General features: G+C 48.3%; 3 protein-coding genes across 3 annotated transcripts; 1 reads left to right on the top strand and 2 right to left on the bottom strand.

Moving 5' to 3' along the window:
* The first annotated feature begins 47,079 nt into the window (after positions 1–47,079).
* Positions 47,080–47,861, top strand: LOC127330597 (heavy metal-associated isoprenylated plant protein 39). Its single transcript, XM_051356753.2, has 3 exons — positions 47,080–47,243; positions 47,340–47,418; positions 47,553–47,861. Exons 1-3 carry the CDS (start codon positions 47,232–47,234, stop codon positions 47,720–47,722), a joined length of 261 nt encoding a protein of 86 aa, XP_051212713.1. The 5' UTR covers positions 47,080–47,231; the 3' UTR covers positions 47,723–47,861.
* A 139-nt stretch (positions 47,862–48,000) lies between these two features.
* On the bottom strand, positions 48,001–48,883 carry LOC127329322 (putative non-inhibitory serpin-10). The gene has a single exon (XM_051355851.2). The coding sequence runs from the start codon at positions 48,875–48,877 to the stop codon at positions 48,170–48,172; it is 708 nt and encodes a 235-aa protein (XP_051211811.2). The 5' UTR covers positions 48,878–48,883; the 3' UTR covers positions 48,001–48,169.
* Positions 48,884–49,045: 162 nt separating this feature from the next.
* LOC139835791 (putative non-inhibitory serpin-10) lies at positions 49,046–49,474 on the bottom strand. Its single transcript, XM_071825659.1, has one exon. It carries the CDS (start codon positions 49,472–49,474, stop codon positions 49,046–49,048), a length of 429 nt encoding a protein of 142 aa, XP_071681760.1.
* Positions 49,475–72,089: the final 22,615 nt, after the last annotated feature.

Below are 72,089 nucleotides of genomic sequence, written 5' to 3'. Positions count from 1 at the left end.
CAAAGCTACTGAAAGTCAATGGAATCGAAATATCCATCGAACATATCAAAACAGGCAATGCGAAATAAAAGGCAGAATCTGTCAAAAACAGAACAGTTCGTATTGACGAATTTTATTGAGGCACCAGACTTGCTCAAATGAAAATGCTCAAATTGAATGAAAGTTGCGTACATATCTGAGGATCACTCACGTAAATTGGCATAATTTTCTGAGTTACCTACAGAGAATTTTGCCCAGATTCGTGACAGCAAAGAAATCTGTTTCTGCGCAGTAATCCAAATCTAGTATGAACCTTACTATCAACGACTTTACTTGGCACAACAAAACTCAAAACTAAGATAAGGAGAGGTTGCTACAGTAGTAAACAACTTCCAAGACACAAAATAAAAACAAAGTACTGTAGTAAAAACATGGGTTGTCTCCCATAAGCGCTTTTCTTTAACGCCTTTTAGCTAGGCGCAGAAAGTGTGTATCAAGTATTGTCAAGAGACGAAATGTCAACATCATAATTTGTTCTAATGATAGAATCAAAAGGTAACTTCATTCTATTTCTAGGGAAGTGTTCCATACCTTTCTTGAGAGGAAATTGATATTTAATATTACCTTCCTTCATATCAATGATAGCACCAACAGTTCGAAGAAAAGGTCTTCCCAATATAATGGGACAAGATGCATTGCATTCAATATCCAAGACAACAAAATCAACGGGGATAAGGTTATTGTTAACGGTAATGCGAACATTATCAACTTTCCCCATAGGTTTCTTTGTAGAATGATCAGCAAGATTAACATCCAAATAACAATTTTTCAATGGTGGCAAGTCAAGCATATTATAAATTTTCTTAGGCATAACAGAAATACTTGCACCAAGATCACATAAAGCATTACAATCAAAGTCATTGACCTTCATCTTAATGATGGGCTCCCAACCATCCTCTAGCTTCCTAGGAATAGAAGCTCCGCGTTCTAGTTTCTCTTCTCTAGCTTTTATGAGAGCATTTGTAATATTTTTCGTGAAAGCCAAATTTATAGCACTAGCATTAGGACTCTTAGCAAGTTTTTGTAAGAACTTTATAACTTCAGAGATGTGGCAATCATCAAAATTCAAACCATTATAATCTAAAGCAATGGGATCATCATCCCCAATGTTGGAAAAAATTTCAGCAGTTTTATCACAGGCAGTTTCAGCAGTTTTAGCAGTTTCGGGCAGTTATTCGCGCTTTTCATTTGAAGTGGAAACATTGCTAACACCAATTCTTTTATTATTATTAGTAGGAGGTGCAGCAACTTGTGTAGCATTAGCATTACTAGTGGTGGTAATAGTCCAAACTTTAGCTATATTATCTTCTTTTTCATTTTCTTCTCTTTCCCACCTAGCACGCAATTCGGCCATCAATCTTATATTCTCATTAATTCTAACTTGGATGGCATTTGCTGTAGTAACAATTTTATTTTCTATATCCTCAGGTTTAGCAGCCATTTTATTAATTAAAGAAGATTGTGACACAGACATGTATGAGATTCGGTTTTCAGCATTGGCAAGTTTAGTTTGCAACCCAGAGATCTCCGTATTCAGATTTTCAAGTTGATTTCCTATATTCTTCAACAAGGTAGATTGCTCATTCATAGTTTTAGTAAACAATTTATTTTGCTCATATTGTGATTGCATAAAGCTCTTGGTGGATCTTTCAATTTCTAACATCTTTTCCTCATTAGGTGAAGCATATCTACCATAAGAGTTACCATTAGCAGGATATGGCCTAGAATTATTATAATTGTTATTTTTAATGAAATTCACATCAACATATTCTTTTTGAGCAACCAATGACGCTAACGGAACATTATTAGGATCAACATTAGGCCTACCATTCACAAGCATAGACATAATAGCATCAATCTTATCACTCAAGGAAGAGGTTTCTTCGACAGAATTTACCTTCTTACCTTGTGGAGCTCTTTCTGTGTGCCATTCAGAGTAATTGATCATCATATTATCAAGAAACTTTGTTGCTTCACCAAGAGTGATGGACATAAAGGTACCTCCAGCAGCTGAATCCAATAGGTTCCGCGAAGAAAAATTCAGTCCTGCATAAAAGGTTTGGATGATCATCCAAGTAGTCAGTCCATGGGTTGGGCAATTTTTAACCAAAGATTTCATTCTTTCCCATGCTTGTGCAACATGCTCAGTATCCAATTGTTTAAAATTCATTATGCTACTCCTCAAAGATATAATTTTAGCAGGGGGATAATATCTACCAATAAAAGCATCCTTGCATTTAGTCCATGAATCAATACTATTCTTAGGCAGAGATAGCAACCGATCTTTAGCTCTTCCTCTTAACGAGAAAGGGAACAATTTTAATTTTATAATGTCACCATCTACATCTTTATACTTTTGCATTTCACAAAGTTCAACAAAATTATTGAGATGGGCAGCAGCATCATCAGAACTAACACCAGAAAATTGCTCTCGCATAACAAGATTCAGTAAAGCAGGTTTAATTTCAAAGAATTCTGCTGTAGTAGCAGGTGGAGCAATAGGTGTGCATAAGAAATCATTATTATTTGTGGTTGTGAAGTCACACAACTTAGTATTTTCAGGAGTACCCATTTTAGCAGTAGTAAATAAAGCAAACTAGATAAAGTAAATGCAAGTAACTAATTTTTTTGTGTTTTTGATATAGCAAACAAGATAGCAAAATAAAGTAAAACTAGCAACTATTTTTTTTGTATTTTGATTTAGTGCAGCAAACAAAGTAGTAAATAAAAATAAGCAAGACAAAAAAAAAGTAAAGAGATTGGGATGTGGAGACTCCCCTTGCAGCGTGTCTTGATCTCCCCGGCAACGGCGCCAGAAATTTGCTTGATGCGCGTGGTTGACGTATTGTCTTTTCGTTCGACACGCGTCCGTTGGGAACCCCAAGAGGAAGGTGTGATGCGCACAGCGGCAAGTTTCCCTCAGTAGAAACCAAGGTTTATCGAACCAGTAGGAGTCAAGAAGCACGTTGAAGGTTGATGGCGGCGAGATGTAGTGCGGCGCAACACCAGGGATTCCGGCGCCAACGTGGAACCTGCACAACACAAACCAAGTACTTTGCCCCAACGAAATAGCGAGGTTGTCAATCTCACTGGCTTGCTGTAACAAAGGATTAGATGTATAGTGTGGATGATGATTGTTTGCAGAAAACAGTAGAACGAGTATTGCAGTAGATTGTATTTCAGTATAGAGAATTGGACCGGGGTCCACAGTTCACTAGAGGTGTCTCTCCCATAAGATAAACAGCATGTTGGGTGAACAAATTACAGTTGGGCAATTGACAAATAAAGAGGGCATGACCATGCACATACATATTATGATGAGTATAGTGAGATTTAATTGGGCATTACGACAAAGTACATAGACCGCTATCCAGCATGCATCTATGCCTAAAAAGTCCACCTTCAGGTTATCATCCGAACCCCTCCAGTATTAAGTTGCTAACAACAGACAATTGCATTAAGTATTGCGCGTAATGTAATCAGTAACTACATCCTCGAACATAGCACCAATGTTTTATCCCTAGTGGCAACAGCACATCCATAATCTTAGAGATTTCTGTCACTTCCCCAGATTCACGGAGACATGAACCCACTATCGAGCATAAATACCCCCTCTTGGAGTTAATAGCAAAAACTTGGCCAGAGCCTCTACTAATAATGGAGAGCATGCAAGATCATAAACAACACATAGATATAAATTGATAATCAACATAACATGGTATTCTCTATTCATCGGATCCCAACAAACACAACATATAGCATTACAGATAGATGATCTTGATCATGTTCGGCAGCTCACAAGATCCGACAATTAAGCACAATGAGGAGAAGACAACCATCTAGCTACTGCTATGGACCCATAGTCCAGGGGTAGACTACTCACACATCACTCCGGAGGCGACCATGGCGGCGTAGAGTCCTCCGGGAGATGATTCCCCTCTCCGGCAGGGTGCCAGAGGCGATCTCCTGAATCCCCCGAGATGGCATTGGCGGCGGCGGCGTCTCTGGAAGGTTTTCCGTATCGTGGCTCTCGGTACTGGGGGTTTCGCAACGAAGGCTATTTGTAGGTGGAAGGGTAGGTCAGGGGGCGTCGCGAGGGGCCCAGGAGATAGGCTGGCGCGGCCAAGGGTGGAGCCGCGCCGCCTGCCCTCCTGGCCACCTCGTGGCCCCACTTCGTTGACTCTTCGGTCTTCTGGAAGCTTCGTGGCAAAATAGGACCCTAGGCGTTGATTTCGTCCAATTCCGAGAATATTTCCTTACTAGGATTTCTGAAACCAAAAATAGAAGAAAACAGCAACTGGCACTTCGGCATCTTGTTAATAGGTTAGTTCAAGAAAATGCATAAATATGACATAAAGTGTGCATAAAACATGTACATATCATCAATAATGTGGCATGGAACATAAGAAATTATCGATACGTCGGAGACGTATCAAGCCATATTCAAAATCAAATCTCAGTCGGGCGGCAAAATCTCCCGCCAATCCTGAAATATTTTAGACGGGTTTTTGAATGGGATAAGAAGATAGATCACGATGATAGTAACCGGTATTCAAGGTGATGATGATTTGATTTTGCACTCGGCCTTGAACAGAGGTACTAGTACGGTCTCACAATTTTTTATCATTATAGTTGGACCTTAGCCAAATTCAAAATCTCATAGCGGCAAAACTTCCCGCCCACAAAATACAAAAATTTCACACGCTTCCAAATTCCCATTCTACCCCTGTGGAGATGACAGCAAAGTCGGTTGGTGGTGGTGGGGGGGTATGACCGTCATTTTTTGGATCACCACCTCCCTAGCCCGGAAACCCTCCCAAAAAAAATTCATTTCCCTCAGACCACCCACCGGAACTTCCCAAGTCCCTCTCTCCCACCTCCACGACCACCGCACCGGAACATCCCCGCCGGACTTCCCTGGCCTACCCGAGCCCTCGCGATCCTCGTCATCCGGCTGCCTGCCGGAGCCGCTTCATCGACGCCGTCATCAACCGGACCGGATCATCCCCGCCGAACCTCGAAACCATATGCTCATCCAGCAGTCTACCGCAGTCGCTTCAGCTGCGATATCGTCCACCCCACCAGAGCCGCTTCGCCGGATCCGTCGTGCACCGCATCGGATCTTGCTCACCGACACCGCTGTGCATGAACCGGATCTGCTTCACCGGCGCCGTGCATGATCTAAACTCTTCTACTGTCGCTTTTCTATTGCTTGCCTGCAAGTTCTTGTTTAATCTTGCGGGAACCTGTTTGTGCTAACGACGCGCCGTTACGTTTTTGCAGATGAGATGAGTAACCATGAAGTGTAATGGCCGTCTCTCCAACCCCAAGTAGCACATGTAGCGTACTTCATCACCGGATCTATCAACCCTGTGAAGATCTCGTCGTGACTCCCACAGAGTGCTTCTCCTAATGTAAGTCCCTTGTTTTAGCGCCATGTTCTGGGTTCAGATGCTTGTTTGTCTGAAGCTCTTTTAGTTCATTCCTAGCTATGACCGTAACACCTTGCTATTTTCTAGTTCATTGCTAACTTTAAGCGATTGAACATTTTGGTTTGCATTCCCTGCTCTGTAGATGTAGCCATCATAACTTCTATCTTGCTCAGTCGTTGTTACAAAAATTATAGGTATTATAGTAACATCCTGCTATTATTTAGTTCATGGCCAATTTTAAGTAATTGCACATGTTGGTTCGCATTCCCTGCTCTATAGCTTTTGGCATCGTAACTTCTATATTTGGTTTACATTCCCTGCTCTGTAGATCTAGCCATCATAACTTTATCTTGCTCAGTCGTTGTTACAAAACTTATGGCCTGCTACTATGTTGTTTGCGCCAATTTTTTACTCCATGAACATGTTGGCTTGCATTCCCTGTACTACAGGTGATTCCATTGTTTTGTATCTAGTTCATTGTAAGCTAACAAAGTAAGGACTTAGTTTGGCATGCTATCACTCTGCTATCTAGCCTGTAGTACAAATAAACTTGTCATACTACTAGATAATAATTTTGCGTGCCATCTTGTTCTTCAAAAGCTGCATTATTGACTTGTTTCTCGGACTTGGCATGACGCTCACATATGGAATGCTGAACATATTGGTTTGCATTCCCTCTTATACAAGTTCACAGGTGATCCCAGTATATTCTGTATCTGGTCCATCCTAAGCTCCAGCATTAACTATCCTCTATGTGTTACTCATTACAAGTTTATATCCCGAAACATCTTGATTTGCATCCCCTTCACTATAAGTTTAGGAGTATTATTTAGTTCACGGCCAAAATGAAGTAATTGCACTTGGCACATGTTGGTTCACATTCCCTCCTCTTTCGCTTTTGCCATCGTAACTTCTATTTTTGGTTTACATTCCCTGCTCTATAGATGTAGCCATCATAACTTCATCTTGCTCAGTCGTTGTTACAAAATTTATAGCCTGCTACTATGTTGTTCATGCCAATTTTGTACTCCCTGAACATGTTGGTTTGCATGGGACTCGACAGTAGTAAGTCTGCTGTTTCATTCTATGCTCTGTTATATTGGCTGTTGGTATGCGGCATGCACTCTTTGTTTGCTTATTGTGCGCATTACAATGATCTTGTTATAACGACGAAATGATGAGTTCCAAATATCTTTGGCAAACAATATTGTAGTGTCTTTGCCTTTCCATTGTTGCTGTCTTAACTTGTAATGTCTTTGTTTCAGATATAGGTGCTGCATGGACAACTTAAAAGATTGCCGGATCGCTTCATTGTATTGCTAGGTTTAATTACCATTCAATTTCTCTGGGTTCTGTAATATTTTTTCAAAGCCGTGCAGCTGATGTAATATTTAGTTAGTTTTTATAGTTCTTTCGCGCATTTTTTCTTTGTTGCTTGTGGTAAGTGAGGCTATCCGACAGAAATCATTGCTGCGTAAATATTCTCAGTATCTAAAACACAAATTCCCATCGCTTAAACGGCCCAATTAACCGAAATCACATATGTGCCGGCCCGCAAAATCCTAAAGCGCCTATTATGCCGGCATATAAACAGCAACTAAACGGGCTGGCCCACTTACTTATTGGGCCAGCCCACTTGATTTATGGTGGACCCCACACCCTAATTGGGCCGGCCCACTTGATTTAAGGTGGACCCCACCCACTACTGGGCCGGCCCACTATCTTGTTGGGCCGGCCCACTTGCTACATGGTGGACCCCACATACTAAATGGGCCGGCCCTTTAAGAGGAAAGTGGGACCCACCTGTGTTTTTGGCCCGGCCCACTATCTTGTTGGGCCGGCCCACTTGCTATAAGGTGGACCCTACATACTAAATGGGCCGGCCCTTTAACAGGAAAGTGGGACCCACCTTTGCTTTTGGCTCGGCCCACTATCTTGTTGGGCCAGCCCACTTGCTACATGGTGGACCCCACATACTAAATGGGCCGGCTCTTTAAGAGGAAAGTGGGACCCACCTGTGGTTTTGGCCCGGCCCACTAGCGTGTTGGGCCGGCCCACTTGCTATATGGCGAACCCCACATACTAAATGGGTCGGCCCTTTAACTGGAAAGTGGGACCCACCTGTGTTTTTGGCCCGGCCCACTATCTTGTTGGGCCGGCCCACTTGCTATATGGTGGACCCCACATACTAAATGGGCTGGCCCATTAACAGGAAAGTGGGACCCACCTGTGCTTTTGGCCTGGCCCACTGGCTTGGTGGGCTGGCCCATTTGATCTAACGTGGACCCCACGTACTAAATGGGCCGGCCCGATAGCAGGAAAGTGGGACCCACATGCTAATTGGGCCGACCCAATAACTTCTTGGGCCGGCCCACTTGCTTTAAGGTGGACCCCACATGGTAAATGGGCCGGCCCGATAACATGAAAGTGGGTCCCACATATTTTGTGGGCCGGCCCTTTTGCCTGTTGACCGGTCAAACGAGTGCATTCGGCCCGGCCCACATGCTTAGTGGGCCGGCCCATTAATCTTTTGACCAGTCAACCTTAGAGGTTAGGCCCGGCCCACGTAACTAATGGACCAGCCCAGCTATATAGTTGACCGGTCAAACTAAGTCAGCTGGCCCGGCCCGCAAACTTAATGGGCCGGCCAGCTTAAGACGTGGCAGGCCTCGTGTGGGCCTACCATCTGCCACGGGGTTTCAGCGGTTAACGCCGTTAATCGCGATTAACGGCGTACGCCACGTGTCGGTTGCATGACGTCAGCAGTCAACGGGCTCCCGGAAACACTTCTGCAACGGTCCGATTTTCCGTGGCGGAAGGGCACCCAAGCGCGACGGACCGAAAAAAACGTGGTAGGACTTTGCCTGACGCAGTTTCGACAACAGAACCCATATCGTCGGGTTAGGCCCATAGGCGACAAAAAACACCCCTTAGCGGACGATTTTGGGACGTTGCCTATCAGAACTTTTCTTGTAGTGAAGGTACACAATGAAATCATCACCAAAGGATTTTTCAATCCTTCGTCTCTTGCTCCGTTTAGGAGCTTCATTGTCATCCTTCTCAGTAACATTCTCACGTGATTGTTCAAAATACTCATTAGATGTACTGGACTCAGGAATTATCTCAGTAGAAATTTTAGCAATGCTATGCATATCTTTCATAGGAAACATATTCTCAAAAAATGTTGCATCACGAGATTCCATAATAGTATCAACATGCATATCAGGTACCTCGGATTGAACTACTAAAAATCTATATCCTACACTCCGAGGAGCATAACCTAGAAAGATACAATCCACTGTCTTTGGTCCAAGTTTGCGCTTCTTAGTAATTGGAATATTGACTTTCGCCAAACATCCCCATGTGCGCAAATACGAAAGTGATGGTTTTCTCCCAGCCCACTCCTCGTAAGGGGTTTTATCTTTATTCTTGTTAGGAACTCTATTCAGGACATGACATGAAGTCAACAAAGCCTCCCCCCACCATGCCTTTGATAAACCAGCAGTGGCTAACATGGAATTCACCAAGTCAGTCAGCGTGCGGTTTTTCCTCTCGGCAACCCCGTTTGATTGGGGTGAATAGGGAGGCGTCCTCTCATGAATAATGCCATGTTCCTCACAGAATTCATCAAAGATTTTAGGAAAATATTCGCCACCACGATCCGACCTAAGACGCTTGATCTTTCTCTCTAGTTGATTTTCAACTTCGGCCTTATAAATTTTAAAGTAGTCTAAAGCTTCATCTTTAGTTCGCAACAAATAAACATAGCAAAATCTAGTCGCATCATCAATCAATGTCATGAAATATCTCTTTCCACCTTTTGTCAACACACCATTCATCTCGCATAGATCAGAATGTATGAGTTCTAGAGGTGCCAAGTTTCTCTCCTCGGCCGCCTTGTGAGGCTTCCGAGGTTGCTTTGATTGCACACAACTATGGCACTTAGAACCTTTGGCAATGGTGAAATTCGGAATTAAACTTAAACTGGATAGCCGAGACATTAAACCAAAATTAATGTGACATAAACGAGAATGCCAAACACTGGTATCATCACTAACATTGCCACATATATGGTTCACAGACTTATTACTGAAATCGGAAAGCGAAAAGCGGAACAAGCCTCCGCACTCATAGCCTTTATCAATAAATTGTCCAAACTTGGAAACAACTACTTTATTCGACTCTAAAACAACCTTAAACCCATCTCTGCATAGAAGGGAGCCGCTAACGAGATTCTTGTTCATAGTAGGGACATGCTGCACGTTCCTCAGTTGCACGATCTTCCCCGAAGTGAACTTCAGATCTACCGTGCCAACACCACGAACAGAAGCATGTGACCCATTCCCCATCAAGACGGAAGAATCCCGGGCGACCTGGTAAGAAGTGAACATGGATATGTCAGCACACACATGAACATTAGCACCTGTATCAATCCACCAACATGGAGATTGAAATACCGAAAGAACAGTAAAGAGATTACCGTACCCATCAGCATTGCTAGCGGTCACCGTGTTGACTTGTCTCGCCTTTTTCTTGCGGTCTGCCCTCTCTGGACAGTCCTTAGAAAAGTGGCCAGTCTCTCCACATGTAAAGCAGCTCAGATCTGCTTTGTTTATCATCTTCTTCTTCTTGAAGGTTGTAGTCTTCATAGGCTTATAGAAGGAGGGCTTGTTATTCCCTTTGTTGTTGCTGTAGGGTTTCTTCTGCACCATGTTGGCACTAGACTGACCCTCTCCTTTCTCAGTATTATCCTTAGCCCGAGCTTTCTCCTCAACATCAAGAGATGCTATCAGATTTTCAACTGATATCTCCTGTCTCTTGTGTTTGAGAGTTGTGGCAAAGTTCCTCCATGAAGGGGGCAACTTAGCGATGATGCATCCAGCCACAAACTTGTCAAGTAAGGCACACTTAAGGAGTTCAAGCTCTTTCGCAATGCACTATATCTCATGAGCTTGTTCGACTACAGAACGGTTGTTAACCATCCTGATGTCATGGAAGCTCTCCATGATGTACAGTTCACTGCCTGCATCGGTTGCACCGAACTTAGCATTCAGTGCATCCCAGAGCTCTTTACCATCTGTTATGTGCATGTACACATCACACAGACGATCAGCAAGAATACTTAGAATGCATCCGACGAAGAGATTATTGTTTTCCTTGAACTTGTTCTGATCTTGGTCAGATATAGTTCCTTCAGGTAAACCATCAGTAACTTCGAACACTTTCAGATGAGTAAGCCAGAGCATGGCCTTATACTGCTACCTCTTAAAGTGCACACCGGTAAACTTATCCGGCCTCAGTGCATCAGCAAAACCAGCCATTGTTAACTCAGGAAATTGCCTACAATTAGGTTTTTGGATTGTTGGATAATTAGGCACAATGTCCATGATTAATTCCAGAATATAAAACATGATGGCAGCAACTAGTAACATGTGAAACTCAAACATACTAGATGCATTAATCAACATGAGTAGTAGCAGCGCAAACGGAGTAGGTGATGTTGCAGCAGTAACGTTGTTGATGACAACGTTGTTGACGACGGGGACGATGCACGTCGGCGAGCGGGATGGAGTAGGCTACGATGTCGGCGCAAGCAGAGAGAGGTGGAAACCCTAACTCATGTATTCAGTATATTACTACGGTAGCCGGGCAAGAGATTATATAGGCTCGGGAAACCCTAGGCAACGTGGGCCACGCCCACGTCGCACGAACGTTTCGAGTCGGTTACAGATAGCCCACGATCCGGGAGCGACCCGAACTGACTAACTGCGACGCGTCCGTCTAGGACTCTGTTCGTTTTCCTGAGCTGCAAAAAGTAAGGAAAGTCTCGGCTCGAGGCTTAATCTACTCACCACGAGCGCGGCACGCGCGTCGTGACGTGACGAGACGAGACGAGCGAGCGAGGAGGAGGAGGAGCGCACGCGTGTAGCACTCCTATTCTCACTCACTTACTAGTGGTGGAACAACCCACCTTATAAGGTGGTCTAACTTCCTCCCAACTTTCCATGTGGGACTAAACTTCCCACCTCTTGCCACTCCCTAGTGAGCTGCCACCAACTTGGGCTCAAACTCACAAGGCTTCCACTATGTGGGCTTTGAGATTTATAGGAAAATCTGAAATCTAGTATGGGCCACTAAGTGTAGGCCCAATATTTCAACACATGATACCCATTCCGAAAAAATATATAATTAAAAGACCTCTCCAAAGTTTTGATGTCTTGAATCACCGGCCCACATGTAGAATGATCCCTCTCAGTGGACTTGATTTGCCTCACCAGAGAGAGGTAGTCAGAGGTGATGATAATACCATCCAAACCCTTATTCTTGACAAAAGAGCGCCGTCCTAACTGCAATTGCTTATGCGAGTTCATGTATTGTAACCTCTGGAGAATTGTTAGCACAAACATCGACCAAATCTCTGTGATGGTCACACACCACAATACCAGCACCTGCTCTGTTAGAAGAATCAATAGAGCTTCATCAACATTAACCTCGGCGGAGACCAAGATAGTGCCCTCGAGGTCTCACGTTTGTGGTAGGCGACAGGCTTCATCCCAGCAACACTACAAGGATGTAATGTACCCCTATCGAAACTTGTTACGAACATCCTAAATGTGCCAAAAGGTAAGAGCATATCCAGTTGGCCCTCCCCCAAATCCACCCCCAAAGGATTTGGGGGCGCCGGACCCAAAAAGATCGTTCAGTCGGCCCCCCGAAAACCCGATTTCACCCCAGGACACACCTGACCCACGGGGGGGGGGGGGTGGAGCTGAAAATTCGTGGGCCAGCATTGTCGGTGACAACAAAGAAAAAAACCCACCCTTGAAGCCACACCTGACCCACGGGAGGAGGGGGATGGAGCTGAAAAGCTCATGGGCCAGCATTGTCAGTGACAGCTGAGGAAAAACCCCCCATTTCACCCTTGAAACCACACCTGATCCACATGAGGGGGATGGAGCTAAAAAGTTTGTGGGCCAGCATTGTCGGTGACAACAGAGGAAAAAACCCCCCATTTCGCCCCTCCCTCGCGCACACCCACTAGATCACCGCCGACACTACCCCTCTTCGCCTATGCCATTTCCAGCCGCAGGACATGCCGGTCCTCCAAGCAAACACACCTCGTCACCCCTGCCTACCTCGCCATCTACCAACTCCCGACCACCGCCAAGAGGCGTCCGCCAACTATCCCCCCTCTCGCAGCAGTCTTGCATACGAGGTGTTTGGAAATTTTCATGTTCATGGATTTGAAGGACGAGGATATATTCATCACTTTGCTTGAGGAAGAGGCCGATGCTACTGCTTCCGCCACCAATGACAATCATATGAAGATCCCGTCGTTTCTCCTAGGCATATACACCCGAGACTTGAAGTTGTGGCGTGTATGTTCGAGGCTAGGGCGGCGCAAGAGCAAGCCGAAGAAGAGGTTGGAGGGCTATTGAATGTTGTATGCCGATTACTTCGCCGATGATCGACTACATGATGATGTGGTATTTCGGCGCCGTTTCAGGATGGAAGTTGTTTATGAAATTGTGTTGGATGTCGAGTCCACTATCACCGAGTGTCTGTACCCGAATTATCGAATTATGGCACATAATGCAATACATGGACGAAGCTAGAAAAAGATATTAATGGGGTCATGTCTATATTCTCACTCTTTTATTGGGGTCATGTTCTATAAATAATTATTAGCTAGTGCTAATTAGTGAAGATTTTTGTTTTTTTCATGGGTGTCAACTGACACCAACCCTACGAACGAGCTTCATCCCTCATGCAATAAGATGATTTCCTAGGATGTGTGTAAACATCAATTGTATGTATTGGTAATGAAAAGGCTGTCCATTTGTATAGCAAGGAATATACAAAGGTCACAAAAGAGGTTGAAGCGTGGTCCTTAAGGGCGCGTTTGGTAGCCTGCATCACTTTCCTGCACCACTTGCGCAGTGGGAAGGAGTCCCCTGCGCATTGCAGACGGGCCATGGGCCATAAAAGCCACGTTGTTTGGTGGCCTGCATAGAGTTTTTTCGACCTCGTGGAGATTTGGGCTCTGCCCGTTTGGTAGGTTGGTTTCCAGCCCTTGTAGCATCCCAGAACGGCGCTCCTGTTGTTTGGTTGCACCCAATAACTGCTTTTGCTTACCTCTTACCTTCGGTGGTGAGGTTACCAGTGATCAACATCACAAGCAGGAACAAAGTTCACAATTCTGACAAACTTAGCACTGATAATAGTTCAAACACGGTCATAGTTCAGGACACATAACGATCATAGTTCACGACACACCATAGATGATCATAGTTCAACAGACGACTGGAACAGCAAGTACACACAGACCATGAGCTTCAGACATGACTTTGGAACACGACACACCTGGTCGCGTCGCCATGGTAACGGCACAAGGTCATCACCTCAGTGCAGGTGTAGTCGAAGATGACCACATTGTACTGGAAGGTGGACACCTTCTTGAAGACGAGGAACTGGCCTATCTGCAGCTGATGAGATGGCGAAGGCCGCCCACCCCTGGTCGATGTATGTGTCATCACCTTCTTTGACCGTAGTCATCCTCCAGTAGCAGCCAGTGTTGGTGGTGACGATGATGTTCGAAGGGATTTCTCCGAACTACCTTTCAAAATCATGAGGGATCCGTAGCCGGTTGAAGGTTGGCTTGAAGACGATGCACATGAATTGGTCTGGCCCTACTTCTGGCCGGAAGTGGCCAATGTTAGCCGCCCTTCGCTTCTTGGACGGTCCCTCGTCGGGGGTCTTAGGTGACCCAAGCTTGAGCTTCTCAGTCTCCCACAAGAACACATGCCATTAGAGGTGTGACTGCTCACAAATATATAGATGAAAACAAACATTAGAAACATGTGATGCCTCATACATTGGATCACATGGCAGCTCAAGGGACTACCCTCAAACTAAGTCTAGTGTGCAAGAAATCACACACCCAAGACTAAGTTTGAGGTCAGCACCTTGCCTTCCAGTGTGCCATTATTGAATCATTGGCCGATGCACTAGATAAATAAAATGAGGCATCATATATTGATCACACGGCAGGCAAAGGGACTGCCCACAAACTAAGTCTAGTGTGCAAGTCATATGGCACACATGAGTAAGTTTGAGGGCAACACCTTGCCTTCCAGTGTGCCATTGTTGAATCATTGGCGTATGCACTAGACAAACAAAATAAGGCCTCATATATTGGATCACACGGCAGGCAAAGGGACTATCCGGAAACTAAGTCTGGTGTGCATGTAATATGGCACACACGACTAAGTTTGAGGGCAGCACCCTACCTTCCGTTGTGCCATAGTTAAATCATTGGCCATTGAACAACTAAAGAAGTACAAACATGGAAAGCAAGGTAGCATAGGCCTCATACAATGAGCACATATGGAGGAGATGTTTGACCTGAACCAATGGCATGGTGATGTTCAGGCATGCCATATGTCGTTGCCTAATCGCCGGTACCCCGGAAGAGGGATCCTCACGAGGGGGAGAAGAAGTAGGGGCCATAGGGCGGAGTGCACACGGGACGGTGGTACGCAATTTACCTAGCTTCGGAACACCTACACGATGACAGGGCCTACTGCTGCTTGTCTGGAATTATCTGGGCGCTTTCGCGATGTTACAATGAGTTGTGGTTCTGCCTCTAGGGCTCCCAGGATCCGCCTTATAAAGGCGCACGGATCTAGGGTTTACATGGAGAGTCCTAGCCGGATACAGGTTGCCTAACTACGGTACAATGTCTTGCCATGCACGTCAAGGATCCGCCTTCCTCTGTACATCGTCCCGGATCCGGGTTCCTTAATGGGCCTTCATGGATCCGGGTTCCTCCTAAGGTCGGTCGGATCCGGCTCCCTTCTCCTGGGCTGGACTTCATCCTTCAGGATCAACAGCAACTGGGCCGCCCGATGGGCCACACGCCACATCACCATCTGTGGGCCACCCGGGCTTGCTGGATCTGGCCACTGTCGATGGTACACCCATGAAGTATACCCACAACAGTAGCCCCCAGAGTTCTTCGAGTTTTACCTTCTGTTTCCGCCTTGCTAGCGCCTTATGGTCTCCGGCAATATTGGTAACGCGGAGAAACTTGGAGAACTCCAACTTCACATTTTCTTGTCTTCCAACGTTTAGTCGGAAAATCCCCCCATCCTGCGGGACTTCATCCATCGATAGTACACGACACGTCTCCGGGTTACTCCCCTGCTTGCGAATGAGAATTGCTTATCTTCGCGCGTTTACCCGGAATCTTAAAAGACTCAAACGGTTCCGCCAATTCTGGCGCCATTTTCACGCGAGTTGAGCGGTGACTTATCCTTAGCCATTTTTACCGTTTAGGGTTTGGACACGTGTCACACATCCAACGGCGCGACGCTTGCGTTCCGACCACAGGATGCGCAGCACGAATCTCCTCCCCGCGGCCTATAAATATCCACCATCAACCCTAAACCTCTCATTCACCCCCTCTTTCACCTCTCTGCGAAGCGCCGCCCTCGAGCTCCTCCTCCGCCGTGCCGGAGTCTGCCGGAAAACCCGCCGGAGTTTCGCCGGCAGTTCATCGAGTTCTTAACTTCGGCGAGCCACCGCGTGAAATCCTCATCGCCGGCGACTCCGACCACCGCGGAATCCATCACGGTGAGTTCTCGAGCTTCAACCTTTCACCGTAGTTGGTAGGGATGATCCTTAGGATGACGATGTGGATCCGACTAAGCCGTGTTTTCCGCCACTTCTTTTTCTTCAGATGTCTTCTGCGACTCCTCCTCTGAGCTCCGATCCAATCATGGCAACGCCCCTCTCCTCCGCCCCTCCTCCCTTCGTCCCAGTCCAACTGGATCCCACTAAGGATTCCGGTAAGGACGCCGAGGGCACTTCCGCTAACCCGGAGAAAACCTCCGGGGCGGAACAGGCAGAGCAGAAGGCAGAAGAAAACGCTGCCAAGAAATCCAAGGCTCATCAGCGAGACTCCGAAGCCAATGGGAAATGGTGGCCCTGCACCACCACTGAAATGGAGCTGAAGAACTTGGAGGCAGAAGGTTTCCTGCAACCCGGAAGCTGGCGAACAATTCCGAACTCCTTGGCTCCAGCCCCTCAAGATGGCGAGATGGTGCTGACTAAGGCGCTGGTGGAGCGAGGCTTTTCGTTTCCGCCTTCGGATTTCTTCTCGGAAATCCTGAAGGTATATGGGCTCCAGCCCCACAACATATCGCCGAACAGCGTGTTAGCGATCAGCAACCACGTCACTCTCTGCGAGGGCCATCTCCGGGTACCTCCCGAACTCTCTCTTTTCCAATACTATTTCTCCGTCAAGAAGGAGAAGATCCGCCAGACCTCCGAGTTGGCGACATGCGGGTCCATCACCTTCATGCTCCGCCCTGGCCGCGTCTACCCCCATACCGACCACCACGAATCCGCGCGATACTGGTCAGGGGGCTTCTTCTATTTGAGGGACGTCTCCGACCCGGCGAGCGAAAGGAGGCTGCCGCCCTTCAAGAACTGCCCCGCCAGCGAAACTCCGGCATGGACGCAATGCCCCCACCTCTCCGAGTCGCCTCAGCTGACCCGCGCTGTTAGGCGGATCTGCAAGCTCACGGAGGAGGGACTGTCGGGGAAGGACCTTACCTTGTCTTGGTTCACCAAGTGGATCCAGCCACTCCAACATAGGGACCGCTTGATGTTCCACTACACGGGACGCAACGATCCAATGCGCGCCACGAAGGACAATCTCTCCGCCGACGCCATCGACAAGAGGATCCGGCTCCTCATCAAAAATCCGCGTGAACTTCATGTTCACGTGTGTAACAAAGACATCAACATCAACGGCACCGGGACCGCGGTATGTTATCTTGACTTGACCATTGTTTCCTTTGTACTCAAAATTTTGTCTAAGTGTTGTCTCTGTGACTTAGCTCGAAGCCCTCGAGGAAGGTGAACTCGGAACCCTTCTCTGGGTCCCATCTATGGGCCACACGGATCCGGAAGCCGCCGTCGGAGGCAGAAGCTCCCGAGGCTCCGCGCCCCTCCAAGAGGAAGAGGGCTGCTCCCTCCAGCCCTGCAGCCATACGCGCCCGCGAAGTGCTTAGCACTGCAGCTACTCGGAAGGCAGAGGCGGAGAAGAAGCGCCTCAAGCTTATCGATACAAGCAACAGAGCCCAACCCGACATCCACCAGTTCTTCAAGCCTTCCGGGTAAATGCTCGATTTCTGAATTTGAATTCTTCTGTTATCACGAGTAACAACTTATTCCGTTATTATGCTTTTTGCAGAAGTTCCGGAAGCCAGCCCCCCAAGGCCCCAAGAGCCCTCAAGAACAAGGTCAAGCCATCTCCGGCTTCCATCCCTGTCACGCCGGAAGTCGAGGTTCCGCCCAAGGCCTCCTCCGCCACCAAGCCGGATCCCAAGGACGTCATCAACATCGATGACCTTCCAGAAGACCCTGCTGGCCATGGCGATTCCGGCAAGGGCGCCTCCTCGTCTGCGCCTCCGCCTGAGCAACCAAGTGCCACCTTCGTTGAACCTACGCCAGAGCAATATGAGCAGAAGGTGCAGCTTATTCATGCCACCAGCACGCTCCAAACTGACCCTCAACCTACTCCATCTCTGCAAAAGCTTCCCCTCGCACAACGTCACGCGGAAGTTTCCGCCATGATGGACAAGGTGTGGGGGCCTGCGAACACGGAGATGCAGGAGCTCACCGACCTTGAGAACGATCTCAAGGTCTTTTTTGCTAAGCACAAGGATGTGCGCCAGGTAACACTAGCCCCCAAGCATTGGGTTAGACATTTTTTTTTCCGTGTAACATGTGTTAGCCGATGCTTTCTTCAATATGTACCTTAGGCGGAAATTTAAAATTTTGTACCTCCAAAACTTTGAATTCCTCGCGAGCCCCCAGAATTTTAAATATCCGACTAACTCCTGTCTGCTTGTCAGACCACGCGGAAGCTGCATGAAGATCTGCGCGTTCACGTGCTTGAGCAAATAATGGAGATAGAGGGGCTGCGCCAGAACGCGGAAAATAGCCAGAAGGCTATCCAGCAGTTGGAGACCCGCCTTCAGGGTACGAACTCCAAGTTTGATTTGTATTTTTGTTATAACCTTTCATGATGCGTAACATATGCGACTTTCCGTCCTCTGAAGAGACTGCCAAGCACTCCGCCTTCGATGACCTGTCCGCCAAAGTCAAAGTGCTTGAGACGGAGAACGAATCCCTAAAGGCCTTTATCAAAGATTCCTCCGACAAGGAGAATTTGGCGAGGAAGGAGCTCTCCGATAAGCACGCCCGTGACTTGGCAGAACTTGCTGACAAACTGAAGAAGAGCCAACAGAATGTGAAAACCTTAGTGGCCAAAAGCAAGGTCCAAGAAGCGGAGGCGGAGGCTATCGACAAGATGATCTTCCGTATGCGTCTTTTTATGTTGCAATTCCGACTCCACCACACGTTGCTTTGTCCGCGAAGGAACTGATCCCCAATTTTTCACAGCAAGCCTTGGCTTTGAGTGGAACAAAGTGTCAGCCCTCAAGAGGACGGAGGCATACGATGAGGCGCGGAGTTCCATCGACGAGCTATTCGCAGCGTGTCGCGGAATCGCCAAGACCCTGTCCTTGAAGAGGGCCAAGACTTCAGTGATTGACACGATGACAAAGCTGATGAAGCAAGTGCCGGAATTCATCAAGGACTGGCAAGAGTCTTCTGCTCGCGGAGTCGCCTCCCTCATCTTAGCCACCTGCAAGGCGCACTTCCCCACTTTGAACTTCGCGGATATTGCGCGCGACACCCCTAAGGGTGCCAACATGCGCGCCATCCTCGCGGAGACCAAAGGGTTTGATCAGCTGTTTGTCAGGCGAGTTAACCACTCGCTCTGGTACCACAAGTACGATCTGCCCAAGGGTTTCTCCGACGTGGAAGATGAGGAGGAAGGCGAGCCGGAGTACTACGCGGAAGGTTCCGGGTCGAGCGTTGAGCTTTCTGAAGAAGGCACCGACGAAGACTCCTACATCGGCTCCGGCGACGGCGATGGCGACGGCTCCGCCCATGTGGAATCTGAGGAGGAGGACTCCGAGTAGAGTTCCTGTGAAACAATGAAACAGTGTTGCATCATTTTGGCCCCGGAGTGGGTTTGTAATATAACTTAAATTCTTAAGTAGCTAGGAACGAAACAGTTATGCATGGGCGGAAATACTTTTCCTGCTATCCTTTAATATTATTTGCCTGTTTCGTTTTTTGTCGGAAAGCAAGTGCTGATTTCATTGTTTTCCGGCTTGCTCGTTTGACCTTCCGCGAGCCGGAAGACCTTAGCCGGAAAACACTCGTTAGCGGCGACGAAGCCCAATGGCAATCCGTCAACAACAGCGGAAACAAGCCCCCAGCTTAGGTGCCAGAAATCGCTGCTAGGAATCCACGAGTTCATAACAGAAAACACTTCCATCAGAAAATTTAAGCTTACGTCTTAAAGGACGATTTTTGAAAATCACAACTTTTATACACGCCTAGGAGGAAATATCCAGCTCTGCGGTTTTAGTCGGAAAAACATACATGATCTAAAAATGAACAAGTAAAGGGGGTAAAAGACTCAGAGAGTGAACCAAAAGCTTTATTTCATTGATCATGTATAACTATTACAGAGTATGTAACTCGGAAAACTATGCTAAGTGTAGAAAGGACGTAGCTGTGCAATGTTCCAAGGGCGATCTGTCTCGTCGTAGATGTCATCCGGATCCTCACGCTTGCGTTTCCGGTACCAGTTAGCAGGTCTGTCCTTTAGCTCCCGGAAATCGACAAGGTAGTACGATCCGTTGTGAAGCACTTTGCTAACGACAAAAGGTCCTTCCCATGGAGATTGCAACTTATGGTCTTTCACCTGTCGAAGGCGGAGGACCAAGTCTTCGGCCATGAAAGAGAGGTCTCGAACTCGACGACTGTGATAACGTCGGAGTTTCTGCTGGTAGATGGCGGAACGTTGGTCGGCTAGGTTTCGCGCTTCTTCGATCAGGTCCACAGATAGCTATCTGGCCTCATCAGTTGTTTCTTCATCATAGGCGGAAACTCGCGGTGAATCGTGGATGATGTCGGAGGGGAGCACGGCTTCGGATCCGTATACCAGGAAGAAGGGGGTAAATCCTGTTGATTTGTTAGGGGTAGTTTGCAAACTCCACAAGACAGATTCCAACTCGTCAGCCCAAGCTCCAGCTACGCGTCGCAGCGGTTCTTCAAGGCATGGCTTAATTCCTGATAATATGAGGATGTTAGCCCTTTCAACCTGACCATTTGATTGTGGATGAGCCACAGAAGCAAGGTCCAGTCGAATCCCTACTGTTTCTCAATAATCCTTCAATTCTCCCCGTGCAAAGTTTGTGCCATTATCTGTGATTATGCTGTGTGGGATGCCGAATCTCATCACGAGGCTGCAGACAAATTTTAGTCCCGTAGCACCGTCGGCTTTTCTCACTGGCTTTGCCTCGATCCACTTACTGAACTTGTCAACAGCGACCAGGAGGTACTCAAAACTGCCAGGAGATGATATTTTTAACTTACCAACCATATGGAGCCCCCAGACCGCAAATGGCCAGGTGATAGGTATGGTCTTCAGCTCTTGGGCTGGAGCGTTTGGTTGAGTAGCATAGTACTGACAACCTCGGCAGATCTTGACTATCTTGTCAGCATCTTCTTTAGCTGTGAGCCAATAGAACCCAAGCCAAAAAGCTTTTGCAACGAGTGATCTGGGGGCGGCATGATGCCCGCAGTCCCCTGCATGGATCTCTCTGAGGATGTCAATGCCATCTTGATTAGAGACGCATTTGAGAAACACCCTTGTTGCACTTCGTTTGTAGAGCTGTCCGTCAACAATTGTGTAGGATCTTGCTCGTCTGATGATCTGTCGTGCGAGGACCTCGTCCTCTGGCAACTTCCGATCGATGAGGTAGTCCAGGAAAGGCTATGTCCAAGCTGGAATGATAGCCATCACTTCTCTAGCTAGAGATACTGCCACCTCTGGGTTTTCCGGGTTAGCGCCCTTCACCGAGGGTATCCGAAGATGCTCCAGGAAAATACCAGGCGGAATTGGCTTCCTGCCGGATCCGAGCTTGGATAGCATGTCTTCCGCTGTGTTATCGTCTCGCCTGACGTACTTGACTTCGTATCCGAGGAAGGATTTTGCGATCTCGCCAACTTCGTCTCTATAAGCCGCCATGACGGAGTTCCTGGCGTTCCAGGTTCTGGCTACTTGCTGTGCCACCAGGTCGGAATCTCCGCAACAGATGATGTGCTTGATCCCTATCTCCTTAGCGATGCGCAGTCCGTGTAGTAGAGCCTCATATTCCGCCATATTGTTTGTAGCTTCGAAGTGTATCTGCAGAACGTACTGCAGCTCTTCTCCGGTAGGGGACTTCAGGGTGACTCCGGCTCCTGAGCCTTGATGCTGTTTGGATCCATCGAAGTGCATAACCCATGTCTCTGGTTCCGGCTCCAAATTCATATCCGGAGCTTCTGTCCAATCTGCGACGAAATCTACCAAGACCTGGGATTTGACCGCGGTCATGGCTTTGTAGTTGATGTCGAAGGCGGATAATTCAATGCCCCATTTTGCTGTGCGTCCTGTTGCGTCAGCGTTGTTGAGAATCGTTGACAGCGGAGCTTTGCTCACGACTGTTACTGGATGCTCCTGGAAGTAGTGTCTTAGCTTCCTGCTACCTAGGAATACTCCGTAAGCTAGCTTCTGAAAGTGAGGGTAGCGTTGTTTGGACTCCGTAAGCACTTCGCTAATGTAGTAGACTGGTATTTGGACTCCATACTCGTGACCTTCTTCCTGTCGCTCCACCACGATGACGAGGCTGATGACTCTATTGGTAGCCGCCAGGTAAAGGAGCATAGGCTCTGACTCTCCTGGAGCTGCTAGGATAGGTGGGGAGGTGAGTATTTCCTTCAACCCTTGAAGTGCTGCATCTACTGCCTCATCCCAGACAAATTTGTCTGTTTTCCTCAATAGCTTGTACAGGGGTAGCGCCTTCTCGCCAAGATGGCTGACGAACCTGCTGATTGCTGCGACGCAACCAGTTAGTCGTTGCACATCTTTGAGACAAGTTGGCCTTTTGATGCATAGGATTGCCTTGATTTTCTCCGGGTTAACTTCAATGCCCCTGTTAGAGACAATGAAGCCAAGGAGTTTTCCAGCTGGTACGCCAAAGATGCACTTCAGCGGATTCAACATCATCTTATACCTTCGGAGATTCTCAAAGGTTTCTGTAAGGTCGCTGATCAAGTCGGATCCTTTCCGGGTCATGACCGCGATGTCGTCGACGTAGGCGTGCACCTTCCGTCCAATTTGGTCCTTCAGGCACCGCTGCATCGTACGTTGATAGGTGGCACCTGTGTTTTTTAAGCCAAAAGGCATAGTAACATAGCAGTAAGTGCCAAATGGGGTGATGAACGAGGTAGCCTTTTGGTCGGGCTCCTTCATCCGGATCTGATGATACCCGGAGTACGCATCAAGAAAACACAGAAGTTCCGCCCCGGCCGTCGAATTAATGACTTGGTCAATGCGCGGCAGGGGAAACGGATCTTTCGGGCAATGTTTGTTCAAGCCAGAGTAATCGATGCACATTCTTAGTATTTCAGAATTCTTTTTGGGTACAAGGACGGGATTTGCGACCCAATCAGTGTGGATAACTTCTATTACAAAAACTGCCTCTAGTAACTTTGCTAATTCCATTCCTATGGCGCGGCGCTTCTTATCTCCAAAGTGTCGCATAGCTTGCTTCACCGGTTTAGCCCCCGGGTTTATGTTGAGGTAGTGCTCGGCGAGTTCCCTTGGTACTCCGGACATGTCAAAAGGCTGCCACGCAAAGATATCCATGTTAGCGCGGAGGAACTCGACGAGCGCGTCTTCCTATTTGGGATCCATGTTGACTCCGACTGAGACCTGCTTGGAATCGTCTCCTTCCTTGAAGCTGACTTTCTTGGTCTCTATCGCGGCCTTGAAGGAATTTTTATGTTCGGAGATCTACTTCTTGGTGGTTTGCATTTCAGTCGGATCCACCGCGGCTCTGTAGCCTTTCAGCTCCTCTCCAGATATCACAGACTCTGCGAAGGCGGCTTCGCCCAATTCACACTCATGAGCCTTTTTGTAGTCTCCGGATATGGTAATCATACCATTGGGACCCGGAACCTTGAGCTTGTTGTAGATGTAGCACGCTCTTGCGTGGAACTTATGGTAGGTGGGCCTGCCGAAGATGACGTGGTAGGAGCTCTTGAAGGGCACAACTTCAAACGCGATCTTCTCTTCGCGGAAATTGTGAACATCGCCGAAGGCCACGGGAAGTGTGATGCTGCCGAGGGAATTCGCCTTTTTACCCGGAACCACGCCGTGAAACTCAGTGTTGCTGTGTTTGAGCTGTTCCTTGGTAAGGTTCATCCGCTCCAGAGTCTCCAGGTACATGATGTTCAGGCTGGCTCCGCCATCCATGAGGCACTTGGAGAAGTCATACCCGTCTATTCGGGGACTTACAACCAAGGCATAGCACTCTTTTGGCACAATGGTAGGATGATCCTCCCTATCAAATGTGCACGGGACTTCCAACCATCTGACATACTGCGGCACAGCCGGAACTGTGGCGTTCAGGATCCGGATAGCTGACTTGGTAGCGCGGACTGTTGGGGTTCCGAGGAAGGTGTGGAACGCGCCCACACTCTTTTTCTCGAAGGGGTTGGATTTACCTGCGGACCCTGCCTTGGGATCCGGCGAGTTATCATCCTCGTCTATCCCCTCGGAACTGTCCTCCTCTTTGTCCTTGCTCTTGCCCTTGCCTCCTTTGCCGCGTGGGCGGTGCTTCCGGGCTCGCTTGTATCCTGCTTCCGGGTCGTTTTTCAGATCATTGACCCACTTGCAGTTGCGGTTTGTGTGAGTGGATTTCCCCGTAGCCGGATCCAGGTGGGCCAGGCAGGGCATGTCTCTGTACTCCTCATAGGTTTGTGGGGCGCGGGATCTGGCAGCTGTAACTTCAGTGCCATGCTGCTGGCCCCTGCCGGCTCCGCCTCCACGGCCGCGTCCTCTTCCGCCTCCTTGACCTCCGCGTTGGAACGCTATGGCGACCATCTCGGATCCGCCACTCTTCTGGTCATCAGAGGGGTTCTTCCGCTTGTGGCCGCTGCTGTTACCGTTATCACGGTTCTTCTTCTGTTGGTGCAGGGGGATTGCTGTAGCTGCGAGATCTCCGCCTGCATCATCGTCGACGGCAGTATGATCACTGGCAATGGAGATCATGTCATCCAAAGTCAGTTTATTTGCGTTAGCCAAACAGGTGAGCTTATGCCTCAGCAATCCTCCTCTTTGCAGTCCACCAATAAAGGCGTACATAGCAGTGGTGTGGTCAACATTTTCGCACTCGTTTCTGCATGCCAACCATCGTGTGAGGAAGTGTCTTGAGGTTTCTCCCTTCTTCTGAATACACGCTTGTAAGTCGCTTGCTGTGGCAGGTCTTTTGTAGGTGCCCCTGAAGTGTTTCTCGAAGGCGGTCTTCAGGTCAAACCAGCAAAAGATGGATATCTTCTCGAGGTCGCTGAGCCAGATCCGGGCTGGACCTACAAGGTACAGCTGAAGCATGCGGCATGCCATATTAGGGGTTCCTCCGGCGAAGGTTACCGCGTTGTAGTAATCCTCGATCCAGGTGTCCGGCCTTTCCGTGCCATCATAGTGCTTCAGGTTTCCGGGTAGCTTGAGGTTCATCCTTGGCTTTGGTTCCTCCCGAATCATCCTGCCGAAGCACTTTGGGCCGATGTAGTCTGTTCTGTATTCGTTGAGGCGTTCCCGCACATCACGCGAGCCGTGACGGGGGGATTTTGAGCGTGAGCGAGATCTCCGGCCACCGCCTCCGCCTCCACCTCCTCCTCCACTGCTAGGTGGTGGTGAGGGAGACCTGCGAGGGGGCCGATCCGACCTTTTGCTTCCGCCATCCGACTCTCCTCGCTCTTCGCGGTGCTGGCTCCGGCTCCGATGGCTGCCTTTGCCGTGGCGCTGGCTACCATGGCCGTTCCGGCTCCTGCGGGGCTCCGGGTCACGTTCTTCGTTTCGACTCCTCCTGGGCTCGGGCTCGCGATCGTTGATCTGGCTCCAGCGGGGTTCCGGCGTTCGCTCCCTGTTCCTGTTTCTTGAGGGCAGCACGTTGTCGTGGATGTTGATTCCGCCAGGCCCATGGGGCCTGGTGTTTCCGGCTGGACTACGGCGGCGAGGGGGACGCAGGTATCCGTTAGGCGGGGGAGAGGGATTGCGGTACTTGTCCTTACCAGAGTACATTGCATCATTTCCCTTTCTTGGATCTGACGGAGGCGTCTTTGATGGTACAGGGATTGGATTTGGGTGTTCTCTGGTTTTCCTTCTGCGTTCCGAGGATCCGGTTCGCGATTCATCATCACGGTGGTGATTGTCGTAGGCGTCCTTCTGCGCGGTGGAGATGCAGTGCTCCGGGTTCGATTCCAACTTGCGCGAAGTGTCTGCCTTGCTCTGCTGCTTCATTGCTGAAGCCACAAGCGTACGGACGTAGTTGATGTCGATCTCCTCGTCCTTCTTCTTCAAGATCTCCGCAGCCTTCTTCATATTGTCCTTCGGAGTGGCGTACGGCTGCTGCTCGGTCGGAGTTGCGGAGGTGATCTTATGGGGAGCTATATTCTCTCGCTGGATTTTTTCGACCTCCTGTTGAGCCTCAGCGATCTTGTCCTCCCAATGCTTCCGGAGTTCCTTGACCTTTACCAGTCCTTCATCCACCTCCTGCTCGCGCTGGATGAAGCCTTCGACGAAAATCGCGGCTTCCTTCCTCTCGTCGAGCATTGCGGCTGCTGTTTCGGCAAATTTCTTGGCTGTGGCCAGCATCTCCAGTCTTTTTGCTTCTAGAGCTTCCGCGTCTTCGGGAGTAATGGGTTTGTTGAGGATATCCGAGTGATAGATTGCATCCATGCCTGCTTGTTCAACCATCTCCTCAGGGGACAGGAATTCCCTATGCGGCCGTTCCCGTGACATTGGAGATCCTTGACGGGATGGCTGGGGGTCGGAGTGGGTGTTTTCATCTTCTGATTCGCGTTGATCCAGCGCCGCCAAGGTTGCGAGAATCTGCTTAGGCCGGGTGGATTCAACTTCAGGTTGATCACCGTATCCGTATTCCCCTAGATTGCGGTTGAACTCTTCAGTATCCATGGAGGGGGTATCCCCGGAAATTGGGCTTAGGTTGCCCAGAATCGACTCTTCAACCGGAGTTCCGCTTTCTCCGACAGGCTCGTGCTGATCCGGAGCAGCGTTGTTTTCCGGTACCTCGACCTGCTCGGGACCAGCTCCGGCTTCTTGAGGGGTGATTCCGGCGGTATGGGCCAAGAAGTGTACGAAGTGACACCTCTGCTTCTCTAACACCTGGGAGACCCAGGCGGATCTGCATTGGTCTTCCACCGTAATTTCCTCCTCAAGGGTGGATTGGGTGGGCTTTGAAATTTCCAGATCCAAGGCGGAATCTTCCTTAGGAAGCTCCTGCATCTCAGATCGGATCTTCGCGACTGCGTCCTGCTCAGCGGCGGTCGCGTCAGCGTTACTTACCAGTGGGTTTCTGTCGGAATCGATGGTTTCCCCGATGAAGATGTGTATGCCGCCAACTGGGACAATGGAGAGCTCGACGGGGTTTGTCTTAGCCGGAATCCAGCACTCATCTGGAGGGACGATCGGCAGATTTCCGGCGTAAAGGACGCGCCCCACAGCGATGGTGTCGTCGTAGCTTCCCATGGCGGAACCCTCCCAGTTCCGGCCTCCAGACGCCGCAGGCCCCACGGTGGGCGCTGCTGTCTACTGTTGGCTTCTTTTCCTGTAGACAGTGTTGGGCCTCCAAGAGCAGAGGTTTGTAGAACAGCAGCAAGTTTTCCCTTAAGTGAATCACCCAAGGTTTATCGAACTCAGGGAGGAAGAGGTCAAAGATATCCCTCTCAAGCAACCCTGCGATCACAATGCAAGAAGTCTCTTGTGTCCCACCCAATACACTTGTCAGATGTATAGGTGCACTAGTTCGGCGAAGAGATAGTAAAATGCAAGTAATATGGATGTATATGAGTGGTAATAGCAATCTGAATAAAATATGGCAGTGAGCAAACATGCAACAGAACAGTAAATACGGTGACCTCCCCGGCAATGGCACCAGAAAATACTTGCTGGCGTGCAGTTGACGTGGGAGATAGGAATCTTTGTGGTGTGACTTTTCTATTCGGAAACAAGGCCTAGGGATCATACTTTCACTAGCGGACACTCTCAACATTGATCACATAATAAAATCACTCTACACTCTCTTGTTGGATGATGAACACCACTAATTGTGTAGGGCTACAAGAGCACCTCAATGCCGGAGTTAACAAGCTCCACAACATTCGATACTCATATTTAAATAACCTTAGAGTGCATGATAGACCAATGCAATTATACCAAGTACTAACATAGCATGCACACTGTCACCATCATATTATGAAAGGAGGAATAGATCACATCAATACCATCATAGTAATAGTTAACTTCATAATCTACAAGAGATCACAATCATAAACTACGCCAAGTACTACATGATGCACACACTGTCACCATTACATCATGGAGGAGGAATAGAGTACTTTAATAACATCACTAGAGTAGCATATAGATTAATAGTGATACAAAGCTCATCATATGAATCTCAATCATGTAAGGCAGCTCATGAGATCATTGTATTGAAGTACATAGGAGAGAGATTAACCACATAGCTACCGGTACAGCCCTTAGCCTCGATGGAGAACTACTCCCTCCTCATGGGAGACAGCAGCGGTGATGAAGATGGCGGTGGTGTCGATGGAGATGCCTTCCGGGGGCACTTCCCCATCCCGGCGGCGTGCCGGAACAGAGACTTTTGTCCCCCAGATCTTGGCTTCGCGATGGCGGCGGCTCTGGAAGGTTTCTCGTACCGTGGCTTATTCGTATCAAAGATTTAGGTCAGGGGGCTTCTTATAGGCGAAGAGGCGGAGTCGGAAGGGCTGCGGTGGCTCCACACAATAGGGGGGCGCACCCCCCCTTGGGCCACGCCGCCTACTGTCTGGTGGCCCTGTGGCTCTCCTCTGGTCCCTCTCGGGTGTTCTGGAAGCTTCGTGGAATTTTAAGATTCTGGGCATTGATTTCGTCCAATTCCGAAAATATTTCCTTACTAGGATTTCTGAAACCGAAAACAGCAGAAAACAGGAACTGGCACTTCGGCATCTCGTCAATAGGTTAGTTCCGGAAAACGCATAAAAACGATATAAAGTGTGAACAAAACATGTAGGTAATATCATAAAACAAGCATGGAACATAAGAAATTATCGATATGTTGGAGACGTATCAGCATCCCCAAGCTTAGTTCCTCCTCGTCCTCGAGTAGGTAAACGATAACAAAGATAATTTCTGATGTGACATGCTACCAACATAATCTTGATCCAATAATGATGTAAAGCATATGAACTGAGATCAAATCACTCAAAGCAAATGTCTATATTGATATAAGAGATGATAATGCAAGAGTTAAACAAGCTAGAAGTTTTCATGAACTATTGCTTTAAAGACGTGAAACCGTACAAAGTTCATTAAAGATGTGTTAAGTATTCAGCCTAGAAGTTCTATCCTTCATTCCAAGCATCAAGTAAATTTTCACAACATAAGAAGGATTCAGTCAAGTAAAAATAAACATGAACGTCATGAATCAACTGTTTCGAAGTCTACTCAACCGGTGAGCGCAAGCATTTGGTATTAGCACCAGGATGTTATGGCATGAAGAACGTTAATGGGGGTTTGGAAGGCCAAATGGAAGAAAGTCTTACAAAGCTATAAGTGATTATTAGACAAGAGGAAGTCTTATAATCGAAGCTATGCAAGGAGTAGTGATTGCCATGCAACGGATGCACATAGAGCTATATGTGTATGAAAGCTCTCCAATGGAACTAGTGGGGGTGCATCCAACTTGGTTGCTCACGAAGACCTAGAGCACTTTTGAGGAGGCTCATCATTGGAATATACAACCCAAGTTCTATAGTGTAAATTCCCCACATAGTTATACTAGTAAAACATGAAAACTCTATCATATGGAATGTAGGTGCTAAACATGAGCACAAATGATGACTATGAATACTGCAGGTGCTAAAACATGAGCACAAGTGTGGATAAAAGATAGTAATGCTACCCCCTTTTTTCTTTCTTTCTTTCTTTTTTTTCTTTTTCTTTTTCTTTTCTATTTTTTTTTCTTTCTTTTCTTTTTCTCTTTTTGATGGCCTCCATGGCTCTTTTCACTTTTAGGGGCAGCATCCTAATATGACAACACACTTTTTGGTACAAATAACTCATAATGAATAAAACATGATGTATAAAACTGTATGCCTCTGCCAGTGTAGCAGGATGTGCAATGATCTAGCGTAACATGGGTAAACCACACATCAGCTGTATAGAATCATGCAAAGCAATATATAAATAATAAATGACAACATGTAATATAATGTAAGATGGAAGTTCCATGGCAATATATCTCGGAACAGCTATGGAAATGATGTGGTAGGTAGGTATGGTGGCTGTTTTGAGGAGATGTATGGGCTTATGTGTAGGAGAACAAGAGAAAGTCGTCCCACGGGTTTGGATGTACTGGCGAAGTATGCACAATTCTCAATGTGAGCAAAAGGCAATGCACAGTACCGAAGAGGCTAGCAAATTTGGATGGTGGAAGTGCCAAAAACCGTAGCTTAACATTAGTCAAAAAGAACTCACAAGCTTATTGCAAACAACTAGCAGGTTCAACATTAAGAGCATGATTAAAATTTACTCCAAGGAGGGCCGTTCACGGTGGCACAAGTACCTCGCTAGCTCCCTCGACCTTCAGCACAACTTAGTTATTACGATGAACTCTCAGACATGGAAAGCTATCAAGTCCAACTACACCTTCAACTATTTAAATAGAGTTTGTAGTACGACACAAGCTTAAAGACAACAATCCACTACTAATTTTAACTTATTTATCCAGCAAGCTTTACCATCTAAATACCTCAAAACGTTTGCAAAGAATCAAGTTATCAAAGCTCAATGATCTACAAGATTATGCAAGTGTTTCATTATACCACTACCACATGCAACATTTCCTTAACCAACCGAATAACAATGAACGAAGCAGTTTCAACCTTCGCCGTGAACACTAAAAGCTAAGAACACATGTGTTCATATGAACCAGCGGAGCGTGTCTCTCTCCCACACAAGGATGAACTTATTCAAACAAAACAAAAATAAAAACAAACAGACGCTCCAAGTAAAGTACATAAGATGTGACCGAATAAAAATATAGTTTCAAGAGAAGAAACCTGATAAATTGTTGATGAAGAAGGGGATGCCTTGGGCATCCCCAAGCTTAGACGCTTGAGTCTTCTTGAAATATGCAAGGATGAACCACGGGGGCATCCCCAAGCTTAGACCTTTCACTCTTCTTAATCATATATCATCCTCCTCTCTTGACCCTTGAAAACTTCCTCCACACCAAACTCAAAACAAACTCATTAGAGGGTTAGTGCATAATCAAAAATTCACATGTTCAGAGGTGACACAATCATTCTTAACACTTCTGGACATTGCCCAAAGCTACTGGAAGTTAATGGAATAAAGAAATCCATCCAACACAGCAAAATAGGCAATGCGAAATAAAAGGCAGAATCTGTCAAAACAGAACAGTCCGTAAAGACGAATTTTTTAGGTGCACCAGACTTGCTCAGATGATTTTCTGAGTTACCTACAGAGAACCCTGCCCAAATTCGTGACAGCAAGAAATCTATTTCTGCGCAGTAATCCAAATCTAGTATCAACCCTACTATCAAAGACTTCACTTGGCACAACAATGCAGTAAAACAAAGATAAGAAGAGGTTGCTACAGTAGTAACAACTTCCAAGACTCAAATATAAAACAAAAGTACTGTAGCGAAATAAAAACATGGGTTATCTCCCAAGAAGTGCTTTCTTTATAGCCATTAAGATGGGCTCAGTAATTTCAATGATGCACTCCCAAGAAATAAGAGTTGAAGCAAAAGAGAGCATCAAAAAGCAAATTCAAAACAAATTTAAGCCTAACCCACTTCCTATGAAAAGGAATCTTGTAAATAAACAAATTCATGAAGCATAATGCAACAAGCATAGAAAGATAAAACAAGTGTAGCTTCAAGATTTTCAGCAAAAAGAGAGGTGTTTTAGTAACATGAAAATTTCTAAAACCAGATTTTCCTCTCTCATAAAGATTTTCAGTAGCATCATGAACAAACTCAACAATATAACTATCACATGAAGCATTCTTATCATGAGTCTCATGCATAAAATTATTACTCTCCACATAAGCTTAATCAATTTTATTAGTAATAGTGGGAGCAAATTCAACAAAGTAACTATCATTATTATTCTCATCAAGTGTAGGAGGCATAGTATAATCATAATAAAATTTACTCTCCATAGTAGGCGGCACCAAAAGACTACTATCATTATAATCATCATAAATAGGAGGCAAAGTATCATCAAAGAAAATTTTCTCCTCAATTCTTGGGGGACTAAAAATATCAAGCTCATCAAAACCAGCTTCCCCAAGCTTAGAATTTTCCATATCATTAGCAACAATGGTGTTCAAAGCGTTCATACTAATATCATTGCTACTAGCATGCAAATAAGGTTCCATAGGTTTTTTAATTTTTGCATCAAACAATCCATGTCTTAACTCAGGAAATAAATTAAAAAGCTCACAGTTGATTTCCATTATGCCTAACTAGTGAAATAAAAACAAGAAACAAAAAGATGCAATTGCAGGATCTAAAGGAAATAGCTTCGAACACTTACAATGGCGCCAGAAAACAACTTAGTTACCTGGGACCGGAGTGTGAGTGCCTTTTACCTTTCCTCCCCGGCAACGGCGCCAGAAAATAGCTTGATGTCTACTGTTGGCTTCTTTTCCTGTAGACAGTGTTGGGCCTCCAAGAGCAGAGGTTTGTAGAACAGCAGCAAGTTTTCCCTTAAGTGAATCACCCAAGGTTTATCGAACTTAGGGAGGAAGAGGTCAAAGATATCCCTCTCAAGCAACCCTGCGATCACAATGCAAGAAGTCTCTTGTGTCCCCAACACACCCAATACACTTGTCAGATGTATAGGTGCACTAGTTCGGCGAAGAGATAGTAAAATGCAAGTAATATGGATGTATATGAGTGGTAATAGAAATCTGAATAAACTATGGCAGCGAGCAAACATGCAACAGAACAGTAAATAAACGGTGACCTCCCCGGCAATGGCACTAGAAAATACTTGCTTGCGTGCAGTTGACGTGGGAGATAGGAATCTTTGTGGTGTGACTTTTCTATTCGGAAACAAGGCCTAGGGATCATACTTCCACTAGCGTACACTCTCAACATTGATCACATAATAAAACCACTCTACACTCTCTTGTTGGCTGATGAACACCACTAATTGTGTAGGGCTACAAGAGCACCTCAATGCCGGAGTTAACAAGCTCCACAACATTCGATATTCATATTTAAGTAACCTTAGAGTGCATGATAGACCAACGCAATTATACCAAGTACTAACATAGCATGCACACTGTCACCATCATACTATGAAAGGAGGAATAGATCACATCAATACCATCATAGTAATAGTTAACTTCATAATCTACAAGAGATCACAATCATAAACTACGCCAAGTACTACATGATGCACACACTGTCACCATTACATCATGGAGGAGGAATAGAGTACTTTAATAACATCACTAGAGTAGCACATAGATTAATAGTGATACAAAGCTCATCATATGAATCTCAATCATGTAAGGCAGCTCATGAGATCATTGTATTGAAGTACATAGGAGAGAGATTAACCACATAGCTACCGGTACAACCCTTAGCCTCGATGGAGAACTACTCCCTCCTCATGGGAGACAGCAGCGGTGATGAAGATGGCGGTGGTGTCGATGGAGATGCCTTCCGGGGGCACTTCCCCGTCCCGGCTGACGAGGGCATTACCCTTCGGGTAACCGACGTTGCCCTATCCTGTATTGATTAGTTGGAGGCCCATGAAGACACCTGGAGGCAAGATGGGCCACCTGGACGGCGCACCAGAGGAATCCTTGGCGGGCAAGACAAGGAAGCGGACGAATAAGGAAAGATTAGATCTAAAGCTGTTGCAAACCTAGTCGTATTTGGTTAGACCTCTTGAGACCTGGCCTCCTATATAAAGGCCAGGAGAGGGGCTACCGAGGGACAGAACCAATCGTAGCAATACTAGCCACCAGAAAGTCCGGAGCTAGGTCACCGTAGCACTTAGCCTCTCGACGAGATCTCAGCCGAACTATTCGGCACCCCATTGTAACCCATTATCATCATAATCAAGAACAGACAGGCAGGACGTAAGGGTTTTACCTCATCGAGGGCCCCGAACCTGGGTAAATCGCTCTCCCCGCTTGTCTGTGAACCGATGTCTCGTGTCAGCTTGCAGGATTCTGCTAACCCTAAGCCCCAAACGGAGGGCATTGCCGAGGAGTACCCTCGACAATTGGCGCCGTCTGTGGGAACCCTGTCAGCACCAGGCAATTCATCGGCAATACCAGTCACGTCCGCAGCGTTCGTGCTCGAGTCGCCAACACCAGCGGAACCAAGGGATCCAATCCGCCGCGGATCTTTCGAATTCGTGCCGCACCGCGAAGCGCCTCACTTGATCCCTGCAGGATCGACTGGCGACATGGATGCTACTTTCGGTGGTGTTCACTTCATCATCGACTCTGGAGGTTTCCTTCGCCTCCCCGGGGCCAGCGTATCCGGTCTGAAGTCCGCAGTCCCAGAAAGCATCCCTCCAGTGGCAACCCTAAGGATTCAATCTAGGAGCATACAAGAAAACCACCAAGCAGGTTTCGACGTCGCAGCAGGGCGAAGGAAAAGATGAAGGGACTCGAACCATGGAGAGGAAGGACGAACAGTACCTCACCTTCGGCATGTCGAGCAAGGATACCACGATACATTATCAATCAAGGGACGCACCTGCTCACCGTATCTATCGGCTACAGAGCAGCTCGAGGCACCATGTTACCTCCACTCTTACATTGATCCGAAGGACGGTCGAGAGAAGTCTAGCCACCTGCTAAGGAACTGTCGACATTTTCTGGAGATTCGGCAGTTCTGCGATGACCTCAGAGCCAAGGCCATATCAAGAGTTCATGCAATGGAGAGAAGGGCAAGATCTTACAGTTATGCACCGGAGCCGTACGTACCAGAGCCATACGTACCAGCAGGAGGAGACGAGCTTCGGGATGAGCGTACCGCAGAGGTGTTCCCGGAACCATGCGGGCAAGTCAACATGATCCACAAAACCAGCTTTTCGAAGAGAAAGATCAAGAAATTCTCTCGAGAAGTAAAGTACGCGGAGGTCGCCATGGTCGACACACCCGACTTCATCGACTGGTCAGATCAGAGTATTTCCTTCAGCAGGGCGGATCACCCGAAAGCCGTCCCGAGGCCTGGCCACGCAGCCCTTGTACTCGAAGCACAGATCGGAGGATACAATATGAGCAAAGTATTCATGGACGGAGGAAGCGGCCTGAACTTATTGTTCGCCAGCACCATGAGAGCAATGGGTTTAACAGTCGATATGTTAAGAGAATCCGATACAGGATTCCACGGCATTATACCGACTCGACCCGCTTATTCTCTTGGAAAAACATCATTGGACGTGGTCTTCGGCACGCCTAGCAATTTCAGGAAAGAGAAGATCGAGTTCGAAGTAGTCGACTGGGAGTCTCAGTATCACGCCATCCTCGGTAGGCCCGCGTTCGCCAAATTTATGGCCGTACCCCACTATGCATACTTGAAGCTGAAGATGCCAGGCAACAACGGGACCCCAATAACTGTCCATGGAAGCTTCGCTCGATCGGACAACTGCGACCGGGAGTTCCAGAAGATAGCCTCGAAATTCGGAGTCAGGGAAGAGCTCAACGCGATTGACACCGTTACAGATCACACGCAACCACCAGCCGACAATCGAAACGAGAGATCCGATGAGTTTGACGCAGCAAAGGAAATCAAGAAGCTACAGGTGCACCCGACGGACCCGAAGAAAACGGTCAACACGTCGACTGATCTTACTGATGCATAGGAAGGCGCGCTCATCGAGTTCCTCCGTGAGCGCTGGGAGATATTTGCATGGGAGCCATCCGACATGCCAGGTATCCCCAGGGAACTCGCTGAGCACGCCCTTAACGTTGATCCGACAGCCAAACCAGTGCAGCAGTCAATGCGCCGGTTTTCCGAACCAAAGAGAAGAGCAATTGGCGAAGAAATCAGTCGGCTCCGTAAAGCAGGATTCATTCGGGAGCTCAAGGACGCCAAGTGGGTAGCTAACCCCGTCATGGTACCTAAGAAGGACACCACCACCATACGCATGGGCATCGACTACACCAGCCTTAATAAGCACTGCCCAAAAGACCACTTCCCGCTGCCTCGCATTGATCAGATAGTCGATACTACAGCTGGATGCGATCGCCTCTCCTTCCTTGACGCATACTCGGGGTATAATCAGATCAAACTGAAGAAAGAAGACCAGGAGCTAACCGCGTTCATCACCCCGCACGGCGTTTTCTGTTACAACGTCATGACCTTCGGGTTGAAAAACGCGGGAGCAACGTATCAACGTTGCATGCAGGCTTGCCTTGGGGAGCAAATTGGGAGGAACATCGAGGTTTACATCGACGATATTGTGGTGAAAACGAAGCATGCCACCACCCTCATCGATGATTTACGGGAAACCTTCGACAACTTGGACAAGTACAAGATTAAGCTGAATCCCAAAAAATGTTTCTTCGGAGTGCCAGGGGGACAAGTGCTTGGGTACTTCATTTCGGCCAGGGGGATTGAAGCTAATCCTTTGAAGATCAAAGCTATTCTCGACATGGAGACGCCAAAGAATCTGCACCAAGTGCAGCAGTTGGCAGGACGACTAGCAGTGCTCAGCAGGTTCATCGCCAAGCTGGGAGAAAAAGCTTTGCCTTTCTATAACCTGATGAAAAAGTCAGAAAAGTTCGAGTGGACCAAAGAAGAGCAAGAGTCCTTCGACAACCTAAAGAAAATCCTGTCAACGTCCCCAGTCCTCGTCACCTCGCGCGAAAGGGAAAACCTGCTTATGTACATAGCCGCAACAGCACAAGTCTTTAGCAGTGTTTTGGTTGTGGAACGGGAAGAGGCAGGACATGTCCACGGTGTTCAAAGGCCCGTCTACTACCTCAGTGAAGTACTCACACCCGCAAAATAGAGATATCCTCATCACCAGAAGCTGGCATATGCAGTTTGGAAGTCGGCTCGTAAGCTGCGTCATTATTTCACGGAGCACCCGATCGTTGTCGTAAGTGAAGCACCGTTGAAGAACATAATGACTAACCCAGAAGCCACAGGTCAGGTGTCCCAATGGGCCATCGAGATAGCGCCGCACGACATAACTTACGTTAACCGAACGGCGATAAAGTCCCAAATCCTCCCAGATTTTGTGGCAGATTTGATCCAGTCGCAGAAGCCAGCAGCACCCGACATGTCGGGATCATGGACAATGTACTTTGATGGATCAAAGCGGAGCACAGGCGCGGGAGCAGGAGTGATATTGATATCACCTCAGGGAGATAAGATGAAATACATACTACGTATGGACTTCCCTCTGCCGACGAACAACGAAGCAGAGTATGAAGCGTTGCTACACGGAATGAGGATGGCGAAAGCATGCGGGGCAACTCGCCTAGAAATCTATGGAGATTCAAACTTAGTGGTGCAGCAGTCAATGAACTTATGTGACGCGGTCAGCGACAACATGATCGCTTATCGACAGTTGTACCAAAATATGGAAGCCAAGTTTGATGGATGCGAGCTCAAACATATCGGCAAAGCCAGCAACGAAGAAGCCGATACTCTGGCAAATGTAGGGTCCACCTGCTCCCCCATTCCAGACGGAGTTTTTTACGAAGTCATTACCCAGCGATCGATAAAGGAGAAAGCTTCGGCACCTCCAAAACCGTCGGCTGCCGAACCAGCGGCGCGCCAGCAGCAAACTGTCGAAGAACCTTTACCATCATCAGCAGAGCAAGTCCTCCTCCCTGAGCCGCTATGGACCAAACCTTTACTAGCATACCTAACGAAGCAAGAGCTGCCAGAGGATTCTGTGAAAGCAAGGCGGACCGTCAGGCAGTCAAAGGCCTTCACCGTGATAAATGGCGAGCTTTACAAGCGCAGCATCTCGGGTTTCCTCCAAAGGTGTATCGCCATTGACGATGGAAAAGCACTACTGCGCGAGATACACGAAGGAACCTGCGGACACCATGCAGGAAGCAGGGCCCTCGTAGCAAAAGCCTTCAGGGCAGGATTTTACTGGCCAACAGCAGCGTCGGATGCTCGAGACCTAGTCATGAAATGTGACCCCTGCCAGCGCTTTTCCACAAAACCGCGCTCCCCCGCAACAGATCTAATGACAATACCTCTAGCCTGGCCCTTTGCTCAGTGGGGACTCGACCAAGTTGGACCACTGCCGAGGTCATCGCCTAGGGGGCACACGTATTTACTGGTCGCAGTCGACGAGTTCACCAAGTGGATCGAGGCAGTGCCCGTTCAAAACCAAAAGGCCGAAACAGCCATTCAGTTTTTCAGAGGAATAACTTGTCGGTTCGTTATGCCCCACAGCATCGTCACGGACAACGGATCTAACTTCGATTCCAAAGAATTTCAGAAGTTCTGCGACGACGGAGGAATCAAACTGAAGTTCGCATCAGTTAGCCACCCTCAGACCAATGGGCAGGTAGAAAGGATCAACGGTTTAATAGGGGATGGCCTCAAGAAACGCCTTACAGGCGCGGCTGGAGCCTGGGAAGAGGAGCTACCATCTGTGCTATGGAGCTTGCGCACTACGCCTAACAGGTCAACTCAGTACACCCCGTTTTGTCTTGGTGCATGAAGCCGAAGCAGTCCTACCAGCTGACGTTCGATTCGAAGCTCCTCGGGTGACAGCATACACAGAATCCTCTTCAAACATCGCGCTGCAGGACGCTGTGGACCTTCTCGACGAAGCACGAGACATTGCCTTAGCAAGAACGTCGGTGTACCAACAGGCGTTGAGGAACTATCGCAGCGGACGAATAGGCAGCCGAAGCTTCAATGTTGGAGATATGGTGCTTCGGCTGAAGCAAGAAAGACCCCTGAAACTTGAATCCCCGTGGGAAGGACCATACATCGTCACTGAAGTGATACCAGGAGGAGCATACCGGCTCAAAAATCCAGCTTCGGGAAAAGACGTTGGGAATCCATGGAACATCGCACAGTTGCGATGGTTCTACACATAGGAAGCAATTGTTTTTACTCATCCAATAGCCTTTAAGGTTACTTTTGCATTATGAATAAAGTTCTAATCAGGTTTTCTACCTTTTTTCTTAATTCAGGCCCCATCACCCGACCATATCGTTTGGGGCCCTAAACAATCGGCTCTTACTCCCATTGGGAGCGTTGGCCTGAAGAATACGCTTACACAGCGCCATTGATTAAATACTCTCAACGAGAGCTAAGATTAATGAAGAACCAAAACAACCAATCCAGGCCTCGAAAAAGCTTCGAGTGCTGCAGTCGATGGTTACATTATCACAAAATGAGGCTCAAACCGGTGCACCGTGTGACGAAGCCAAGCGTCTAATTCCCTCGACTAAGTCGATGGGTCTCGCTCTTACAAAAACTTACGTATCGGCTTCACAATAACATTGCAAAAATTCAACAAAGTCGTCGAGAGAGCAGGTTGAACTGATCACTCAGCCGCCCTCGACAATAAATTATCAACCCAACTAGTATAGCGTGTAACGCACGCAGTAAACTTATACAAAAACAATTTCATGCAGGTACAAGGATGTTACATTCAGGGCTAGGCTCCCTGGCTCCCTTGACCCCTCATTTCCTTTTCAAGACAAGACTCCATTCGAGAGATAATGGTATATGCGGGGGCTCTAGCAATATCATAATATTGGCCCAAACTCTTATCAGTGTTCGCTACGGCCCTTAAATCTAAGGATGGGTGACACGCCAATACCGAAGCAAAGGCAAGTTCAGCACTGGCAAGAAGCTCTTTCCGCACCAACTGCCGAATTCTTTTTGGCGACTTGAATCGTGTGAACAGAGCAGACAAGGTTTCGGGAGCTTGATCCAGGGGAAACAAAGTATTCCAGACCATCGTGAGATGGGCATGGAACTTGTCGAAGTAGTAATGCGCCTTCTCCACCCGATGCTCAAACTTCGCCATGATAACGGCCTTCGGACGATGCAGCCACAGATCGTGTTTCGGATGAGCAGTATCAATCATTGCCTCGACCTTCTCATAGATTTTCCTGTCTTCCTCGGATTGGTCTGAAGACACAACTGGAAAGGAACGAATATCAGTTAAAAAGAGCATCCGAGCTACGCCAGGAAACAGGAGATAGGGAAAATACTCACAGCCCAAACTTTTGGTGGCAACTTGAAGACCATCAATAGCATACTGCTCGATAGCAGTCGCTATTTCTCCTTTTTTCTTCACCAACGCTGCCATAGCCCGAATAGAAGCAATGTCCTTATTTAAACGGGATACTTGATCACGTAAGCGGCGAACAAGGTCAGATTCGTCGTTAGCCGAAGGATTCGAGAAAAGTTCGGCACGAGAAGAGGACGAAGGAATCTGCAGCACAATCTTCGATTCAGAAAGACGTTAACGTAAAACTCCCATCGGGAGTATCGGCAGTTATATTACATCCAAAAGGTTGTTTGAAATTGGCAACAGAGCCTAAATAAATAGGACTAAGTCGAGCCACAGATGGCTTTGTTTACAACTAAACGAAGAAACAAAATCAAGGAGGCACTGACGACGAGCCAGGGGCAGCTTCAGGAGTGGGCTTGGCTTGTGATTCATCTACCAACTTCAGCAGTTGATTGGCACAAGTCACTGCCGATCTTTTAAAAGGTTCAAGGTCGACTAGGTGGTTGTCATCATCCACAGGCAATGCCTTAGACAACTTCTCCAAGTCAGACCCCAGCCCATGACCCATTAGCAGCTGGAAAGTAAGAACCGCCCCGAATAATCGGGAACGGCGTTTCAATACCTCCACTGGCTCTGAAGAGTCGACAAGGAAAGCATCCGCCATCTCGCCAAGGGTCTTATCCTGCTTCACCTTCGGAAAGATCATCGAGTACAACCTCGACAGAGCTCCCTTGGTCTTTTGCAGAAGGCCAAGGACTTGGACGTTTGACTCGGCGGCGAGCGACAAGGCATCGGATGTGGAGTCCTCCCGGAGCTGATCTCGTCGGGTGACGGTTATGTTGGCGGCCTCTGAAGCAAAGACAGGTCAGCAGCCAGTAAAAAATACCTAAAAAGAAGTTACGTGTCAAAGAACTCACCCAATAAGCCTTTGATGGACTCGCAGAGGATGCCTTCCTTCTTATCGACTGCGATCGCTGCCGCTCGCCTGGCTTCCTGTTCATCCTTCATTTGCTGCTTCAGCTTCGACAGCTCCTTCTTCAGCGAGACGTTTTCGTTCTTGGCATCGGTGGCAAGCCTGTTGGCTTCTAACACCTGATCAGCCGAGGACTTGACGCTCTTCCGAAGCTGGGCGTTTTCAGCCTCCAGTCGGGTAAACTGCTCGGCAAAATCTACCACAACGTCGACTGTGGCATAAATCGGCTGCATCAAGGAAGAAGGGAGACTCAGTCGATAAAAAGAGAAATTCAGCAAAACAAGGCAACATAAAAACTTACGTGATCACGAGAAGCCGACGAAGTAGGGGCATCGCCAGGAGGAATAACCTTCGACACCGGAATCTTCTCCACGGCCGTCCTGGTAGGAGGTGTTTGCTTGGCAGAGGAAGGCATATGCTCTTTGGCCAATGATGTTCTTTCGGCAGTTAACTTAGCCCTCTTTGCGAGAGGGACGAGGTCGTCATCAGAGCTACTTCAGGAAATAAAATGATTAGCATACAAAGAAGAAACGAAAATCCAATCATAATGGAGTGAAGGTGCTCACAGTTCCAAGTCATCCTCGGCAGCGAAAAAGCCTGATGGCCCCTTGTCAACAGGAGAAGGTGGAGGAGTTCCAACGGCATCATTATCTTGGTCGCTGGGACTAGATTCAGCCGTCGTGATGAAATCATCGTCTATCTGCAAGCGGCGCTTGCTCCTGGTAAAAGCGGCATCCTCGGCAGTGTCGCCCTCTTGAACATCGCTGTCCTCGAGGACCTGCTGGGTGTCTTCAGTTCCTTCAGAATCATCATCATCGTCCTCCGGTTCCACACCACTTTCTGGTGTAGGAGGATAGCATCGAACGATGACGGGGGCCTATCAAAAAGAGTAAAGAAGTTTGTAAAGCGCGACGAAGCAAAAAGAGGTGAAAGCAAACGAGGAGCGGTAAGATTACCTCAGACGGGAGGTGGTCGAAGTAGTCGACCTCCTTCCTGACAACAAAGCCAACGCCACCAACGACGAGGGGGGGGGCATTGCTGTCATTGTGACGCTTCACATAGAAGATCTTCCTCCAAAGACCCCAGTGTGGCTCAATGCCGAGGAAGGCCTCGCAGACGGTAATAAAAATGGAGGGGTGGAGGATGGAATTTGGGGTCAGCTGCCAGAGCTGAATCCCATAGAAGAAAAGGAGGGAGCGAAGGAACTCGTGGGCCGGAAGAGAGAGGCCACGAAACAAGAAGGCAGCAAACATGACAGTGAAGCCCTTCGGGGGCTTTGGGCGAGAAACCGAACCTGGAAGACGAATGTCCTCCTCAGATGCGGAGATGAAGCCGAGAGCATGAAGCTTGTTGATGTCGCGGTTGGAAATGACGGAGGCGCTCCAATCACGGCTAACTTTGGCCACCTCCGAGGTACTGCCGCTCTTCTTCTTGCCCATGGTGAACGGAGTTTCTAATGAAGGGGCAGAGGAACAGGAAAGCTTGAGAGAGAAGATGAGCAGTAAACGGGGTGAAAGATAAAAAAAAAGAGGAGGCCCCTTATTTATGCTGTAAGAATTTGTGCTAAATCGTGGCCATAACTCCACAGGCGTCGTGGGAGGTGGAGCAGATCTGACTGTACACATGGCGCTTGAAGAAGGAGTGGAACCGGCGGCCCATTATTCCCACGTTGTGCGAAAATCGAGGAGACGCCTCGATCGCCACGCGTGCACTGGTCAAGCCCTAAAAACTGCCCGCGCAGAGCTAGGGTGGGCCCGTCAGGTCAAGTCCTGTCAATCAGCCCACAGCAGTTACACGTCAACAGTGATGTCATAAAAAAAAAACTTGAGGCACTCGAAGGAATAAAAAAGAAAAACTATCGGATGGTGGACTTGAATCTAAGCACAAATTACAAAGCATATGCGCTTAGACTCGGGGGCTACTCCCATCGGGAGCACTGACGCGCACCCGATATGATTAAGGACTCGAACGAAAAAGAAGGGTGATGAAGAGAAAGAGGGTTGTTTAGCTCAAGTCTGCACCCAGTTGCAAGCACCTATGCCCAGACTCGGGGGCTACTCCCATCGGGAGCGCTGGAAGCGCACCCGATAAAAATTTTCGCACTCCAGGATCATGCCCGGGGACTTGATTCTATGTAGAGTAACGTTGTTTTGCCATCGGTAGTTAACCAACAAAAGTTGGGCACGTTACTCATTATCCCTTGCAAGTGGAAAATATATCGAATAACCTACGAAGACCTGCAGAAAACTTCGGCAGAGAAGAATGCTCGAGTGGTACAACTTGAGTCTACGCACGGATTGCAAGCATCCGTACCTAGACTCGGGGGCTACTCCCATCGGGAGCACTAACGCGCACCCGATAAGAAGGATGATGTTGATTCAAGGCAAACAGGGACAATCAAGGAGAAGAACATCAAAGAAAACATGCTTCAGTCTCTACCCGAACAATGTTCGGCTAGATACTCGGGGGCTACTGACGTGGACATTACCCTTCGGGTAACCGACGTTGCCCTATCCTGCATTGATTAGTTGGAGGCCCATGAAGACACCTGGAGGCAAGATGGGCCACCTGGACGGCGCACCAGAGGAATCCTTGGCGGGCAAGACAAGGAAGCGGACGAATAAGGAAAGATTAGATCTAAAGCTGTTGCAAACCTAGTCGTATTTGGTTAGACCTCTTGAGACCTGGCCTCCTATATAAAGGCTAGGAGAGGGGCTACCGAGGGACAGAACCAATCGTAGCAATACTAGCCACCAGAAAGTCCGGAGCTAGGTCACCGTAGCACTTAGCCTCTCGACGAGATCTCAGCCGAACTATTCGGCACCCCATTGTAACCCATTATCATCATAATCAAGAACAGACAGGCAGGACGTAAGGGTTTTACCTCATCGAGGGCCCCGAACCTGGGTAAATCTCTCTCCCCGCTTGTCTGTGAACCGATGTCTCGTGTCAGCTTGCAGGATTCCGCTAACCCTAAGCCCCAAATGGAGGGCATTGCCGAGGAGTACCCTCGACACCGGCGGCATGCCAGAACAGAGACTTCTGTCCCCCAGATCTTGGCTTCGCGATGGCGGCGGCTCTGGAAGGTTTCTCGTACCGTGGCTTACTCGTATCGAAGATTTAGGTCAGGGGGCTTCTTATAGGCGAAGAGGCGGAGTCGGACGGGCTGCGGTGGCTCCACACAATAGGGGGCACCCCCCCTTGGGCCGCGCCGCCCTACTGTCTGGTGGCCCTGTGGCTCTCCTCTGGTCCCTCTCGGGTGTTCTGGAAGCTTCGTGGAATTTTAAGATTCTAGGCATTGATTTCGTCCAATTCCGAGAATATTTCCTTACTAGGATTTCTGAAACCAAAAACAGCAGAAAACATGAACTGACACTTCCGCATCTCGTCAATAGGTTAGTTCCGGAAAATGCATAAAAACGATATAAAGTGTGAACAAAACATGTAGGTAATGTCATAAAACAAGCATGGAACATAAGAAATTATCGATACGTTGGAGACGTATCAGGCGCCAACTGTCGTTGCCTAATCGACGGTACCCCGGAGGAGGGATCCTCACGAGGGGGAGAAGAAGTAGGGGCCATAGGGCGGAGTGCACACGGGACGGTGGTACGCGATTTACCCAGCTTCGGAACACCTGCACGATGACAGGGCCTACTGCTGCTTGTCTGGAATTATCTGGGCGCTTTCGCGATGTTACAATGAGTTGTGGTTCTGCCTCTAGGGCTCCCAGGATCCGGCTTATAAAGGCGCATAGATCTAGGGTTTACATTGGAGAGTCCTAGCCGGATACAGGTTGCCTAACTACGGTACAATGTCTTGCCTTGCACGTCAAGGATCCGCCTTCCTCTGTACGTCGTCCCGGATCCGGGTTCCTTAATGGGCCTTCATGGATCCGGGTTCCTCCTAAGGTCGGTCGGATCCGGCTCCCTTCTCCTGGGCTGGACTTCATCCTTCAGGATCAACAGAAACTGGGCCGCCCGATGGGCCACACGCCACATCACCATCTGTGGGCCACCCGGGCTTGCCGGATCTGGCCACTGTCGATGGTACACCCATGAAGTATACCCACAACACCATAGGTTCTGATCAATCATCTCCTCACACTATGATTACCGGTTACAATCATCGGCCTAGTTCAATCAGAAACTACACAATCTACAACAAACTACCGCAACTCATTTTGCACATCAATCTCAACATGCTAAACCCCATCACAAAAAACTCTTCCCCTCTTTGCATGCACGGTAAGATCTGCCAGTTTCACCAATCCAAAGCTCGATCTAGGAAGGATCTACCGCAATCCGATACTAGAGTAACATATCTAAGCAAATCGAGACCGTGAAAAGCAAGAACTGGACAAGAACATCAAGAAATGGGGATGAACACCTTGCAAACGTCAATCCGACCGCTATCCTAACGGAAACCCTAGCAGATCTAATGTGCATGTCGTCGAAAATGCCCGAGAATGGCATGTTGTGCCGGAACGAGTACGAATGTGAGAAGGAGAGGTCGTTACCTCCATTGTTCCGGCCAAGGACGAGCTCGAGGTCGCGGGCGAAGTCGAGATGCCGATGAACACCGTAGAGCAGATTGCGGCCGATGTCGCGGTGCTGCTCGCCGATGTCTCCTCCTCCGGTAGCGGTGCTCCTCCGTGCGTCGGTGCGGCGGATTGGTCGGCGGGAGGGGAACCGCTGGGTGATGTGAAAGTTTGGGGGAGGTGAGAGTGGGGCCGCGAGTGAGAGGAAGGAGAGGGGAGCGGTAAGGCTAATTATGGCGCGTGTTCCCGAAGGGACGCGGCGTTTCTGACTCCCTTCTCCATGCATGCAGGCTTCTGGCCGCAACGGGCCTGGCCCTGGAGAAACTGCCATTCCGGGGGTTCCTCCAGGGTCTGTCCCAAGGTGCTTTAAAACCCGGTTCATGCAAAAACGCAGTGAGCTGCAGACATCCAAACGGACCAAAAATTGTTGGCCCGATGTGAGCCAAGGGGGCTGCAGACATCCAAACGCGCCCTAAGGCGGTGGCAGATCACCTCGCAAAAATGGCTGGAACACAAGCTTACCATGTAGGCATTTGTTCTTCCATAGTCATGGACGATATAGTTCCTCACAAGTGTTGTTACATTTTGTTATCTTCTGGGAGGTTCATTGGACGTGGCACAAGAATTTAGCAGTGCCATGGAGCACATGATAGGTTCATTGCCTGTGGCACAAGAAATTAGTTTCTAGTTTCTCGGAAAGTATCATTTGCTCCTGAGCACCGCTCTCGTTGTTCAAATAAATTTAAAATCATGGTTTACAAGTTTTAAAAAATCTGAAAATAATTCTGCATATAGTTAGTGTTGTATCCCACGAGCATGTAAAATCGTGACTTGAAATTCTTTGTATTGTGGGCTACACAAAAATGACAAATCTGATAAAATTTGGGGATTTGAAACATACTTCTACAGATCGACATTTTTGTTATTTTTTTACAGCTCAGAATACAAAGTATTTGGAATAGATATTTTACACGTTTGTGGGATAATTCATGAACTACATCCGAATTTTTTTTCAATTTCTTTTAAGACTCACAGATATGGTATTTAATTTTTTGATCTAACCAGGAGCAGTGGAGCTCGGGAGCACGAAATCTGTGTTCCTAGTTTCTGCATAGCAAATACGCTGACCAAACTTACCTAAATGTTCCCTTATTTTTGTGCGAGGACCTAACTGTTTCCTAGACCGCAAGGCACAACAAGAATTGATGTATCACAGTGCTGTCAAGGAAAGTCATAAAGAGGACTGTAGGAAGTAGGCTGCTACCGTGCTACGTGATGGCAGGTAAACAACTGCTGAGCCGCCAGTGTCGACACGGCAACCTTTTGACACGATGCACCTGATGAATTATAAAAAATCCTTGACTTTACGAGTTAATAATATGACTTTTTTTTCGAATAGTTATTAGTATGACTGGTAAGTAACGGCTTAGCGTTATTCTGGCACTTTTCTTTCTGGCCACCCGCAACGACCAACGAAATGTTTTTGCTTTGTTAGGTGACCAATTTGAATTTCGGTCCCAGAATTGTACACAGGCAAGGCGGTCTTTCAGTGCATATGACTTGTGCTCTTGGACCAAGAGAACAAGAAACATAGAGGAAGCCTGAACCCGGCGACGGTGTACAAAATCGGGTTTGTTGTCTCCCAGTTTGGCTTATTCTGCACACTAGAAACCACGAACAACATTCTCCTCCCTGGTCTCCAACCCCTCTCTGTCTCTCGTCAGGATGGCGCCGCAGGTATCGTTCCAGTGCATTTCTGCAGATCAAGCCTCTCTCAGCCATGGCCAATTTCTTCGATGGGTTCTAATTGCAGAGTTGTTTGCATGCTAGCAGAAGGTGGTCCTGAAGGTTTCTTCTATGAGCGACGAGAGAGTGAAGCAGAAAGCAATGGAAACTGTTGCAGATATCTATGGTGAAGTGCTAGTTTTGCTGTTTTTTCAGCTTATGTTTTTCATCTCTTTCACTAATCGCTTGCTATCTTGGTTAAGTAGGAGTAGTATGCGGAGTAGCATTCAAGGTTCAATCTCTGATCATGATCTGAAACAGGTATTGACTCGATAGCCGCCGATCTCAAAGATCAGAAGATGACGGTGATAGGTGATATGGACACCGTCACGATCGCCAAGAGGTTAAGGAAGTTCGGGCGGATCGATATCCTCTCTGTTGGGCCGGCCAAAGAAGAGAAGAAGGATGACAAGAAAGGGGACAAGAAGTGATCAAACATGGTACTCCTATGTTCGATCCCGTGGATCTCTGTCTCTTCTTCTCGATCTCCAGGGTGAATTTTTTGTTTGCTTTACAGTGTATGTAGTAAAGTATCCAAGATTAATCTTAGGTGATTCTTTTCCTGTATAATTATTCGGATATCTAACTTGGCTCAGTTTCTCCTCAATATAACTGCTCTCGAAAGTGTGTGAAATGCAGAGACAGAGAAATATATTTCTGAATATACTTGGAGTAGGCAATATGATTCATCTACTTTAAACATTATCGGAAAAAATCAATCAAGTGAACGAGTTTCCTCAGCGTCGTTAATACAACCAAGGTTCATCGCAAAAGAACAGAAGGAAAGAAACTTCAAATTTCGAACAGAGGCGACAGGCCGCAACCCCCACTCGTCGTCATCCAACGCAGCCCATGGTTAACTGGCATGGCTGGCGAAGTCATGTCTCTTTTGAAGGGTCCATGACGTGGCCGAGGAACAAGACTTGGCCCTTGCCATACTCGACGATGGCGAAGAGGAACGGGTGGTCCGCGACGAAGCTCATGGGCGGCGGCGGCGGCGTGCTCGGCGGGCTGTAGGTTGGGCTCGACCACGTGTACATCGCTCCTGCCGCCGTGGTGCCCTCCTCATCCACCTCCACGGCGCACTTCTGCCACACAGACGACACGTAGAGCCCATTGGGGGGCATGTTGGACACCGTCCCAGACAGGTCCGCGGCGAGCGGGTCGAACGGGGCGGCGACCCCGAGGCCTCGCAGCGCGTCCATGGCGTTGAGCCGAGCGGAGAACTTGAACTTGGGGATTTTGCACGGGCTGACCCGCTGCTCGCGCCGGGGAGCGCAGCGCATGACAAAGTCCGGCTCGGAGACGGCAAGCCGCAGGAGGTCGCTGATGCCGTCGCGCCTGTGCGGGAGGAAGATGAGCATGGAGAAGAAGGGCGCCTTGGGGTCGAGCTTGCCGTCGCGGCCGACCATCTTGTAGAAGCACTGGAGCACCTTGAAGCCGAGGTCGTCGAAACTCTCGGCGTACTGCATTCCAGGGTCGGAAAGGAAGGGCACTCGCAAGGAGGTGCCGTCGAGACGGTTGAATTGGCTGCGGACGGTGTCCGACGGGTCGAACCTCCGGGCCCAAGTCGCCTTGAAGTGCATGGCGTTGGCGAGGACGATCTTGGCGTCGCCTTTAAACATCCCTGCGGAGACAAGGTCGCGTAAGCGCCCTCGGGTGGTTTCCGCGATGAAAGCGTTCACCTCTGCGGCCGCTGCCTCCGGCTGATCCGATCAATGGAATTAAAATTAGTTTCTCAGTTTCTACTCGAATTATCGTGCAAAGTATTTACTGTTATTGGTTGGTTCATCATGTTTACGTAAAGATTTATTGTTAATTTCGTAGTATTGTACAACCTGATTCTGAAAGTCCAAGGATCTTGCCAAGGCCCCGTGAGCGGAGGAAGCGGTGGACACGAACTCCGGCCTGAGCGACAGCGATCTGTCCGCGAAGATGCCGGCGGCGAAAGAGAGTTGCGGCCAAGAGCGCATCTCGGCGATTCGACCGGCACTGGTCGCGTTGAGGAGGTGGAGTTCCTGGGAGCCCAAGAAGGCCAGCAGCTCCCGCAGCGTCTCACCCTTCGTGCCGGCGGCGAGCAGAGCGAGCGCGGCCCGCAGGGAAAGGGGCGAGAAGATGAAATTGGACTGCTCGGCGATGGCGTCTGCGCCGGCGACCAAAGCGACCTGTAAGCATTGGTCCATCCCGGCCGGTAGGGTGCTCCGTTCTGGAATTTTAGCGCGCAGACACCACTCCACGAAGTGGCGTCGAGCAAACTAAACCTGGGCGCCGATCGCTCTCGGGAAAAAAGTAGGAGAAAGATGAAGCCCTCGGCAAGTATTTATAGACGGGAGGGAGCTGAGGGCAACACCGCGTGTCCGCTACAGATTACAATCCGACCATCCGAACAGTTTACGGAGAACACACGGGGCTCGATCAGATTCAGGCGGAATATTACCTTTCGCGAAAACGCAAAAGGTTTGCGTTTCGATTCATTGATAGAAAAGAAGTTTACATTACAAGCCTAAGAAAAGGCCGAACACCCACAGTACACACCCGACACTCAAACTAGACTACGATAAAAAGGCCGAAATCCGTCGAGTGCTCCTCCGGGACACTGCAGAGTGAGCTCCTCCGCAAGACAGAACCCTTGCCGATGAAAGTCGCAGCGCTCGCGCATCGTCAAAATTACTAAGAACCTGCCAGCTGCAGCCAAGACGCGTACCAACTGAATCCCGCGAGCCCACCACGGCACAGCTGGGAGCATTGCTGCTCCGGCCTCGACCCAAATCCGAGGAACGCCGTCGGCGCAGCGGCTAGCTCCCGGCAACCTCGACAGACGTGCAAGCGTGCAGTCTTCAGCAGCCCGCTAACAAACACAGAGGCCAACCCACCACTGCTCATCCAGAGGCATGCTCGCGCTGATCGAGGAAGATCCTCATCGCGCAAGCCACCGCGATACTACTTGAGAGGCTGGCGCGCTACCTGCATCGCAAGACACCTCCCATGTGGTCAGCGCTGAGATCCACGAGAAGACCTACGGCCCGAACTCAAGTTCCCAAGACGACGCCTCCAAGGAGGGTACGACTGACATAGGCATCCCAAATGGGCCTGCCGAAGATAGTACCCGGGGTTTATTGAAGGCCCACTACCCGAAGAATAAGAAGATTCGGGAGCCCAAGATATATTAAGGAAAGTTAGAGTTGTAATAGGAAGTGTTATTTGTAATCTGGCGGGATGAGTTAGAAACCGTCCCGGACTCTGTAACTTGTACAAAACGAAACCCTCGGCTCCGCCTCCTATATAAAGGGGGAGTCGAGGGACGAAGAGATCATCGAATCATTGTTGCAAACCCTAGTTCTCATAATCGTCGAGTACTTTTCGGCTGAAACCTTCGAGATCTACTTGCCCTCTACTTCCAACTAAACCCTAGCCTACAATCCATAGGCATTGACAAGTTGATACCTTGTCAATTGGCGCCGTCTGTGGGAACTAGAGGCGTAAGGATCTGATCTCGATGGCACGTTCAAGATCTTCGACATCGTCAACCGCAAGCAACGCAATGGATCGAGGTAAACAGATCGCTGCTGGTCCTGTCGATTTTGTTCCTCACCCACCCTCCCGTTTGGATGCATATGCGTATCTGGCGGAGCCCATGGAGATGACGTTCGGAAGGTTTCACTTTCGCGTCGAGAAGGAAGGATCGTACCGTGTCGAAATTCCGATTTCGTCGGGATCGTCGGCGGTCGATTCCGATTTTTCAAGCTATACATCGTCAACCGAGTCAGGAAAAGAAGAAACTTCATCGACACGCTACGTCAGCACCAGAGCAAGAGAGAAACTCGCCAAGATCTTCAACGACATGTCGTTTGAGTCATCTGCGGACTCATATATAAGCGATGGCTCAAGCGATGTCGACAGTTACGACTTCATCGACAAATCTATCACAGTGGGCAAGGTCTTCATCAATCTCAACGATGATGTCACCAAACCCAACATAGATCTGAGTACAAAGTATCATCAGATTTATGCCATTGAAGATCAAGAGGAAACATCTGAGGCTTTCGACGATCTGGGGAATCCATACGTCGATCCCTCCAATCTGCGACAAGGCCTGGGCAATAAATACGTCGGGTCGCAGCCGCGAGACAGAGTTCAGCTTTCGCAAGCAGCGTGGGATAGAGCCGCGAGAGCTATGAACGGTTCAGAACCAATGGCCACCACAGCCACACCAGAGGAATTACAAGCATATCAATATAGGCTCGCACGAGCTGCAAGAGAATTGGAAAAACAGACAGCTGAGTTAAACAAAAGAAAGGAGGCAGCTTCTGCATCTAGCAGGAGAATGGCAGATCTAAGTCGACAATCTAGAACTTCGGGTGATAGCCACAGGGAGGCGCGGAACAGAGCAAGATCAAGGTTGCAACATATACCCGAGGCAGAAAGAGAGCACTTGGTCCAAAACCTCGACATGTCCTTCATGTTGATAGATACAAGAGGAAACATCATCCCTAAGACACCAGAGGCTGGGTATATGGCGACACATGCTTTTATCCTCGCATCTAAACCACCTCCAGGTGATCCAAGGGAGACACTATACAATATGGCGGTAGCAGGAGTTGGAGCTATGGGGACAGCGTTTGTATCAACGCCTCCCGAAGGAGCGGCAAGGCAAAATAGTCCACGACCTGCAGCAGCAACAGCGGCAGCACCTGAAGGACCAAGTGGAGCAAGAGACACAGCAGCACAAGCAAGGGTCGACAGAGCGCGGCAAAGCAGACGGGATCATCGGCAATCTCTGGAGCTTAATGACGAAGATATGTGCGGCTTGCCATGCTTCACGAGGAGAGTCCGAAAAACTCGAGTCCCCTCAGGATTCAAGTTACCCGACAACTTCAAGAAGTTCGACGGCCTTCAAGATCCAGAGGATTGGCTAGTTGATTATCTCGAGATAGTGAAGCTCACAGGAGGAACCAGGGCAACAGCTATGCAAAGCATCCAGGTACATTTGAGTGGAGCCGCACGATCTTGGATAAAGAAACTCACTCCAGGATCTATCGACAGCTGGGAAAGTTTCGAGGACGTGTTCGTCAAGAACTTCAGGTCCACGTGCAAAAAACCTGCGTCGTTAGAGGAGTTGAGAGCATATCGACAAAAGCCAGATGAGCCAATGAGAAAGTACATCCAAAGGTGGAATATCATCAAAAATTCGGCAGAAAATATATCTGACGAGAGAGCAATAGATGCGTTTGTCACAGGAATTAGGCGTGGAGATTTTGTCGAAGACTTGGGAAGGACCAATCCAAGGACAGTATCCGCGTTAATGGAGATAGCAAACAGATGGGCAGATGGAGAAGACGCTGTCCACAACAAACGGCACAGGTCGCCAGAGGAGGACCGTGGTCGAAACTACCAACCGAGGCGACGATTTCCTCGGCAGTACCCGAATTATGACGCTCCAGGGCAAATTTCGGCAGGTTTTCGGGCAAACACAGGAGGAAACAACAGAGATGATTATCAGAGAAGCAGTGAACAGCGAGGTGATAATAGGGATGATTCTCGCAACAACAGGCAAAATAGCGGGCCTAGGTTCCCAAGGCCTTTCGTGTCCCCTGAAGAGATGATGAATGGGCCGTGTCAAATGCACTTTTTCCTCGACAGCAACGGTAAAAGACAGTCAGGGCACCTGCAGAAAGACTGTCGAAATTTTCAGGCAATGCTAAAGTATGCAGAGCACGCTAATGCGCGGGCAACACAGAGAAATCCTCGAGAACCCAGAATCGAGATTCACTTGCCGCCTCCTCCCGCAATTACAGACGACAATCGGCATCAGCTCAGAATAGCGGCAGCACCTCCACCACCACCTTATGTTGATCCTAACTCCAACGGAGTGGTGTCGATGATTCAGAAGGGAAGGCCGTCCAATAGAGCTCAGAAAGTAATCTCACGACAGGTGTTTATGGCAGAAAAAATGCCTCCACCAACAGTTGAGTATCTTAATTGGTCAGGACAAGATATTGGCTTCACCATAGCAGATCATCCGCAGCAAGTTCCTCGACCAGGGCAGTCAGCACTTATTCTGCCAGCAGTTATCGCGGGATTTGATGTCTCTCGAGTGTTCATAGACGGCGGCAGCAGCCTAAACCTTATGTATGCAGATACATTGAGGAAGATGAACATATCCTTAGCAAACTTGAAGCCAACAGACACAAGGTTCCACGGCATCACACCGGAGAAACCAAGTTATCCATTGGGGAAGATCAATCTCGACGTTCAGTTTGGGACCCGAGAAAATTATAGAATCGAGAGGCTGGAATTTGAAGTCGTAGATTTTCCGTCGCAATACCACGCTCTGTTGGGACGACCAGCATATGCTAGATTTATGGCGGTGCCACACTATACATACCTGTTGTGGAGGTTGCCTGGACCAAAGGGACCAATCAAAGTCAAAGGAAGCTTTGCCTTAGCCGATAAGTGTGATAAGGATTTTCATCGGCTATCAGAAACTTTCGGGATGCAAGCTGAGTATTTGGCGTCAAAAAGCATGACTGATTACGACGTACTGCCAGACGTTGGAAGGCCAAATAAAGAATCAACTTTCAATACCGAGAAATATTCTAAGGGGGTGCAGATTCACCCGACAGACCCGAAAAAGACGACATCTATCGCAAACGACATGGATATCGCATAGGAAAGCGCGCTCGTCGAGTTCCTCCGTGAGCACTGGAAAATCTTCGCATGGTGTCCAGCTGACATGCCAGGAGTACCCAGGGAACTCGCCGAGCACCACCTAAACTTGGATCCATTAGCGAGACCAATCAAACAACCTTTGCGGCATTTTTCGGAACCAAACCGCAGAGCTATGCTGTCAGAAATCAATCGACTACGAGAAGCTGGTTTTATCAAAGAGATATTCACAGAAGCCACATGGGTAGCAAATCCTGTGTTGGTGCCGAAGAAAAACACTAAGGTCCTTCGCATGTGCGTCGACTTTACGTGTCTCAATAAACATTGTCCAAAAGATCACTTTCCCCTCCCGAGGATCGATCAAATTATCGACTCCACGGCTGGATGTGAACGTCTTTCCTTCCTGGACGCATATTCTGGTTATAACCAGATCAGATTGAAAGAAGAAGATGAAGTAAAGACCGCGTTTATTACACCTTACGGCGTGTTTTGCTACAGAACAATGCCCTTTGGTCTAAAAAATGCGGGAGCAACATATCAGAGGATGATGCAGAAGTGTCTGGCGACACAGATTGGGAAAAACGTGCAAGTATACATCGACGATGTCGTCATAACGTCAAAAAAGGGGACAACACTGATCGAGGATCTCAAGGAAACTTTTGACAACCTCGACAAATTCTGCCTGAAGTTTAACCCGACAAAGTGTTCTTTTGGCGTCCCAGCAGGAGAACTTCTGGGGTTTCTAGTCTCAGCAAGAGGGATTGAAGCAAATCCCGATAAAATACAAGCTATCGTAACAATGAGAAAGCCAACAAAGTTGAAAGAAATACAACAGCTAACTGGGCGAGTCGCAGCTTTGAGCAGATTCGTCGCCAGGTTGGGAGAAAAAGCGTTACCATTCTACGCTCTGATAAAGCAAGGAGATAAATTCCAGTGGAACGAAGAGGCCGATAGAGCTTTCGAAGATTTGAAGCGCACAATCTCGACACCACCAATTTTGGTGGCGCCGAAGGAAAAGGAACCTCTCCTGTTGTATATTGCAGCCACGCCCCAAGTGGTGAGCACGGTGCTAGTTGTCGAAAGAGGAGAAGAAGGAAAACTCCACGGAGTACAGAGGCCAGTATACTTCGTCATCGAAGTTTTTTCGCCATCAAAACAAAGGTACCCTCAGTACCAAAAGCTAGCATATGGAGTGTTCACAACAGCACGAAAATTGCGCCACTATTTTTCGGCACACCCGATCATAGTGGTCAATGAAGCTCCCTTGTCAAATATACTAAACAATCCAGAAGCTACGGGTCGTGTCTCCCTTTGGGGAATAGAACTTTCCCCTCGGGACATCACGTATGAAAAAAGAAAAGCAATCAAGTCGCAAGTTCTGCCGGACTTCATCGCAGAGTGGATGGAGTTGCAAAACACAGGACCCCCAGACTTGTCGAGAACCTGGACCATGAACTTTGATGGGTCCAAAAGACTAGAAGGAGCTGGCGCAGGAGTAGTACTCATATCACCTGAAGGCGACAAGTTGAAATATGTCCTTCGGATGACATTCCCTAACGCATCCAATAACGAAGCAGAATATGAAGCTCTCATACACGGGATGAAGATGGCAAAAGCTTGCGGCGCAGCTCGACTAAAAATCTTTGGCGACTCACAATTGGTGGCTCAGCAAGTTATGAACCAATGTGACGCAGTCAATGATAGCATGATGGCATACAAGGAGGTGTACAACGAGCTAGAAAAGTTGTTTGATGGATGCGAAGTAAATCATATTAGCAGATTAAGCAATGACGAAGCCGACGTTCTTGCAAACATCGGGTCGCAATGCCTTGCAGTTCCGCCAGGTGTATTTTGGGAAGAGATAACAGAGAGATCTACAAAATCGACAAAATCAAAAAAGAAGGAGAAGAAACCATCGGGGGCTACCAAGGAAGAGCAAGAGGAAGAAGAAGATCAGGACCTGGTCATGATGGTACAAGTTCCTTGGATGCAAGCATATATATCATACATCCTCAGGAAAGAAATACCCGATGATCCAGTTGAGGCAAGGCGAGTAATTCGACGCTCTAAAGCTTTCACGGTGATCAAAGGAGAATTGTACAAGCGAAATATTTCAGGCGTCTTGCAAAGGTGTGTCACACCCGAAGAAGGAAGAATAATTCTGAAGGATGTACACGAAGGAATATGTGGCCACCACGCAAGTAGTCGAGCTATTGCAGCCAAGGTTTTTCGGGCAGGATTCTACTGGCTGACAGCAATAGAGGATGCCAAGGAAATAGTAAGAACTTGCGACGCGTGTCAAAGGTTTGCCGCGAAACCTCATTCTCCAGCAGCAGAACTAACACCAATACCATTGTCGTGGCCCTTTGCCCAATGGGGACTTGATATGGTGGGCAAGTTACACAAATCCTGGCCAGGAGGAAAGGAGTACATGCTAGTAGCTGTCGACAAATTTACAAAATGGATAGAAGCGAAGCCGATAAACTCACCAGACGGAGCATCCGCAGTAAAATTCATAAAAGGCCTCGTTTTCAGATTTGGAGTGCCCCATAGCATCGTCACAGACAATGGCAGCAACTTCACATCCCACGAATTCAAAGATTATTGCAAAGAAGTGGGTATCAAGTTACACTTTGCGTCAGTTGCGCACCCGCAGACCAACGGCCAAGTCGAGAAAGCTAATGGAATCATCTGCAACGGCATTAAGAAACGCTTATTAGCGCCACTGGAGAAAGCTCGACACACCTGGCCAGAGGAGTTGCCCAGTGTATTATGGAGCATACGAACAACACCAAACACAACAACACAAGAAACTCCGTTCTTCTTGGTTCATGGAGCAGAAGCAGTATTGCCAATCGAGATAGAGCATGACTCTCCACGAGTCGTAGAATATGATGAAGATGTGTCGAGAAAAGCGCTAGAAGATGATGTCGATGCACTTGATGAAGCTAGAGATGAAGTACTGTCTCGGGTAACCAAATACCAACAGGACTTGAAGAATTACCACAGTCGACGTTTGCGGCCAAGATCTTTTCAGGTGGGAGACCTAGTTCTTCGGCTCACGCAAAAAAGTCATGAAAAACTCGAGTCACCATGGCTTGGCCCTTATATTGTCACGGAAGTAATCGGAGGAGGAGCATACAGGATAAAGGACAAGAAGACAGGGGTAGAGGAGCAAAACCCCTGGAACGTGGCGCAACTCAGGCGTTTCTATGCCTAGAGTTAAAATATAGTCCTTGTAAAACTTCAATGTACTGAAACGCCCGCGAGTTTTCAGACGCACTCTTTTCCTTTTTCGGGGCACCGAGTGGGGCCGGGAAAGGTTTTTAATGAGGCGGGCTCGCGGTGCTGCAATATAATAAAGATAGTGTCAATATAACTTTTCTTTATCGACATGCTCAAAGTCTCCGACCCGACGAATTTCAATATAGTCCCTCGAAAAAAGAAAAGCCTTGCCTTGGTATTAAAATACCTCGTGAGTCAATAAAAATACAAAATAGTACTCAACAAAGAAGCTCGGGGGCTGATATTCGCCAAAACTACATATTAAATAAATGCCTTGGTTCAAAACCTCGCAATACACAAATACAGTAAATAGCCACCGAAACACTCGGGGGCTAGACAAATATAGAAATATGATGATTGCTTCACAATATAATCACAATCATGGGTTACAAAGAAGAGTTATCTACCAAAGGAAAATAATTAGTCATGATTCAATATGTCATCAAGGGTAATTCTGTTTTCTTCAGGAGCAGCGCCAAGAAAATCAGCATAATGACCATCTGCAAAAAAGTCGGCATCCATCCGAAGAAGGTCTTCAATCATTTCTTCTGGCTACAAGAAAACCTTCGTGTTAATTCGGTCGACACCAACTCTTCGGCGCTTTACCTTCGATGAACTTTCGCAACAACTTGGGTCGAGTCAAGATTTGAGTGGCAGATCTGAAGCATGATAAGAGCAAATCGCGCCGACCACCTGGTTGAGCTCTGACAAAATCATGGATCTTGTGGGCATCCTTAAATTTCTCCATTAACTCGGGAAGAGTTTTTGGTTGAACGTTCCGAGGAAACATGGAGTTATAAACCATAGACAGGGTCCTGGTACAGAAGTCAAGGAAGTCGCGAGTTTGAGAGGTGCGATCCTGAAATCTGACAATCTGGCGGGTCCTCTCTGGAGTAGCCCAAAACAAAGAACCATGGTCAAGGGAAAGGTTAACAAGGAGGTTTGTCCTAGTATTTACCCTCTCTTCTTCGGCAACAGCATCAGTAAAGGAACCTATTAAAACAACGAAGCAGAAAACTTTAAGAGACGTAGCATGAAGACGGAAGATATCGGAGGATGAAACAAGCATACCCGACATATCCGCACTGGCTTCATTCATTAACTCGAGCATGAAATTTTCTCGACTAGTCGCCTTTTCAGCCTCGGAAGCAGCGATTTCCTTAGCAGCCACGGCCTCGCGAGCTTGCTGAAGTGCAATTTTTTCGGTTTCAGATGACTTACGGGACTTTTCCATCATCACAAGTGTTTGCTTCTTTGCATACTGAAGTTGCTGCCGAAGTTCATCCAATTCTCGCGGCAAGGAATCTTCGACAGGTGTAGCATCAGCAAGAGTTCTCCTTGAGCGAGAAGAAGAAGGCGAAACATTGGAAGGAGCGGAAGATGGAGTATAGTTATCAAATACCAACTGAAATTTAATAAAACAAGACAACATCAATCAACAAGCAAAGATAGAGTTTTCATTAATCTTTCGGAATAATTACAAAGGCCTTACAGTGGAGCTAATGAAGTACGTGTCGCCAAATAACTACTTTGGCGACAAGGGCAAAAGAAACAGAGAAAAATAAACAAAGAGGCATGCAACTAGACCTCCGGCCTTGATGAGCTAGGAGTCGAAGCTGGTTTGATCCCGAGATAGGCCAAGATTTTCTTCGTGTTGGGCTTGGCTGCCTTAATCAGCGACCTCCATCTTGATTGCTCTATCTGATCGGTGTCGCCAACTTTCATCCAATCAACAGTCTGTTGACTGTTAGCAACCAGGGCAACAGTGCTTTCGACAGCAATCTTCATGTTTTCCTGACGCATCTTCAGTCCAAGGTCCTCTGATGAATTGAAGCTCTTGGCAAGGGTAAGGAAAGTCGGGGGCTCCTCTTTCTTCGGGAAGAAGTAGGGGAACAGCGTCGACAATCCTGCATTAGCATTTGCCTCGCCTTCACGAATTTCGGACCCATGAAGCTCCAGATAAGAAAGTGCGTCAAGGAGAGGGTCATTGACGGGATTCTCCAGATCAAAATCTTGGTTTGTTTGGTCTGCCACAGGAAACAAAACATTGGTCAACAACAAGAAACAGCGGTTCTCATAAAAATAGAAGGGATCAATAATATTACTGTGAGTGCGTCGACTTTGTGATTTCAGGCGCTTGAGGATCCCCTGTTCACGAGCAGCTTGTGCAGCTTTATGCTCGTTTAAAGCAGATTCAGCATCTTCAAGTCTTTTCTGCAGTTACTCGACACTAGCAGCTTTTGCTTTGGCTTCATCAGCCTCGGCTTTGGCTTCGCTAGCAACAAGTTCGGCTTTCTTGCGAGCCGCCTCACTTTGCTTCAGTTTTTGAGCAAGTGCGTCGGCACGTTTGTTGGCCTCTGCAAGTTTCTCTGTCGAGATAAAAAAAAAGAAGAAAGATCAAAAATCGCGACAAACAACAGGAGCAAAAAGTCAGAAAGAACGGCAAGTATAAAAGTTGTTACCTTCAGTTCTGCTAGCATACTCACGATACCCAATGAATTGGGATCCGATGCGGATAAGATCTTTGATCATAGGCTGTCAAAGAAGAACACAGCAAGAGAAACATCGGCATGAAAAAAGAGTGAAGGCGTGAAAAAGCAAAATAGAGGAAATATAGATATTGACAAACTTACATCATCCAAGAGCAGGGTCGAAGAGCTGCCCAATTGAGGGGCAGGTTCAAGAATTGTTTCAATCCTTGTCCTTTTTGGTGAAGGAGCAAGGGGGCTTGCTGGCGGAGTTGTGGTGACGACGTTTCGTTGAGGAGGCGAGGATTCTTCTCCTTCAACTAGCGTGTCTGAGGCAAGTATAGTATGTGACGTGCTTGTTCGAGGAGCCACGTCAACAGTTGGTACTTCTTCCTCGTCATCACTATTGATTAAAAATCGATAGCATAAAAAGCAAGACAAGATAAACATTTCGAGTACAGAAATAAGGAGAAATAAAAATGACTTACGAACTGACGATGGATTCAATATAAGGATCATAAGCTGCCTTCGGATGAGAAGGAACAACTTTTTCGGCTTTAGAAGTGCCAGAATCCTCGGCGTCATTCCTTTTCCTTTTGTTCCTTGGGGAAATAGCAGGAGGAAGGGATTGCGTCGACTCACTGGCGTCAGATTCAACTTCTTTTTCATGGGAAGCCGCAGATTTGTGAGAACCGGCGACTTCACTTTCAGGAAGAGAAGAACCTTGGTTGTCTTCGGCAACGATAGCTTGTTCTTCGACTTCTCCATCCTCAGGAAGAGGAGGAAGGGAAGCCATAGTAGGATGGTTCTGCAGGCAAATGGCGACAAAAGAAAAATTAGAGAAATATCAATACAATGAGATGCAGGGAAAGTTCGGAACAAGACAAAAATTCGAGAAGACAAAATACCTCGGGGAGAGGATTGGCGGAACTGTATGGTTCCACGCGGCAAGAGGAGGGAATAGGATCCTTCTTGTTCAGCGAGGAAATTCTTCGAATCAGCTTCTCCAAGTCCTTTACAGAAAGATCATTGGAGAGCCTATTGGCGTCATTTTCACCAGCATACGTCCAAAGGGGATTTTTGCGAGCCTGAAGAGGCTGCACTCTAATCCTAAGAAAGTAGGCAGTGATTTGAACACCAGACAGCTCTTTGCCTCGAGTATTTTGAAGCTGATGAATACGAGACATAAGTGCTTCTGTCGCCTTTTTCTCTTCTTCGGAAGCTTCAGCATCCCAGGAGCGGCGGCGCTGAATTTTGGCACTTCCGTCGAAAGGGACTATGTTGTGCTCAATAGAATTGGCACTTTCTTCGTGTATGTAGAGCCACCTTTTGCGCCATCCTTGGACAGAATCAGGAAATTTGACGTCGAAGTAATCAACGTCAGTTCGGACACAGATAACAATGCCGCCTATGTTATAGGTGGCGTTGTGGGAGCCATTGCGGCGGAGGCAGAAAATGCGTTTCCACAAAGCCCAGTTAGGAGGGATTCCAAGGAAGCATTCGCACAGCGTGATAAAAATGGAGACATGGAGGATGGAATTGGGGGTCAACTGGTGCAGCTGAATCCCATAAACAAAAAGAAGGCCGCGGAGGAAATCGTGAATTGGGGCAGAAAGGCCGCGGATGAGGTGATCAACGAAACTAACCCGGTACTCCATTGGAGGGTTTGGGTAGCTTTCTTCGCTGGGAAAGCGGATGGCGTCCTCTTTCTTCATCAGGCCAAGCCTCTTCAGCAGGTTGACGTCTTGGTTGGAGATTTTAGATCTCTCCCACTCAAGATCTTCAGCGGCCATCTTGGATTCTGGAGTACTGTGGCGAGTGAGTCGCGTGCGCGGTGGCATCAACGGCACTGGAAAAGCAGAGTTCGTGCGTGGGTAGGATCAAAGAGAGTTGGGCGCAGTGGAAGTTTTTGCAAAGAGGAGCGGATGTGCGGCGCAAACAAAGGTGCGAACGGAGGTTGAAGAAAGGTTTATATAGGAATTGGGCGAAGCAATGAACCGTTGGATGATGAAATCGTGTGGTGAAAAAAGATCTTCTAGATAAAGGGTAAAAAGGTATTTTTACTGAGATGGAATAGAACAGGCGTTACAGTACGTGCGCCAGGAAAAGCGGAGGACGTGTGTCCCCCACTTGCACGACGTGTCAACGTGGTGGAAACAATGGACCCACAAGGCAGAAAAATCACGACTATTAACAGAGATGAAGTAAATTTGACTAAGGGAAGCATGCCGACAAGAAAAATAAAAGAAGATTGGCGACAGGGGAAGTCATTGAATACTTCGGGAGTCTTTGATCAAATACAAGTTTTTGCCCAAATGCTCGGGGGCTACTTCGACAAAAGTAAAATTTCGAGTATGGCAGTATAGAAATTGTGGGAGCCTACAACCAAGCACAAGTCCTTGGCTGTAGCCTCGGGGGATACTCCCATCGGGAGCGCTGTTCGCGCACCCGAGAGATGAAAAGAAGATCATATCGGGAAATAATGACAATATAGCGACAAGGTGGACTAAAATGTTGAGCCTACAACCAAGCACAAGTCCTTGGCTGTAGCCTCGGGGGCTACTCCCATCGGGAACGCTGTTCGTGTGCCCGATGAAATTAAAAAGGAAAAAAGATAGAAAAGCAAAAGAGTATATTTCGAGTTATAATTAACTCTACATATACTCCCATCGGGAGAGCAATATAAGTCATATTTAGCTCGATTATTTGTGCCATTCCAACAGCCGGAAAAGCACTCGACAATATATTCTCAGAACGCCAAAGCTGCGATCAATTTCTGAATGCCGCAAATTTGCGAAGGTAAGACCCCAGATCCGTTCTGCTGGGCGTGGCATCGCCGAAGACTGCGCTCTGCTACTTTTATCCGTATCAACAAATACGAAGAAAAATCCTAACGGACGCGTTAGGTACTCGATAAATTTGACTGGGACTCGACAGAATGGTAAGACCTTAAGCGGCACCTGTCGAAGTTTACACCAGTATCCCGAGGTCATGTCCAGGGACGTGATCTTGAAGTAGGTTTTTGCGGATTGCCACTAGAGCAGTTAACTAGTACCTGATCCGTCAGATGAACTAGCCCCAATTACCATTATCCCTGTACAATATAGAATTTTATGAAGAAGTATAAAAAAGTTGAAGCTGTTGAATAAAAATAAACAGTGGAGATTTTCCCTGACTCTACGATTCAAGCAAAATCTCGGGGGCTACTGACATAGGCATCCCAAATGGGCCTGCCGAAGATAGTACCCGGGGTTTATTGAAGGCCCACTACCCGAAGAATAAGAAGATTCGGGAGCCCAAGATATATTAAGGAAAGTTAGAGTTGTAATAGGAAGTGTTATTTGTAATCTGGCGGGATGAGTTAGAAACCGTCCCGGACTCTGTAACTTGTACAAAACGAAACCCTCGGCTCCGCCTCCTATATAAAGGGGGAGTCGAGGGACGAAGAGATCATCGAATCATTGTTGCAAACCCTAGTTCTCATAATCGTCGAGTACTTTTCGGCTGAAACCTTCGAGATCTACTTGCCCTCTACTTCCAACTAAACCCTAGCCTACAATCCATAGGCATTGACAAGTTGATACCTTGTCAACGACGTCCAAGACGCCGTCGTCGCCCGATTTGGCTAGCCAAATCTGAGGTTTTCACCCGGAACATGAGACCCTAGGCAAGGGAGGTGCCGAAACTCCTCGGGGACGCCACAAGAGGAAAACGGCGCCCTCAAGCGTCGCCGTCACCGGCCCCGAAAGGCAGGGCTTTCGCCCAGAGCATGGTTCCTCACCACTGCAGGCACTATCAACCTTCGCCAAGACCTCCTGCGCTGACCCTTTTCTCTCAAAGTGCTAGCCTTGGCAGCGCAACCCGCCGACAGCACGTCCAGCACGCCAGGTCGGGGGCAGCCATGCCCACAAAGGGACAGGCTGCCTAAGAGGGGCACTACTGAGCCGCTTGCACCATGGGGTGGGTCGCTGCGGGACTGCGGGACTGCACACATCCACCTCAGAGAGCATCGCCGGCCACCCAGCATCGTCCACCTTTTCACCAGCGCTGCGCGAACGCCACGAGCCGCCACGCCAAGATGGCGTAGGGTTCCGCCCAACCCGGCCAGAGCAGCAGCACATGCGCTCGGAGCCGAGAAGGACGAACAAGGAGGAGGTGCCTGGCCGCACCCAGGCGTAGGAGGGCAGGACGGCCGGGGCCCGCCAAACCCAGATCGGGCCCAAAGGGCCCAGATCCAAGCCAGCAAGCCCGCGCCGCCATGGCGTCAACTCCAGCCGCCCAGCACCACCTGCCGCCAGCGCCGTCGCCGCCATCCCCAGCGCCGTTGACATAGGCATCCCAAATGGGCCTGCCGAAGATAGTACCCGGGGTTTACTGAAGGCCCACTACCCGAAGAATAAGAAGATTCGGGAGCCCAAGATATATCAAGGAAAGTCAAGAGTTGTAATAGGAAGTGTTATCTGTAACCTGGCGGGATGAGTTAGAAACCGTCCCGGATTCTGTAACTTGTATAGCACGAATCCCTCGGCTCCACCTCCTATATAAAGGGGGAGTCGAGGGACGAGGAAATAATCGAATCATTGTCTACAAACCCTAGTTTTCATAATCGTCGAGTACTTTTCGGCTGAAACCGTCGAGATCTACTTACCCTCTACTTCCAACTAAACCCTAGCCTACAATCCATAGGCATTGACAAGTTGATACCTTGTCAATTGGCGCCGTCTGTGGGAATTAGAGGCGTAAGGATCTGATCTCGATGGCACGTTCAAGATCTTCGACATCATCAACTGCAAGCAACACAATGGATCGAGGTAAACAGATCGCTGCTGGTCTTGTCGATTTTGTTCCTCACCCACCCTCCCGTTTGGATGCATATGCGTATCTGGCGGAGCCCATGGAGATGACGTTCGGAAGGTTTCACTTTCGCGTCGAGAAGGAAGGATCGTATCGTGTCGAGGTTCCGATTTCGTCGGGATCGTCGAAGGTCGATACCGATTTTTCAAGCTATGCGTCGTCAACCGGGTCAGGAGAATAAGGAACTTCGGCGACACGCTACATCAGCACCAGAACAAGAGAGAAACTCGCCAAGATCTTCAACGACATGTCGTTTGAGTCATCTGCGGACTCATATATAAGCGATGGCTCAAGCGATGTCGACAGTTACGACTTCATCGACAAATCTATCACAGTGGGCAAGGTCTTCATCAATCTCAACGATGATGTCACCAAACCCAACGTAGATCTGAGTACAAAGTATCATCAGATTTACGCCATTGAAGATCAAGAGGAGACATCTGAGGCTTTCGACAGTCTGGGAAATCCATACGTCGATCCCTCCAATCTGCGACAAGGCCTGGGCAACAAATACGTCGGGCCAGAGCCGCGAGATAGAGTTCAACTTTCACAAGCAGCGTGGGACAGAGCCGCGAGAGCTATGAACGGCACAGAACCAATGGCTACCACAGCCACACCAGAAGAATTGCAAGCATATCAATATAGGCTCGCACGAGCTGCGAGGGAATTGGAAAAACAGACAGCTGAGTTGAACAGGAGAAAGGAAGCAGCTTCTGCATCCAGCAGGAGAAGGGCAGATCTGAGTCGACAATCTAGAACTTCGGGTGATAGCCACAGGGAGGCTCGGAACAGAGGAAGATCAAGGTTACAACACATACCCGAAGCAGAAAGAGAGCACTTGGTTCAAAACCTCGACCTGTCCTTTATGTCGATAGACACAAGAGGAAACATTATCCCTAAGACACCAGAAGCTGGGTATATGGCCGCGCCGCCCGCCGCCGGACTTGGTGGCCGCCCGAGGGCAGCCGCCGCCTCCAGCACGGGGTCGCCGCCACGCCACGAAGCCGCCACGCCGCTGTTGAGGCAGCCGCGCCGCCGCGCCTCGTCAAGCGCACCGCCCTCACCGGCCGCGTCGGCCCGCGCCCCAAGGCTTCCGCGCGAGGGGGAGAGGAATTCCCGCCACCGCCAGCGCCCGGGCTTTGCCCAGCGACGCCCTCCGGCGGCGGCGAGGGGAGGGAGGAGCAGGGGGAGGGGTCTGGGCCGGTGGTGGCTAGGGTTCCCTCCCGTCGCCCACGGGAGCGACGAGGGGGAACGAGGGGGTTCCTCCTTTGCCCGCTTCACTTTGCAAGATGATTCAGGCGGAATATTACCTTTCTATATCTATATCTAATCTATATATCTATATATATATACTAGCTAAGTGCCCGCACCTTGCTGCTGATTTAAAATAAATGTTGGACATAACTGTGTATTTAATCCACCGTTGATATACTATGGTGCACATATTATCTCGTGCTCTCGGTTTCCATCGTTCCAGCGAGGAAAAAGTCCTCTCTTGTTGCTCCGTTTGTGCACCACTGGAAGCATGGTTGTATCACGGCGGGTGCATGAGTGACGCCTCAGTCTGCTCGGTGGAGTGGATGGTGCGTGGTTGAAGCCGATGTCTCGGGTGAAAGCCTTGCCCAGTTTAGTCGGCGCCGATGATGGTGATGCCCCTGGGTGCCATTCCCCTCCTTGGAGGCATCTTCGAAGAGCATCGGCCTTCTCCCCATCACAGTTTGGTGTCTCTAGGTGAAAATCTAGACCCTTTTGGTCGAGCAATGGCGTCACTTTTGTGTCGACCCCTTCTTGAAGGCATTGCCTCTTGAGGCACCAACCGGCGTCGCTCGTTTGGTTCTCCGCTGCGTGGTCTCCGAGTGTTTGGAGGTTGCACCTATGAAATCAATTTGGAGGGGATTCCGGCGCTTCGTCTGTCGGCGACTTTCCATGCTCTTTAGAGGATCGAGCCGAAGACCTCATGCATCACATGTCTTATCTTAGGTTGTTGTAGTCGCGCTCGTCTGGTTTTGGATATCGTTTTTCTATGTTGTGTGCGTGTATTGAAAGCTGGTAACCCAACATAATTTAAAGTTGGGCTTTTCGAGCCTTTTATCTAAAATATTAGACATGCATAAGCATAAAAAATACAATGTTATGTTTTTAGATTTCGATTCAAAAAATCACACTAATGAAACGCTTGTGAGCCACACAACCCAGTTGACATCGCTTAGCCTGACGGAGGTGTGTTGCCCGCCCTTTCCACCAGGCACGCTTTGTACATGAACCATTGAAGGCCTTGTACATGAACCATTGAACGCATCCAAAATCTCAGCTGGGCCCACAAGGCAAGGCAGAACTTCAATGCTATACAGGCTCCACCTTCCGCAGATATGCAATGGCGAGGCACCCTGCAACCATGAATCATGAACATGGCAACACTCGATGTCAGCGTCACCAAGCCACCTTCCCTGCTTAACCATATGGGCCACTGCAATCCCAAGGTATGTCGGACACGGATTTTGCATCGATGTCCCCCGTTCTCAAACTTTGGTCTCATGTTGACTGCTAGGATCTCTTGATACCCCTTCGTGAGCTAATTTATTTCTTCAATTTTAGTGACTGAGAGGGTGAGGGGGCATCGAAGCACACCTCATCGAACACAAACACACGCTGTGTGAGTTTTTCCAGCGAACCACCAGTCCACCACCAGTTGTCCAGCTCAACCTCAAGGCAATCCATCATGGATAGTCCAACACGTAGCATCGTGACCTATGTGCAGCTCGTCGGACAAGCCGGTGTGCAGAAACTTGGGAGCGGGAGTCGGGAGATACGGCGCGACAGATACACTTATGCGAAGAATCTGGTGAACAATATAATTGAACAGATGATCGTCTTTCTGTTGTTATATCCGTGTACATATTTTGAGGAAGATACGTTCTCGTCGCCGGCCGCCTCCTTCCGGCCGCTGGATGACCCAAAGATCGATGGAGCAGAGGCCAGCGGAACTCCCTCTCCGCCGCCTCTTATTTTCGGCCGGCCACCGGAGGTCCCGTCTCATGATTGGCACCGGCTGTTTGTCGGATGTGTCCATTGCCGCCACGCCAGAGATGTCTAGAGATAAAACTAAACTAGTAACTTTTTTTTTTTGAGAGACGATAAAACCAAACTAACTGCTCCTCTCCCTTGATGCGCTGCCGCAAAACGATTAGAGACGGCCATGCACATATTTACAATGAAAGGCCAAGCCTGGCTAGCTCGCTGTTGTGATTTGAATTGGACTCTACTGGATGGACTTGAACACAATCACGTGGCCCATGGTTCGGTAGATGGCATCTGCCAGTCCAAACTCCGAGTCCAATCCGGTTACGTAGAGCATGAGACGTATGAAATTTTACCGGGAACCAGACTCGGCTTCTTCCTTTCTCCACGAGACAAAAACGTGAACCGGACGGTCTATTCGTCGGACGAGAGTTTGTTCTGGGTTTTTTGACGGACGAAAATTTATTCCGGTTTTTTTGACCTACCAACACCACCGATTCGTAACTTATTAGTAGAGATACCTAATAATAAATGAGCTAACGTTTTCTTGGTTTGGTCCATTCAAATACGTTTTCGTCCAACATATTTTACGCTTTTGTACATCCATCGCACCAGCAAAGCTATCCCAATCGATCCGCACTAGAGTTTTGCTCGAACACACTACATACTATCATCAACTAACCGTCGTATCGTAGGTTCAGGACACACGTGGAAGCAGAATCCATCTCGAACACAAAAAGAAGAGTCATCTCCAATCAATACTGGCCTTTATAAATAACCACACCGTGATTGATCTCATACGCCCGGCCGACGGCAGCGAAGACGAGAAATAACTAACCACGCCGTGATCGATCGTAGGCTGTCTGCATCGAAAACTCGAACCAGAAGGGATTGGTGAAGGAAAAGTACGATGTCGATCTGGCTCAAGGAGGCCACACCGCCAGTGGCTCGCCATGGACAAGACGATAAAAAGGAGGGATTGGAGCCGGCGACGGTTGCTCAAGTTTAGACAAGGGGACGATGTTGGGCTGCTCGAGGAGGCAACGCCACTGACGGCTAGCCATGGCAAGCGGCAACGAGTGCTACGACTACTACAGAGAAGATGAGGCTAGCCATGGCAAGCGGCAACGAGTGCTACGACTACTACAGAGAAGATGAGGACAACGTCCGCCGCCAGCTCTATCGAAGAGTTAGCAATGGTTTAGCTGAATATTTTAGTTTATCAGAAGCTTGGTCTAAAATTCCCGAAAAATTAGCCTTTTATGATTATATTGATAATAATCCGACAAAAGGGGGATTATTCAGAGCAATGGACAATGGGATGGAATAGCTGTTGGATGGTTAGGACATCCTGTCTTTAAAGATAAAGAAGGACATGAGCTTTTTGTACGTTGTATGCCCACTTTTTTTGAAACATTTCCGGTTGTTTTGGTAGATGAAGAGGGAATTGTGAGAGCGGACGTTCCTTGGGCGTTGGGGGTGAATGGCAGCGCCACGGGACCTGTCCAGTATGGCCTCTCTCTGGCAGCAGGCCAGGATCTCCGGCGGGTGCGCGCACTCGAGCGGACTCTGCCCACGTTCGTCGTCCGTTGCCGATGTACTACCATATTCGACGCCGATGAGAGGGCTAGCGAGAGGGTGGGCGGGGCCGGGTGTCCACTGGCCAGTGGTGGCGGACGAGTGTGATGGTCTTCGCATGGCCGATAATGGGGCTCTCGATCTGTGGCAGTCTCATGAGCCTCGTTAATTACGGACGATGGTCATGCCTCAGGAGCACCTCAGTATAACAATGTTCAGAATAACGACGTTAAGCTTGCACAAAGAGATGGAGCAATCTTGGGCAGGATAAAGGAAACAAAGAGAGAAGGAAGTCATACGGAGCTCAGAGATACAGCAAGCTGGACGGCTGGTGCTGTTGGAGAAGCCTCGCCAACCACGTTTTCTTTTGCGCAAGTTGGTGCTGCTGGAGTATTTCAAAATTCAAACCAGAGGCGTTATGTTCGAAGCTTCAGATTACCTAACTGCTCGATGATGATCATGGTTGGGCGATCGATCGTGTTTGAACTTACCTGATCACCTCCGAAGTGGCTTTGATCCTGCATCGCCCTCAAGCGGTGAAAAATACAGTCAGACTGCAGGCTATATATGTAGGGGAAGCTGAAAAGTGCACACGTTTGTTACGAAACCAAATAGGAGTCATAAACTCATAATCCTGCCTAGCTAGAGAAAGAGTCCTGGATCACGTCGCCTGCCCATCGCATAGCGCGATAACACATTAGTTTGGAGTTCCGTAAAGTTGCATTGGCAAAAGAAATCGATAAACCTATTTAGCAAGTCAGTGCAATAAAGTCGACTTACAGGTATTGACGCTCGCCCATCAGGTATGTTTCATCACTTAACAATGCAATTATGCAATACATTCTCTCGTCACACTAGCCCACCAGTGATGCAAGAACTTTGGTCCCATCAGCATCTTTAACCAAGACTTGAATCTCACATAAAAGTATATGCTTCTTATATATATTAGTCTGCTTTGTGCCAACAAAAGAGATGAATGGAGTTTTGATACCGAAATTGTTTTTCGCTACCTGGCGAGGATTTACGTTCCATAAATGCTATCGCAAAAACTCCCACTTCCTCTCCCAAAGGTTTACGAACTGCAATCTTGCTTATCAGTTGGGAGATTTGGAAAGAGAGGAATGAGCGGGTCTTCAACAACAAATCTTCCTTGCCCTTGGTTGTCATGCAAAAGATCAAGGATGAAGGGAAGGACTGGGTCCTTGCCGGCGCTAAGAATCTGGCGGAGCTTATAGGCTGATCGTGCTTGTACCTTTAGGGGGCGGGTTCTTCTTTTCCCGCCTTCCCTCTTTTTCTTTTGGCTCTGCCACCCCCTGTTTGCTTCTCCTATATTAATATAAGGCAAAGGCTTTTTTGCCCGTTTAAAAAAAATGCAATTTAATCTTTTGGATGAATTTTGTATGTGGATAATTTTGTTGTATAGTTTTGGTAGTTAAAAGAAATCAATAAAGAGAATACCCAATGGTGAAATTTGGAGGGTGATAATTAGAGAGTCCATTAAAATGTCACTGCAATTAGAAAAGACATCTTCTTGCAGAGCGCTTCATATTGATGTATAGAGAGTCAAATTTGTCGTTTTCGTTGCACTCTGCCAACTCATGCTCTAATGCAAAGAAGCAACAAAAAGAAAATGCGAAAATGAGAAAGTTTAATTTTTTCTCCCCCATTGCAACGCACGGGTACATTTCCTAGTTTTTTTTAAATAAGGCCTCGGATCCAGCTTTATATATAAAGCCCCGAACGGCAACAAGTCTATACATCAGAACACTCCAACACACACACTTAAACAAGCATAACAGCTAACACATCAAGTCCAACATCATCCTCCCCGGATAACACAAGCGCAAGCATTGCCCATCGGCAGCAAAGAAGAACAAAGGGGTCCTCGACGACGACTCTAGCTCTAGTCCTCGCGTGCAGCCTCCTCACTGCCACCACGGCCTCGTCCAGCAACGGTTGGTCCTTCTGTCTGACCAACCCTGCAGCACTGCATATATATAGAAATTTGGTATAAAATATCAGCTAGGTTACCAATCATCTTGCCCTCAATAGTTAGTTTGTTACGGTTGATCCAAAGCGTCCAGCAAAGCGTCGCAAAGGTAAACCAAACTAATCTACGGAGGGTTCCCAAAATGTTGTTGGCAAGGGCAATGAAGTCCCAAGCCCTGCTGGGTCCAGTCGCATTGTAAGAGTTTGCTCACTCCGGCCCATGCGAAGCACGCAGAAACATGTGGCAAGACCCCGTTGTTTAGCCACCTGCTCCGAGATTAGCAGACGGTTCTTGATGAGTTGCCACATGAAGAGTTTGATACTGGGCAACACCTTGGTGTGCCAGACTTCCTTAAAGTGAGTGATCGCTGGCCCCTGCGACAGGCTCAGGTAGACCGTCCTATTGGAGAAAGCTCCCGACGGCTCGAGCGCCCAGGTGACCTCATCACTCCTAGTATCGTCGAGGTGAAGCTGAATTTCGGTACACAGGTTATCCCACTCAACCACCTCCGGGAGGCCGGATTGTCTTTGGAAGCGGATACTCCACTCCCATGGTGGCCCGTCTTCAACACGGCAGCTCTGAACCGTGATGAAAGGGTTGGCGCATCAGCTAATAGTCGCGGGAATATAGCCCTAAGGGGGGCATTCCCTGATCACCAATCTAGCCACAAGTAGGTCCTATCCCCGCTTCGGACCACATGTTTGGCCACCAACTTGAAATACAACATGTGGTGATCCGCGACGAAGCTCATGGGCGGTGGCGGCGGCGTGCTCGGCATGCCGTAGGTTGGGCTGGCACACATGTACGTCGCTCCTACCGCCGTCCCTATCTCTCTCACCGTGGGGAGCTGCTCCGTGATGTCTACGCACACTCCTTTTCCTGTAGACAGTGTTGGGCCTCCAAGAGCAGAGGTTTGTAGAACAACAGCAAGTTTTCCCT

Source organism: Lolium perenne, chromosome 2 (assembly GCF_019359855.2).
Source record: "Lolium perenne isolate Kyuss_39 chromosome 2, Kyuss_2.0, whole genome shotgun sequence".
NCBI lineage: Eukaryota > Viridiplantae > Streptophyta > Magnoliopsida > Poales > Poaceae > Lolium > Lolium perenne.
Note: the sequence above shows the minus strand (reverse complement) of the source record. Positions and strands in the feature narration are given on the sequence as shown.

Coding starts and splice junctions, on each gene's coding strand:
- LOC127330597 (XM_051356753.2), top strand. Junction 47,419..47,552: donor AACTGTTGCAGATATCTATG/GTGAAGTGCTAG, acceptor GATCTGAAACAG/GTATTGACTCGATAGCCGCC.
- LOC127329322 (XM_051355851.2), bottom strand. CDS start 48,877: ATGCACTTCAAGGCGACTTGGGCCCGGAGGTTCGACCCGTCGGACACC.
- LOC139835791 (XM_071825659.1), bottom strand. CDS start 49,474: ATGGACCAATGCTTACAGGTCGCTTTGGTCGCCGGCGCAGACGCCATC.